This window comes from Poecilia formosa, unplaced genomic scaffold (genome assembly GCF_000485575.1).
Source record: "Poecilia formosa unplaced genomic scaffold, Poecilia_formosa-5.1.2 Scaffold133, whole genome shotgun sequence".
Classification (NCBI taxonomy): Eukaryota; Metazoa; Chordata; class Actinopteri; order Cyprinodontiformes; family Poeciliidae; genus Poecilia; species Poecilia formosa.
This window is the reverse complement of record NW_006800072.1, coordinates 492,496-562,082: the sequence shown is the minus strand read 5'-3', so window position 1 is coordinate 562,082 and position 69,587 is coordinate 492,496. Positions and strand designations below refer to the sequence as shown.

At 37.0% G+C, this 69,587-nt stretch overlaps 6 protein-coding genes across 12 annotated transcripts in view; 4 read left to right on the top strand and 2 right to left on the bottom strand.

Moving 5' to 3' along the window:
* The window catches only part of aff4 (AF4/FMR2 family, member 4), a 31,600-nt gene extending 8,233 nt beyond the window's left edge, over window positions 1–23,367 (bottom strand). Inside the window, exons 1-13 of one of the 3 annotated variants that reach the window (XM_016676370.1) lie at window positions 14,940–15,163; window positions 8,992–9,121; window positions 5,307–6,095; window positions 5,031–5,069; window positions 4,759–4,845; window positions 4,498–4,525; window positions 4,326–4,377; window positions 4,058–4,147; window positions 3,229–3,373; window positions 1,855–2,271; window positions 1,638–1,767; window positions 1,366–1,490; window positions 111–196 (exon numbers count right to left, since the gene is read on the bottom strand). In XM_016676370.1, coding sequence (XP_016531856.1) covers window positions 111–196; window positions 1,366–1,490; window positions 1,638–1,767; window positions 1,855–2,271; window positions 3,229–3,373; window positions 4,058–4,147; window positions 4,326–4,377; window positions 4,498–4,525; window positions 4,759–4,845; window positions 5,031–5,069; window positions 5,307–6,095; window positions 8,992–9,121; window positions 14,940–14,956 — 2,135 coding nt within the window. In that variant the 5' untranslated portion in view covers window positions 14,957–15,163. Of the gene's footprint in view, window positions 1–110; window positions 197–1,365; window positions 1,491–1,637; window positions 2,272–3,228; window positions 3,374–4,057; window positions 4,148–4,325; window positions 4,378–4,497; window positions 4,526–4,758; window positions 4,846–5,030; window positions 5,070–5,306; window positions 6,096–8,991; window positions 9,122–14,939; window positions 15,164–23,068 lie in introns of those variants that run through there. The other 2 variants (XM_007562032.2, XM_007562031.2) reach the window with 2 other exon arrangements.
* Window positions 23,368–25,133: 1,766 nt separating this feature from the next.
* zcchc10 (zinc finger, CCHC domain containing 10) lies at window positions 25,134–28,707 on the bottom strand. Of its 3 annotated transcripts, none has more exons than XM_007562029.2 (4): window positions 28,600–28,707; window positions 27,724–27,885; window positions 27,386–27,430; window positions 25,134–25,736 (listed from the first exon to the last, which is right to left on the bottom strand). In XM_007562029.2, exons 1-4 carry the CDS (start codon window positions 28,638–28,640, stop codon window positions 25,520–25,522), a joined length of 465 nt encoding a protein of 154 aa, XP_007562091.1. In that variant the 5' UTR covers window positions 28,641–28,707; the 3' UTR covers window positions 25,134–25,519. The 3 variants fall into 3 exon arrangements, with proteins under 3 accessions (XP_007562091.1, XP_007562092.1, XP_016531863.1); XM_007562030.2 differs by having other exon boundaries at window positions 27,386–27,427; XM_016676377.1 differs by lacking the exon at window positions 27,386–27,430.
* A 1,757-nt stretch (window positions 28,708–30,464) lies between these two features.
* On the top strand, window positions 30,465–42,010 carry hspa4a (heat shock protein 4a). Its single transcript, XM_007562028.2, has 19 exons — window positions 30,465–30,571; window positions 32,123–32,180; window positions 32,308–32,448; window positions 32,988–33,110; window positions 33,874–33,973; window positions 34,201–34,334; window positions 34,549–34,793; window positions 35,225–35,301; window positions 35,593–35,744; window positions 36,475–36,581; window positions 36,744–36,877; window positions 36,988–37,169; window positions 37,607–37,690; window positions 39,258–39,413; window positions 39,644–39,769; window positions 39,902–40,009; window positions 40,575–40,694; window positions 40,812–40,973; window positions 41,070–42,010. Exons 1-19 carry the CDS (start codon window positions 30,465–30,467, stop codon window positions 41,262–41,264), a joined length of 2,511 nt encoding a protein of 836 aa, XP_007562090.1. The 3' UTR covers window positions 41,265–42,010.
* Window positions 42,011–42,989: 979 nt separating this feature from the next.
* Window positions 42,990–48,071, top strand: rnf14 (ring finger protein 14). The gene is made up of 9 exons (XM_007562027.2): window positions 42,990–43,094; window positions 43,667–43,825; window positions 43,909–44,039; window positions 44,203–44,392; window positions 44,744–45,129; window positions 45,215–45,443; window positions 45,685–45,857; window positions 45,973–46,103; window positions 46,861–48,071. Exons 2-9 carry the CDS (start codon window positions 43,675–43,677, stop codon window positions 46,916–46,918), a joined length of 1,449 nt encoding a protein of 482 aa, XP_007562089.1. The 5' UTR covers window positions 42,990–43,094; window positions 43,667–43,674; the 3' UTR covers window positions 46,919–48,071.
* A 106-nt stretch (window positions 48,072–48,177) lies between these two features.
* endou2 (endonuclease, polyU-specific 2) lies at window positions 48,178–53,766 on the top strand. Its single transcript, XM_007562026.2, has 7 exons — window positions 48,178–49,593; window positions 50,620–50,839; window positions 51,063–51,168; window positions 51,901–52,022; window positions 52,710–52,822; window positions 53,137–53,290; window positions 53,387–53,766. The coding sequence occupies exons 2-7, from the start codon at window positions 50,735–50,737 to the stop codon at window positions 53,639–53,641; spliced, it is 855 nt and encodes a 284-aa protein (XP_007562088.1). The 5' UTR covers window positions 48,178–49,593; window positions 50,620–50,734; the 3' UTR covers window positions 53,642–53,766.
* An 887-nt stretch (window positions 53,767–54,653) lies between these two features.
* ndfip1l (Nedd4 family interacting protein 1, like) lies at window positions 54,654–62,777 on the top strand. Of its 3 annotated transcripts, none has more exons than XM_016676373.1 (8): window positions 54,654–54,891; window positions 57,200–57,287; window positions 57,635–57,765; window positions 59,054–59,116; window positions 60,271–60,358; window positions 60,470–60,594; window positions 60,882–60,948; window positions 61,921–62,777. In XM_016676373.1, the coding sequence occupies exons 1-8, from the start codon at window positions 54,862–54,864 to the stop codon at window positions 62,022–62,024; spliced, it is 696 nt and encodes a 231-aa protein (XP_016531859.1). In that variant the 5' UTR covers window positions 54,654–54,861; the 3' UTR covers window positions 62,025–62,777. The 3 variants fall into 3 exon arrangements, with proteins under 3 accessions (XP_016531859.1, XP_016531860.1, XP_007562086.1); XM_016676374.1 differs by having other exon boundaries at window positions 54,655–54,891; window positions 59,057–59,116; XM_007562024.2 differs by lacking the exon at window positions 59,054–59,116 and having other exon boundaries at window positions 54,665–54,891.
* Window positions 62,778–69,587: the final 6,810 nt, after the last annotated feature.

Here is a 69,587-nt window from a genome sequence, read left to right as displayed (position 1 = left end):
AAACAAGCTTGTGAATACATTTGCTTTTCCTTACAAAATGAGGCAGTGCTGGTGCACCAAGTGGGCCAGAGTGGAGTGAATCATTATAAGGACAAAGACAGAATACTCACTCTTTACTGCTGGTTTTATGAGGAGACTGAGTTTTATCATCTGGCTTGAATCGCTTACTCTCTGGCTTCGTGCTTTCCTCATCGGTCTGAAAAAAAAAAAAAAAAAAAAAAAACATCAAAAAATCTCAGGAAAACTTTGATTTATAAGTGGTTTGCGTCTTGTTTTAAATTTAACAACCTATAAACTTGTACTATGCGTTACGTATTCCTGTTTTTTGCAATAGTGAAAGATAAATCTCTCTTTTTTTTATTTGAATTTCTTTTATTTTTGTGGCATTTTTAAAGCCCTGTGGACATTTTTTCTGCTTCTTTTTCCCCCTCTGATCCACATTCAAAGCCTTGGGAGACACTTGTTTTGGTAAAAATTCAATTTGTGGCGTATCCACATGGCCATAAAATCCAGAAATTATTCCTCTTGCATTGAATGATATTAGAAAAACACTTGAACACCTGGAATATATTAGCTAACTTGGAGTGATTTTAATGCTGTGTACTCTGTTGCTGTTGACCATATAATCAGAACACATTGTGGAGCCCTAGCTGACCGCAACAGAAACAACCGCTTCTTTTTTTTATAAGAAATTTGTAATATTAAATAAAAACAATTTATTTTTTAAATGACCTTTAAATTATCTGACTTGTTCAGTTTGGTTGGATCACCTTGATTATTGTTTTTACCTCCTTTTCTAACAGACTTTTTCCTTTCACTTAACTTTCTAAATACATATGCTTGGATACTGGACTCTTTTTTTACAGTCTTTTATTGTGTGTATGTAATATTCTAATGTAATGACAAAATGAAATTTGAGTTAGTAGTTGTAAGCAACAAAATGAAAATATTTGACATCACTGTATGTGTAGTAAATGTAAATGAGCGTCACTGAAAAAAATAACTGAAATGAACTTTCTGATGATATACTAGCTTATTGAGATGCACCTGTATGTGTATGTAAATAGTCTTACATATTAGTATATGTATTTAATTACAAATGTGAAGAAATATTTATGGTCCATATATGTACAAATAAATGATGATGAAACAACAGAAACAAAAACGGTTAAGCTCGGCTAAAATATGAAATGGAAAAAAGTGGAAGACAACTGAATGTGATAAGCAAAGAGAGAAGGGGAAGGATATTTCCAAAGAAACGCTTCCATCTTCTTTTTTTAAACATTTTAAGATGTTAAGAATGTCTTTACATATATTTATTTCCAGTGTTAAGACATTAAAAACCTTCGTAATAAAAAACCCTACCTTGTGTTTCCTCTTGGACTTGCTCTGCTTACTGCTTTCTCGATCTTGAGAATCTTCCCTCTCCACTTTAATCTCTGCAGGCTCCTTGTAGGGCCGCCCTGGGATCCTCGACAGCAAGCTGAGATCTATGCGAAATAGGAAGGAAAGGGAAGGGAATGGGTTCATTTCGTCCAAAATAAAAGGAACACCTCGGTTAAAAAAAACATACATCACACCAAACAGAGGAAATTTTTTCCATGTTACTGTAAGGCGTATAAGAAGTTTTGACTAACCAATCTTGACGAGTAAAACTTGCTGCTGAGGTTGTCTTGTGGGGTAGCGCTCCTCTGGGTCGCTGAGCGGAGACAACATGGGCGAGAAAACGCACACAGGAGTCCGGATGCTCTCCGTATACTTGGGAGTCTGTGACGAGGACGGAATGCTGTCGTTTCCCTCGGAATCAGACGAAGAAGAGTCTGTAGAAAGAATTTCACGAGACTTGGTTTGCGCCTTGGTCTTCCGCTTGTCTGTGGTTGTGGTGACAGAAGCTGCCGACGGCCGTGGAGAAGACTTGGGTTCTTTTTTGATGCTTGGTTTGCGTGAGCCTTTTGTGGCAGCAATGGGCCGGAGAGGAGGAATCTCTGGAGCCGGTTCAGTCTCCACTTTCAGACCTCCCTTGGGTTCCTCCACCACTGGGGGCTTCTCAGACTTCTTAGGCTGCTTTTTACCGACTCGTATTCTGGGATTTGTTCCACCTTCGCTCTGGGCGGGGGACTTCTGTCGCCCCCGGCCACCCTCGGTACCCTTGTCCCTGCTGGGTGGTGGGGGGGCAGAGTCTTTGGAGCTGTAGTCTCGGCCTTCTTTTTTACATTTGGGTGGAATCAACCAGTTGTCCAGCTGCCACTTGTTGGTCACAGGCTGTTCAGGCTGAAGCGGAAACAGCAGAACGCAGAATTAAGAGAGGCAATCGGAAAGTCAAATACAATGTTCAAAATTACAAAATTACAAACACTATTCCACATTTTATTGATGCATCTCAGGAACATGGCCAAAAATAAAAATAAAACAAAACAAAAAAAACTTATGTCAGTTGAACAGGCTGTAAAAAAAAAAAATCTTTGGGCTGGACAGTACAGCTGAGAAACTTAACACAATATAAGCGCTTCATAACAGTTGATATCAATAACTATTGATCAGTTTATATTTTTAACAGCTAAAATATTGCCAAGTAGTGGCGTGACCTCTCCTGTTTCATCCACCATTTTCTCTCCACGTTGCTGTTTTATATTTTTAAACAATTTTGAGGCAAAACCTAAAACTACTACTGCGCAAGTTACTCAACATGTTGTTGCTTGGTAACCAAAGAGTGAGTGAGTTAGTTGATGCCACCAGCCTTATTAAGCTGGTCTTGAAAGGTTGAACAGCAAAGTTTTTCCTCTGCCTAATCCTCCCAGAACTGTTCTTCCCAGAACTGTTGTCCATAAACAGTTCATTGAACTGTTTATGGACAACAGTTCAATGAATATTTGACATATTGAATATTCTATGAGATATATTATCTATTGATACTGATCATATATCTACCACGATATATATTGTTATTGAACTATTGTTCCGCCCTATTTTAAGTAAAATACAGTTTCCAAAATTTATGAACCAAATGTTTGGTCCATAATGGTGACCAGATTTTTTTTTTTGTTTTTTGTTTTTCTTAGCCATAATTGTCCAAGTAAAAGAAAAACAAAACTTAAAATATTTGACTATGTGTAAATCTATATATGGGTTTCATTTTGTTGCTCTTGTAACTTACTGAGACACACCTATCTAGTCTAAATGTTTTTTTTGCGGCCCCACAGTTTAGTACGATGTTGAGTGAGTGATTACTTCAGGAGAGGCGGTCCGTGGGCGCTCGTTGGCCTCGCTGTCCGTCGTGCTGCTCTCACTCTCGCTGTCAGAACCAGAGCTGCTCTCGGAGCCGCTGTGGCTGCTCGAGTCATCCCTAGACGGCTCGGCAGCTTCACTGTTATTGCTGTCGGATGGACAAAAACAGAAAGTGCTTAAATCTTACAAACAGCAACAGGTAAATGTAATTCTCTCACCCACCATGAGGACATAAAACATTTAAATTGACATATGACTTTAGGTAATATTTATGTTTGTTTTTTTTAAGATTTAAAACAAAATTTTTAATATTTTTTAACATGTACCATCTTGATTTTTGGTAAATTTAGCATTCTATTTTTTTTTTACAATGCTAAGTAAGTTAGCATTATAATGCTAAACGTAGCAGGTATTGATTCACTCTATAAGATTATTGCTGAGATTTATGTCAACATTAAAATATTAAGAAAATGGCTCTACAACTTATCTTTTCTGTTTCAAACAAAAGCAATTTAATAATGGTGAAAGGTTTGGTTGTAATATTTTCTGACTAGCTTAATTAAAAAGAACAAAGACAAACTTTGTAGTACCAAAAAGTGAAATATGTTTAATGGCTGGATTCATACTGCTAAGCAGATATGATGCTGGCTCTAAGTAGGCATTTTATTAAAAAAAAAAAACAGACGGTAACACTACAGGGCCAGTTTTAGAAACGTAGTATCCCAAAATATGCATACTGAAATAATCCACTTTTAATAAAATGTAAAATGCCATTTAAGTCACAACCTGATGGACTCGAACAACACTGACTTCTTCATGCTGCCAACCTCACCTTGCTGATGTGTTCCTTGAGGCATTCTTGGATTCTTGTTCTCCATCGCTGTCCTCGCTGCTGCTTACTATCAGATCTTCCTTCAGCATGCTGAGCAAACAAAATTTTGAGATGATGAAAGCTAAGTGCTACAACTGCTGCTTCCAGGGCTTGAGTTTTGTCTAGTTTTTATTAAGTCCAAGACAACAAATGTAGTTATTTAAATTTTAATGTGAATCAATGAAGAAGGAAAAAAAAAACATGCACTTCTGACAAGCCACACACTTACGTGCTATCTTTAGGCTGGTGGCTGCTGGAGCTCTTTGATGAACTACCACGCTCTAAGACAAAGAAAATTAAAGTGAAACTTTACAGAAATACATAGTAGGTACACAATTAATTGTCAACATGAACAAAAAAAAACAAAAAGTGCAAATATAAATTTGAATTGCAAAACTTACTATGTCCGCTTGGAAAAGGGTGTGCATCCTAAGGTAAACAAGAAAAATCAAAAATGTGTTTTTTTCTTTTTCTTTCGCTTTGAAGTTTGTCTGATTGGCATATTTAAATCCACAATTTAAAATAATAATTATCATCATCATCGTTTTGCAAAATAAGGTTTGGCTGTTTCCTCCTCATAAAAGCAAAGAAAAGGCCTGACTGCCCTTATGGAACAATCAGAGAATCACTTAAATGAGTTAAACTGCTGGCACAATGCTGACCTTGGTGGGGAATGGAAACTTGGAGGGTTCTGTTTTACAGGGAGTGTGGATGGCTGTAAGTGGAGGAGGCCATGACTGAGTCATTTCCTGAAAGAAAAAAGGAATTCAGAAAAAACACACACACGCGTGCACACACACAGCAGCATATAAACACAAGGAGTAAAAAAACTGAGATTAGGACCAGGGTAACGCTGAATAATTTCAGTCAATACTGTTTCCCTCTGTATTCTGATGATTGATGAACTATTTAAAAGAAAAAGACCCGTTTTTACCTTTAGGATTTCATCGACACAGTTGGCATCACCGGATCCCTGTTGGAAAAAAATCATTACTTTAATGATTAGCTGATGTTTTCATAAGCATGATTTCAATAGAACAGGTGAGGAGGCTTCCACTTAGAGCACCATGAGTCATCCTTCAGACATTTTGTTTTTATACATCACAAGTTAGAATGTTGTTGCGAAAGCAGAAATATGTTCTGTTTATTCCCTTAATAGTCGTGAAGAAATTATTTTCTAGCTTGATAAGTTTTATAGACGATGTCTTACCTCAACAGGCTGTGACGGGATCTTGAGTTTTGTAAGCGAAGCTTTGCCCATGGTCTTCACCTCTCCCATGGTGCTGCTGTGTGACTGGCCGCCGTAGCTTTCGGCCTGTGAGCTCTTGGGTTCGGCCGTTTCCTGGCCATCCATAGGCCGCACGTAAGCTGTGGGCTTTTGCAGCATGGAGCTGGGCTTGGAGACGAGCGACGGAGGGAAGGCTTGACTCGAGTGCTGCCCACTGGGGAAAGACGTGTGAACCCGTGAGGGGGAATCCCAGTTAGCTTCTCTGTCTCTGGGTGACTTGTTGCGGTACTTGTGGTGATGCTGTTCAGCAGACAAGGAGCTCCGCGAGTGGCTGCTGGAAGAACTCAACGAACCCTTCGCCGGACTTGAAGTGTGAGACTTCGAGTGCTCCGAGCCTCCGCTGTGCTTACTAGATTTCTTTTCCCGCACTTCCCCTCTTTGGCTACTGCTGCTGCCGCCGCTACTGCTGCCGCTGTTTCTCTGGCTGCCGTGTCCGCCTGAGAGTCCGGAACGCTTCTGTGACTGAGAGGAAGATCCACCCGGTGGTGGGCCTACAGGAGTCCACTTACTGCTCTGGCTACCACCTCCACTACCCACACCTCGCTGGTCTCCGCCAAACAAAGGCGGGCCGGACTTCTCCTCGGAGGAAGACGAGCTGTTCGAAGGTTTACCCGGAAGCTTTGGAAGAGTGTCACCAATCGGCTCTTTCATCTCGTCGTAATTGCCCAACATGCTCTGGATACGGTTGGACAGTAAATCTGCCTTGCTGGCCTGAGAAAAGAACCAGATGATGGAGTGATGATTAATAACGAGCAAAGAATGAGTAATGCAGATATCAGAAATAAGTAAAAACAGGAAGTTGAGGTAACAATGAGCCAGAAAAGGAAAATAAAAAAAAATGTATTTGTGTAGTTTTTGCTTCGGAGGTCATACACTTCAGTGTAAGACCTGAAGTGTCATACACTGACACTTCAGCCCTGATTAAAACCTAATCAGGGCTGATTAGGTTTTAAGCCTAATCAGCCCTGACCATTAACTGGTCTGATATGTAAAAATCTAATCTGTTTTGCACTATTTCTAAGCATGGTGTGTTTACTGCATGAAGCACTTTCAAATATAACTATGAAGCTTTTTCATTTTTGTTGAATATGCCAGACTTGAAAATTCTAACAGCCTTTTTAAAAAATCCTCAGAATTTTTAATCCCCGTTTACAGAAACTTCTCTCTGACTCACACTGTGAGACGTCACCTCTGCTTCAACACCAGAGGCACTAGAAAGAAATATTTTCAATGCTGGTTTTAAATCTGCAATTATTTTTCTTTAAGATAAATCAGAATCTTGTAAGGCTGTTATGAGCAGATCACAGCTTTTAAACCATGAAATCAGACACAAAATGATACTGGATGAGTCTCTAAATTTACCCTAAACAATGACAAAGTTTCACACCATCATTGAACAAAAGAAATCAAGAGTTATACCACTAGTGATGGATTAAAAAAACATGTCCAAACCATAACTAGCCCAAGAGCCTCACCAATCCCATTTGTTTATTCTGAGTTCTGAGCAGCCCTTCTGAACTGAGATAAGGGTCAACGTCGGTACGGAGGTTAATCAATCACTCTGAGGGCCACGGGTTCCAGTTGATTTGTTTGCAGACTGTGCAAAGTCTCCAGTTTCACATGCAGTCCCACACCTCCATTTTGTTTGTCAGATTCACACCAAGGGTGAGGAAACACAAGCCGTTATCTGCAGCAGGAAATGTTAGCGGCTTGGTCATAACGTGCACTCCTGCACCTCCTGCTAGCATGGGGCCTGGGTCTCATTAGCACAGCTGGAGGAAGAGTAGTAGCACCTCTTTGGCTTCTAGTTTGTTGGTTTCAGTCGATGTTGCGAACAGCAATGAAAAAAGTCAAACTAAACTATGACCATTAAGTAAAATGTTGGGTAAATTTGAGAAGAGTTCACACAAAGGATTATAGTTTAAAACTGTAAACATTACAGCTTCATTATTGTCTTAGTTTGTAAAGATGCTTGATTGCACCACTTCTCACTGCGTTTGCAGAGTACTAGAGCTGTGCAGCAATATAAATATTGTGTGAGCATATTAAACAATGAGTCCATTGTGCAAAACTGATTGTATTGCACTTTTGTAACAAACCATAACAGTTCAGGGGTCATAGCAGAGTCAAAACTTACTCAAACAAAGCGGAGTTTTTTCAAACTGCAAGGCAAAAAAAACAGAAACAAAACAAAAACTTAAAAATGAACTCCATTTTAAACTGACCCCACAAAATTCATTGTTTAGTCTCAGATACCAAGCATCATACAAAAGACAAAGTAAATTCAAATATTTTTTAACCTAATGTCTACTTCTGCTTACCTGTATGGAACTTTTTAGAGTAGATGCAATGTAAACAGAAACAAGAACACTCAACGTGCTTTTTGTCCTTTTCAGGTCTCATTAAATTGAGGCATAATTTGGTAAAGAGACTGATTTGAGTGGTGTTGCTTATAGGTCGTCTGTTTTAAATTAGAATAAAATGTGCTACATGCAACAGCGTTTATAGAAAGTTAAATACTCCTCACTCTGCGCGAATGAGCAAGCATATAAACTCTGCCCCATAAAAAGGTTCCTGCTGCACTGGTCTAGATCCGGGAGGCCGCAGCTGCAGCTGTGTGTGCACACGGCCTTTTAAGCATAACGCTGTAAACTTCCACTTAGTGAAGCATGACAGTCAGAAAGTCAAACTAAAGCTTATATAAGGGTCGCACAAGCAGTTGGCAAGATACCCACAGTTCGAAAAAATTGAGACTTTAAGAGTTTCTTTTGTCATTCTTAGTCTGCACAACTTTACCATTAAAGTCAACTTCATTTTAAAAGGCAACTTTCAAAGAAAACTTGAGAAAATCTGCACAGTAAAAACTGTATTTTATTGATAAAGGTCAAGGACTCTTCCATCTTTAATGTCAGCTTTCATCTTTCACTTTGTTGTGGTCCAAAACACACATACACACACCCTAACACTCATTCACCTCTGGTGGCTTTCCCATCAGAACAACCTGTCAGAACACATTCCCTCCTGCTTGTTTGATGGCTAGCTCCAGCTAAGAGAGAGGAGCCACTTACATCTGTTCAAATCTGGTTAGTGGCAAAGATTAGAACTGGTTCAGAGAACTTAAAATCCTCTTTACAATTAAACTGGCAGACAGGAGCTGGCTGGCCTACATTTGCACATGCAGGTATAATGCGGAAGACATGGGAGGAAGTGCAACACCAACGTAGTGAGCTGCTTTGTTTACTTTTAACAGCTGACAGACTTGAGTTGTCAGCAGACTGATTTCTGATTTGAAAGTTGGCTACATTAATCACCTAATATTCTTTGAAACAAATCATTATCATAACACACTTTAATCTCTGAGATTATCTGGATTAAAACAAGATGAAGCATCACTATGAGACTTTTCAGACATGTCGGAACACAACAACGTATCTTGTGTTTTTTTTTCCTGTTGCATTGAGCAGATGACGCAACAGTGACAACTGCACCGCTGTGAAAGCTCTTGATAATGAAGTTTTCACTTCCTGCTATGTCGCAAATACCTGTTAACTGATCAGATACATACCATCTGTGAGAGAAAAAAGAAAAAGAAAAAAGAAAAACTTGCCACTTTGTAGGGTTCAGGGAAGAGGGGGGAATTTGCTGGAAAGGCCTCTCCTCCTCCCTGTTGGATTTCTTGATTTCTCCTTTCTCTTTCTTTCATTCGGAGCACATTCCGGTCCTCACGGTTCATGTTGCTGTCAACACAAAACAGAGCATCGAGTCAACATAAAAACATGCTACGCCAGCTCACATGATCTTAAATGAACAATTTTAGGTCGCACAGGAAACAGAAGTATGCAGAAAGCTCCCTGGTTGTTTTTTCCCCCACAACATTTCATAAAACATTACCACATTTTTCAGGCTGCCATCATGTATAACATCAAGAGAACACACTGAGACAATAACAGAGATGACCAGCGGAGAAAGTAGCCTCTAATAAGCTTAGGCTCGTCACACAATTCAGTTTCCGACTTCTACTGTAAATAATCCTCTTGAGCAGATGGTCAATGTCATTACACGCAACAACCAACAGCACTGATGTAATATTGTAAGAACAATGTTTAATCTTCTCAAAAAACATAGGCAAAGATTATTTTCACAATATTTGTCTTACCGTTTTTTTCTATCCTTCTGGCACAAAAAGTATTAAAACTATTGACATGATGAACAAAACTGACAAAAAAACAAACAAAAAAGTGGAATCAAAGATCAGTTTTCACTAAAACTAGTTTAAAAATACTTCTCTGCTCCTTGTTTTCTATTTGGACATCAATGTTAATCCAACTAAGAAGCAAAAAAAATAAATTCAGGTTTTCAAGGCCTGGTGCAAATACCAAACGTCATACTTCAGCTGCCTTTGGTGGTACTCAGAGAGAATTTTGACAAAACTATTTGCAAAGTAAACATAAACAATATGATCTACAAAGAATCAAGAGGCAGAAAGGTGTGTTGTTCAAACCAAATGGATTTTGGCTTCACCAGTGACATTTTAAAACAGAATGCTGTATCAGAACAAGTGAAGGTCACTACTTAGACCACGTTCATCCACGTCTGAAATTGGATCCTGGATCTGGGAATGCCATCTAACCAAATTTAGGCGCATACTTGTTCCATAATTTAGTTTTTTTTTTTTTTTTCTTAAAACTTGAACATTCCAACCCTCAGGAACCATGCAATCTAATAATAACCTTATTTGCCGTTTGTACTTTTAGACACAACATAAAAAATAAAAAAAAAACTATCAAAATATAAAACCACCGAAGTGTCAAACAGTTTCCTTTTACTGTAGTTTTTATGTTTTCATTGAGCACACACACATAATGCACCACATTAGAGCCAGTTTTACAGCATGACAGTGCAAACAACAGTTTATATTTACATAATGTGATCCCTCGTTTTCGCGGAGGTTGCCTTCTAAAAATAACCCGCGATAAGTGAAATCCGCGAAGTAGTTACCTTTAGTTTTTACAATTATTACACAGCATAATTAAATACTCTACATTGAAACCAAAGAACAAAACCTGTTTTCAGGTCAGCAGATGTGCATCAATCGGGCCTTAATGTGATCCGGAGTCATGTCATTAAAGCGTCTCCTCCAAGCTGCTTTGCGAGATTCACAGCTGTATCTACGGCAGAGCAATGGATCTCGTCAAGCGAGCCTCCGGTCGGGTTTTGCGCTGATTCTGGCCAGTTTTTTCCAGCAGGCATTCAAAGTTTCAGTTTTCATCTCCTGAATGGCCAAGCTGTATTACTTGTATTTAAGTACCATAACGTTATTGGCACACAGGTAGAGAAGAACCGCTGAGACTGTTTAGCCAATCAGGATGCAGAACACAATGCACTGTGAAAAAAACTGCACAAAAAAAAATCCACGAAGCAGTGACAACGCGAAAGGTGAACCGCGTTATACCGAGGGATCATGAAAACCTCTCATCTTATATTATAATCAATTTGATTAAAACATGTTTTCAGACAAAACATAAGCATTCCTTAATTCCAATCTGACATAGGGCCAATGAGTATTTTCCCTTATGTGCTCCATGTTTACCAGAAAGCAGCCGCAGAATTTTAAAAATGGGAACAAGCTCATTTCAGTTCAGCTTGTTACCTGCCACTTTAAACAAACAGCCTCTAAATCCGTCAGTGAAAACAATAACTTTGCGCCTGTTGACGAAGTGTGACTGTACAGCAACCGCCCAGCCTCCTCCTAGATTACTAAACACACTTCATTCATGTGCTATTACAACGCATGACGCATAATTCAGCATTAAAATACAAGACTGGGGGAAGTGTCCATGTGAAATCACGAGCTTCCTGTAGGAAACGAGTCGTAGATGAAATGTGTCATCAGAACCAGCAACTAAAACCAAATCAGAATAACGTTTGAAGACCACTTGTTCAGAGGTTCTACATTTCTAAAACAAACATGTTTCACGTCATCAGTCACTCCCAAATACACATTAACATTCATATTAGATTCCCTCATAGATGAGAAATATTCATAGAAAGTAAAGTGACTGAAACCATAACTATTAAATTCAACCTGGTTTTAATCAGTAAACATGTACAACATGCATCATTTCTGGACTTCACTTGATTTACAGCACAGCGATGAATTAGGACAGCACCAAAAAAGTAACAAAATAGTTTTCATGATGACAAACTTACTACAACTGGCCCGACCACTGATTACCACCTTCAGACATCGAGTGTCTACAACAGCTCACTGTGCGGATGATTTACTAAAGCCACATTTGAGTAAACTGTGCTTAATGATAGTTATTTGGTCTCCTTTACCTCACAACTCACAGGAACAAGCTTTCATTTGAGGGTCTTTCAAGCTATAAATGTTGCCTGTGGTTTAAGAAAAAGCATTGGAGAAATAATGCTCCATACTTTTTGACTGCTCAGACAGAAACTGATACCGAGCTACGGCGTCTTTCCTGTACCAAAGTGATAGGGATTGAAAATGCAAACAAGCTCGTTGATGTTAGCAGGGAGTGGGTTTGCATGTGTGAATGATCCGCCATTACCACAATGTTAATCAAAGGCCCCCGGCAACCGGATCTTTTGTAAACAAAGCTTGCGTCCATTCAGACCACGAACTGACCTGATCTGTTGATGTTTGTGAGCAGGGGTGAGAGACTGTCGCACTGTGGTAGACCTCTACAGGAAATCGTCACACGCAAGGCTCAACTGACTCTGTTACTGGTTTTAGCAAGCTGAAGCAGAGACGTGGAGAAACGCATGAAGCAGCAGTCGGTTTTAGTTTTGAGCCCTTTCCAAAACCAGAAAACAAAAATAGTGGAAAAAGAGGGAAGTCATCAGTGGAGAAAAAATAAGTTTTAATGAAACTTGGGCTGAACAACAATGAGCAGCAAAGTGTACATTTTGGATAGATTCAAGCTTAGTCAAGCATTTGCTCCGAGGACAAAGCAAGCAGAGCATTCCACCCTTTCACCACTTTGAAACTTTGTAGTTTTGGCCGCTTCATGTCGGACTTTTTGGGGTACAAGATGGAGTCATTTGTCTCGGGACATTTTGTACAGACTAAGCCTCAACTCATAAAAACTGGAGTCCGTTCCCTCTGGCAAATTCAACAGATGATAAAAAAACAAAACCTTTTTGGTGTATCGTGGTTTTATGGATTAAATGAAAATGATCTATAAGCAGGAGGCAGTCCAGACTTATTCTGGATTGATCTGTTGTCAAACAAATAAAAGGCAACTGGCCCAAATGGGGATCAGAACTCAAATAACCAGATAAAGGGTGTGATATTAAGTTTTCAGAAAATACATAATTAAAACAGATATGTGATATTTAAGCACTTTAATTGCCATTCAACATGGAAATAAACTGACGGTGGATGGGATGGGAAGACAGCCATTTCAATCTACAAAAAGGCAATGATACCATGGTACCTAAATGATGGCGTTTCAGATTATTTTCCATCGTAAACAAGTATTTGTTCATGACAATATAAAAAATTGTCATGAACATACTCTACTATTCTAACTAGCTAAATTTTAAAAGGGGATATTATATAAAATCAACGTTTTGGACCTCTTTATATCATGTTCTAATGTCATTCCCTTGTCAAAAATACACCTGGAGCGTTGCTTTGATTCTTTAATGCATGTTTGAAAACATCTCTGACAGCAATCAACAGGCTGCCTACACATTTGCTCACAAAATGCCACCTATTTACTGAGAGGTCTGCCTTGAAGCTTCAGTCTCCAGCTTACCCCTCCTCCACTCAACTCCACCAGACTAGTGGCAGCATCAATTAGCAAACGCCTGGTGGAACTGTGTGTCTGTTGAGCATATCATACAAAATGCTTCTCATTTCTCCTAAGAACAGTTGTAAATGATATCATGGAGGAGCACTGTTGCCATTATGTGCTGAAGGGGGAGTGTCAGAAAGAGTACACGGTTCTTAAAGAGACAGACACAATTGCAAAGTCAAATTTCTTTTAGGTTGTTTTTTTATATATATACAGCACTTTTATAACACAAAGTAGCAGCTACTTGATTGTGCTATAAAATGGCACTATGTGCCTAGAAAATACGTAATAAAATCATTGATTAAAACATTGATAAAATCATTGATTATCAAAGCAAATATAAAATGTCTTCCTGCCAGGTAAAAACTAAAGTATGGTAGATATGAAATGCTGCGAAAACAGCACCAGTTAGTGGCTTTAATAAGGTTGGCTTACGAAACGTGCAATATTTCAAAAGGTATCCCAAGACTAAAGCAGTTAAATGATCAGCACCCAAGTGCTACTTGTGGCTTCAAAACAGCATGAATTGGTGAATTAACCTGGAGCCCTACAGAAAAAAAGCCTGTAATTTTGACATGATGAAACCTCAACATTTAAAAAACAAACAAACAAAAAACCTCTCATAACCACTTTGAGGATTGGAGGATGTTGTTGCTAAACATAAAAGGTTAGAGGGGGTATTTTGAACTGATCTGGAGAAAAACAATTCTTGTAAGTGAAAGGTCATTTCTGATGTGTTTGTTTGCACTACACAATTTTTTACAACCTACTAAAATTAAAACTACTGCACCCAACGGACCACAATATACAAAAGCGACTATGTACAAAGGTAACCAAAGTGGTAAGTTGAGCTTATTAATAAAATGCACACCTATTTAATGTGCTACAGTCAACACTACATGAATGTAGAAGGTGTGTTTCCTGTCTTACTCATAATTCCTCAGAATACACCGGGCACATTCTTAATTTACCTTTTCACAGTAATTGACAGATTAAAACTGTTCCTGTCAGTTAGGTTAATCTATACAAGCTTACTATTTTGTCATAAACCTCCAAAATGTACAATCTGTGACTTGAATCGCATGTTAGACACCATTTACCTCAATTCTACAAAGTCCCCCCAAAATATCTTTATAAAGTCTAGGTTGTTTTGGAAACATCAATATCAAACAGATGGTAATTCTGATGTCGCATAATTGCTTAAAGTTACAGTCAGGTCAACTTTGACTTGCATATTTGGCCAAGCCCACATCTGAAGTCCAAGCCCTTCTACACTAATCCAACAAAAAAAGTTAGCGTTTCTAGTCTGCTGCAAAGTTTATTAAAATGCTCTTGTTGCTGTCTAACTCTCAGTTAAGTTTAAATACTATTATTATCCATGTGTAACTGTAGTGAAATCAATAGTCTGCCAAACTTAAAAGGTCAAAGTCTCCAGAGTTAGGAACTCCAGTCACGTTGTACCTAAATTAATCAGCTCATCTGTCTCTCTGCAACTCACAACATAACACCCAGACCTTGTGTTATATTCAAGAAAAAGGGAGAGCCGATGGTTATCTGATCACCATGAATACAGGACAGGGCCTATGTCACAGTCATTATGCAAGCTCAAGCAAACAGAGAAAAGAAATCCAAGTTGGGCATAAAACATTGGAGGATTTTATTCTCGATGGACACGAGATAAAAAAAGAAGAAGAAAAAGAGCAACTAAGCAAGAACTTGTGTGTCTTACCCTGACTGAGAGGCCATGGCCTCAACCACTGAAACATTGGAAGAAGAAGGGTTCAAAGGATCTCCTAGGGATTCAGAAGTTCTCTCGTCATAACTTCTCAACCTTGACCTGAGCACAGACCGCCGCCTCTGAAGCCCCTTTTCCAGTAAATGTTATCTTTTAGCGTCCAGCTGTAAGACTGCAACTCCAGATTCTTTACTAGACTCGAAGGTACAGTGCATTTCCTTGGAGTGGAGACAAATCTGACTCAGAGAGGGGAGGGGACTGCCTGCTCTGGGTAGATACCAAGTCTGCAAACAGTGGGGGAGTCACATGCAAGGTAAAGTCTAGAGGCTGAGGCTGCTTTTGTTTCCATTCTGTTGTTAAAGCATGAATGGAGACCTGGAGAGCTGAATAGAGCCTGGGGGTGCAAATGTATGTGGAAGGCTGTTTGGAATAATCAGAATCAGCTTTATTGGCAAAGTTTGTGCACACAAACAAGGAATTTAACTTTAGAGCCACTTTGTCCAGACATTTTAATTGTAGATATGTACATTTAGTAGGAAGTTAAATCTTTATAAAAAAAAGCACTTAAAACAAACAGTGGAAATGACTAACTGTATGGGGGACAGATTCAGATAATTAGGAATATGCAACATCAGGAATGCTGGATGAACTGTTATTAAATGTTAAATAGTCTGTTTTTAACTGAATGTGAGTAAGTTATTAAAGAAAATGTTGAAAATATGCTGGAGTGAAATACATATTACAAAATAAAAATTAAGAAGAGTAAATCAAAGTATGAAAACATAACAATACAAGTCTGACAATAAATAATATTTCAAAAAGAGCAAAAAGAACGAAATGGGATCAATAAGAGAGAAATAAATCTCACCTCTCTCAGAGAGTGGCACTGTCCACCTCCTCCCATAAAAGGAGATGTTATTTTACACCACAGGCCCTCTGTCTGCGTGATGTCACTGAACAGCCAATCAGAATCCATCTTTCAGTCTACAAACTCCCTCCCTCCTCCCCACTCTGCCCCAGGCACAAGGCAAAGCACCCATGGAGTCTGTTAAAGAGACAGTGCACAAGTTTCTACCCTGCTGCTGCTCACTAACAAACATGACACATTTTCATCAGCTACGCACGCTGATGAAACAAGCGGGCACATGTGGCATCACCGCATTTTGCAAGAGTTTCCATCGAGTACATGTTGTGAAACTATAAAACTACTTAATCTTGAGTTATCTACATACAAGCTGGTTTTAAGAAAAATCCTCTGTGAGGGGCATTTTGTGATTTTCTAAAGCCTTTAAGTAAGACAGTAAGAGCAACAAGTTATTCATGTTTTAAGGGTGATCAGCTTTTCCCAGCCTATAATGATTACCAATTTTTTTTTTGGGTTATGACCTTCCAATTGCGATTAATATTTTTTCTCTAAAGACCACAGCACAAAAAGTTATTTGATCAAGTTAGTACTTTTAAGTCCAGTAGAAAATGAAGTAGGAGAAACTCAAAATGAGCCCATCAAAGTACCAGCAGTAAAAATTTAAAATGATCAGAGCTTTTACTTATGGAATGGGGGGAAAAGCTTTTTCAGTACTTGATTTGCAGATCAATGAGAAACATTTTTGTTATAGTAACAAGCTGTTATTAACCAATCAAAAGCTAATCCTCAGTAAAACTCCTGCAACATGGCGAGAACAACCATGTTTGGAGTCTGTTAGGATTTCTGAAAATATCAGCTGGTGGCTGACTGATTAAAGATGGCAAATATCAATGGCTTGTTATAACCTGTTTCAACATGGTGAGTCAGAATTGGAGTAGTTTCATTTAAAAACTACCACCTGCAGTATGTACAGGTTCTTGAAACCTACAAGAAATCCCACAGTTTGGAATAAAGACCAGATGAAGGAATATCACTGCTGTATTGGAGGTTTGGATGAAATTGTTGAGCCCTCAGGATTTCCTCTCTGGTGATATCTGAATGTCATCATTTCTGCCAACACACTGGAAAGCCCCATCACTCATTAGTATTGCTTAATAAGACTAAGAGAAATAATGAATCATGACAGGCCAATAAACACAGGATTCACAAAAGTTGTAACAATCCTACCTAACGCACTACAAGTCTTCTTCAAAACTAGGGGTGCACTGATTGTAGAGTTTTGGCCAGTCACAGACCTATAAAGAGCTTGATCTGCCAATTCCAATTTTGGCCGATGCCAATTTGCTTTGTCTCAAAAGTTGTTAAATATATAGACAAAGATGATGGATTGGCAACAGAGAGGTGACCATTGTTAACCGCACACATGCAGACATGACCTGGTGGGGGATCCATCGGTCAGCCCTCCGACAAGTCAGAGCAAAAAAGTCAGAGCTTTGCAGACATATATAAAATCAGTGGATAAGACTGGTTTCAAATGTAAGTACAGGCTGATTGTCTTTTACCCAAAATTAAGGACATCGGCATCAATTTATCAGCACACATCTATTCAAAACAAATAATCCCCTCAAGTAAAGCTCATCCAAATTTCTACTTATCATTGAAGGTACCAATTCAAATCATCTGTCCTCATTGATCCCAGCAATATGCAAATCTTTTGTTACTAAAAGCAACAAAAGCCCAGCTAAGAAGATCCTATTACAACAAGGAACAATTGCTCAGGTTGCACAGTATTCCACTCTTGAAAGTAAGATTTCCTCACAAAACAATGCTCATTAACCTCATACTTAAAGAAAGCTTTTTATCCCCAGCAGATCCAATCCATCTCTGGTATGTTTTACAGAATGAAAAAAGCTGACTCCAGAAATACTGTGGTGTAACACATTGAATGATGTCTTGCACAAGTTACAAGTATCTCTGAAACAGAGTGCACATGAATATTTATTAAAAGCATAATAAATGTTTACAAGGCTGAACTGCATCACTCAAAGTTTTACAGGTTGTTAAAGAAAAAAGGAAAAATAAATGTTTTCACAGCTATGTTGATATAGCTATCAAAAAAACATCCAATGCACCTCAGTTGAAAAGTACGGGGAAGAAATGGGTGCAGACGGGGGTGAGAGCCGCCCCCCACCCCGGTGCTTTTGAAGTGAACCTGCTGACGGCAGGAATTCCAGAGAGAGCATCAATTCAGCTGAACCTTTCCTCTGTAAGCAGCTGTTTAGGGAGGAATCCTGAGGGCTGCTGTTATAATCAAAGCAAAGTACAAAAAATGAGAAACTGTCCTGAAATAATGGTTTTCATGATGTGAAAATCTCAGGTGCAAATTTAAGTCTGTTCGTTTCCAGATAAACTACAGCTACCTTTAACTCATAGTTTGTGACCAATAATAGCCAGGGTTTACAAAATTCCTAACAATAATTTAAATGCTTGGTTTGGCATTTGAACTGAACATAGCTCAAGAAAAGTGAACTTTGATATTACCCTGGATTATGTTTGCTTTTAGCCCATCTCAATCAGCCAATGTTCCAACTCTGAGCTCCAACACAGGTAACACACTGTTCTGGGTACTTTCTGCCAAACTGCAACTGGAACATGACACACATCTTCCTGTTACCTTGCTGAAAGAATGCGTCATTCAAACCAATCTACTTTTCAGAAACTTTTCAACATTTGTCCGAACCCTGGATTAAGTTTGGTCAGTTTTTAAAAGAAATTCCAAGATTCATCTTGCTCCAAGAAAATAGGAATTCAAAACACCATGTTTGGATTGAACAGGTGTGAAAACAGCAGTTTTAAGGAAATTATACTATTATATTGTCATGCTGACCACAAAACATGCTGAGAAAGGACTACAGAGGACTCAAAGTTAGTAATTTTCAGTATCTGAAAGGCATTTTAAACTGAAGTCAGAGAAGATCTGACAAGCAAATGAAAATAAATCTGTATTTTCCACGTGTTGCTACATGTCTGCACTTCATTCAGAGCAAATACGAAGATGGCTGATCTGAGTTCCGCTTCTGAATGTCAGAGTGCTGGGTTAGAAAACAAAATCTCAGTTAAATCAACAATTTACAGGGATTACACATGAAAACAAGTGTCACTATCTATAGTTAGTACTCCTAACTACAAATATCAAACATTACTGCTACAACTACAGTTTTCTAATATATGGAGACTTTATTAAACTACTTATGGAAACAATATAAACCTTTAAGACTGGCAATGGACGTATAATTCTAAGTCACAATATTTTGTTGTCTTTATTAAAATTGTGAGAAAGACTGTTGAAAAATTCATCACGATCTGTCCAACTAGAAATCTGCCAAAATACAATGTTAATAGAGAAGCTGCAATATCAAAACAGGAACAGCACTGCCATACGTTAACAAAGCATTTGTTGATAATATTTTGTAACCAACAGTGGAAACACTGTTTAAAACAGCAAAAAGAGGAATCTTAAGCTCAACACAATGAGGTCTGCAAAAACCAATGTTACATTTGACAGCAAAGCAACTTTTTTTTAATTATTTTGTTTGTCCCACTTTAGCAATACAGGTCTTTAAATAATGTTTTTGTTTTTTGGCTTGTTGAGAAATTGTATTTTCTACTTACACAGTTTTGTTTTTATTTTGTTTTGAAGGCAACACCTGTTTAGGAGCAGCTTAAAGTAGCCTTTAGATAACTCTTGTGCGTTTACTTAATTGCTTATTAAGACATTCTGACCGTGTTAAATGGACTTCATTATCACAGGAGAACTTTGTTACTGAGAATACGACACTTTCTTTTCCTCAGTAACAACAGGGTACTCGTCTGTGCCTAATCATGTCATTCTGCAGAAAGAATGACGAAAATTAAACCCCAAAATTTAAATATATAACTTTGCAAAATAGCAACATAGCACACATAAATTGTATCCATGCATTTGATCATTTCAGGCAAACGACTCTTTGTAGAACATCCTACTCTGACACTTTTACAGTTTGTTACACTGATCCATCTTTTTTTTTTTCTATTTCCCGCAAAGCACTTAACCTGCTTACAAAGGACATTGTGCTCAATGAATTCCATTAGTGTTTATGAGACATCTGACTCCCCCAAACACAACACAAAGGCTGGTATTGTAATATTTTTGAGGCAAGAACAAAGTATTTCACAGTCCATGTCTGCGCCAGATCACAGAAAGCAGAACGGCCTTAATGAGTTTCACCTTCACAGCACTGCGTAGCCACATGAGAGCTAAACTCTCATCCTACAGAACAAAAGCAGAAGAACAGATGCACGAGGTCAGGACACAGAGAGCTGCAGATTTTTCTGCTGTGTGAGCAAGAGCTCTGAGAGACTGAAAAAAAATACAGCTACTGATGCTGATAAGATTTGGACTAATTGAGTTGGCAGACTCTGCGAGAGCAACTCAAGCAACTTACCCCTGTCAAGCTAAAGAAATATTATTTGATTATAGACCTAAATACATAACCTTACCAACATCTAATTAAATTCTGACAGCCGATGCTCAGAAGTATCAGCTGTCTTTGCATTATGAAAACAATATGATTTTAACCTCTAAACTGAATCCAACTTTTAACAAAAAGGTAATCCATCCTGTCTTTTAGAAATCTGGCCTGAACCGAGCATCTCTTATTTCCAAAACCTTCAGTCAGGAAAACTGCATTGTAGTGTACACCAACTGTTTCAAAGCCAAAGAAAACACACACTCTGTGCGCCGTCTGGACTGGACGAACAAATCACTGAAACATCTTCATAGAGCATGTGCCCTTTGCCGTGGCAACAAGGGAAACAGCTTGACAGAAGCCCCCAGGCAAAATTTAAACAGGATGCGAATTCAGTGCGAGCCGTGTCACAGGGAGCACAGTTACACATTACTAATGTGTTGTTTGCTTTAGCTGCTTGTTTTTGTTAGTATCATTCAAATCATCTGGTGAAGTTAACATCTGGCATTAATCTTACTTTGCTTTTGCATTTGTCTTCAGTGCAAGCAAATACAAACTGTTATACCCAGGCTTCAGAGAACTGCATGGAAAACTAACCTCTGTTACACAATTGGCTATTTTTAATCAACAGCTTATCTGACTTTAAAGTATATGTTAAATATTTTTGACAAATTTGTCAAAGACCTCATTTAGAAATATCTTAACATGGCTCAATTAATCAGTCAAAGAGCTTCAATTTTGTTTTCCAGTAGTATAAAACAAAGCAAACCTTCAAAGTTTGGCAAGAGCATGTTGCTGCTCAATAAGTGTGATAAAATGCCATTGACCCTGGATAGCTTTCTTTGCCAAATCATGGTGTTGAAAAACATAAAAGTGAAAGGAGAACTGTTGCTAATTTTTGCCTTTGTACAAACATGCAATAATAGGACGTTTGAACATTGACAAGGTACATTTCTACCATCATAAACTGGGAATATAATGATTTCAGGTGGAATAAAATGGATTTAGAGAAAAACTGATCATACAGATTTAATTTCACTCCACCAAAGAGCTCACCTGCTGATTTTGAGAACTTTAATGTGTAAAATAGTAAATGTGCTCAATATTTTTTGATACAGGTAGTAGTTTTAAATCTAGAAGTGGAAAAAAAAATCCCTTTCAAGCATGTGCCCCTTAAATGACTATTTTTTAAGTTCAGATTTTTTTTTTTTAGTTCTTGACCTACAAATTACAGATTAGATCAAATGAAAAAAAAAGGCCAATTTTAATCTCTGGTTGATTATTCTTATTTTAACTAGTCAAATTTCTGAATAGGGTAATGTTTAATCCACTTAATAAGGCACCAGACTTCAACACGGGACTGTTTATCATCCAAACGGCTTATGTCTAAGCTCTGTCTTGATTAAATCTGTGAGGGTTCAAATCTACCTGCCATAACAGTCCCTGACCTTAAAATGACCCAACCAGGGAGGTGTCAACCAAAATCAACAGGTAAGGAACTTTTGCTCATGTGGCACACCTGTTCTTTTTAATATCTTCCTATAAATTGTTGTGTTGAAGTCAATTATGCTTGTTTTAAACATCTACATCACCTTTTCTATTAACATGTCATTTCAAAACTTTACATCTTAAAGTATTTTACAAGTCAAATTTGTATCCAATTATTCAGAAATATATAATTACACAAATCAAATTTATGCCAATGTAATCCAGTTATTTAGAGACACAAAGTCTAATTCAACTATAATTACATTATATTACAGAGAAACTCAGCTGATTACATAATCTCAAATCTGGAGACGCTTTTCTCAGTGAATACCGATTTGCAGTGGAATTAACAAAATCCATTCAAAACATTCAAAAGAATTGGCTGATTTCAATCTTTGGGTGATTGATTAAGGCAACTGTAGCCAGATGACAGAGGTTGCTTTGTCTAAGGAAACTCTGATGACTGCATCAAGTTACTGACTTATGTATTTAACTGACAAAAGGGAACTTTACACTTGTAGTGCATGCTCTGGCCCTTCCCCCAGTGCGTCGCTTAAAAAAGGCTTCCTAGAAACTGAAGTCAGCTTTCCTTCCAAAAACAAATTATACTTTTGCATCAGTATGAATTTTAATTGGCTGCACATAGAACTGGAGAAACAAAACAAATGTATGTAAAATAAACAACTTGCAAATTCCTCTTACCAACTTTGGGAGTATCCAGAGTGGGGCTCTTACATAATCTTGTACATTATACATATATCAACAGCGGATTCTGAGCTTAACTGTTAACAATGTGACTTTACCTCAAAGTGTATATTTATTTTCCCAAGTAATAAAAGGCAATTTTAATGCAGAAAACATAAATGTGAGGCTTTTAGACTTACATTATAGAAACAAAAACAACATAGCTTCCACCTTAATGTTTGACTCAGTTTGCCACAACGAAATCCCCAAAACACGTACAAAAGTACTCTCTACACTTTAGCTGTAAAATAAAGAAAGTTTCCCATGAACAGAAGTAAAAAAAGACCCAATTTCTAACCTAATTTAGGTTTAAAAAGAGGCTAACCCGCAGGACTACCTGCGTCTTTAAGCAGAACGTTTGCTAGCTAACGGCGTTTAGGTGCTAAGCTAGCGGCTAGCCTGTTTAAAGCATTTTATTTTTTACGGAAATTGAAGATAACAATCACTTCAAACGTAACAAAATTACATAGCAGGGTCATTTGAGAAACGATACCTTTCCCGACAGTGACTATTCTTACCTCTTGTCTTCTTTTTAGGCCCAAACCATTCTAGCTGTTGGAAAGCTCTTTTCTCTTTGTCTTTTTCCACTTCCAGTTAGACGCAAAATGGACTCAGCTAAACAGCTAAATTACTGAAACCGAACGGACGGTTCCCATGGTTTTCTCAAACCGCAACTGCACGCCAAATGAGAAGCAAAACGGGATCATTTTTTCTGTCGTTCATATTCTTATATCTAAATAAAAGTGACTGATAGCTAAGTTAAGCAGCCAAGCAGGTACAACAGACAGGAGTGGATGGCAGCAGCCAGTGTTGCATTCACTATCCGTCAGAAATATGTCAAACACAACCATCCTTTGAAAAAATACTGAACAGCTTAAACACCGTTGTTATTTAAATAAAAGAATGAGAAAAACAGGCACCTGAAGGGCAAAATAAGAATTAAAAAATAAATAAACCCAATCTTCAGCAGACAAAAAGTATTTAAAAGGGATGAAATCAAGAAATAAGAGAAATTGTCAAAATATGACATAAGGTATATAAGCTATAAAATCGTACATGTGAAAACGCTGCTAAATTAATTTTAAAAAGTATTTCCAAATAACGGTTTTAATGTCTAAGGATTATGCAATAGATGTTTCCTTGAAATTTGTTTTCTTTTATTTACAATTATTTCTGTGCATTTGAATAAATCTTTGCACGTTTTCCCTGTTTTTATGCATAATACTGTGTTCAATGGCTACATTGAGTAAAAATTACTTTATCTAATTGAGAGAATCAAATAAACCTGTTTTGTTTACACTGAGTTCGAGGCCAGCAACTTGGGATAATTCCACTTGCACTTGAACGCAGCATTTTAGTGACGTAAAGGTTGCCCATGTTTTGACGTACAGAAGGGAATCACGCACGTCTCATTGTTCCCTGCTGGTCATTTGAGAGCTTGTTATTTAACCATAAAGGTGAATGACCTATTCCGATTGTTACGTACTTTTGTGAAATAAATGAAAGGATAAATAAATAAATAAATAAATACAAATGCGCTTCTATATGCATCATTCCGTTTTGCATATAGTTATGCAATATGGATGTTGATTTTGCAAGAACCTGGTGAGTTTATTTAGCTTTGTGGGTAATTCTGAAGTCTTTGAAAGCAGTAAAGTAATACCTATGAATATTTTTCACAAACCTGTTAATATCACTTCCTCTGATTACATAAGAAATATATTTTGATGACAAGAAAAAAAAACTACACTCAAATCAGTAGTTTTTGTTTTTATTCAAATCAGATTTGAGTTAATATAAAAAATAACCATTCACATGGGAGTTTTATCTTTTAATCAGTGAACATCCCCCCAAGGTGGAGAACAACCAAAAGGTTTTGTACTTTGCTAAGGGGTGTCTCAGCTCTGAATAGAGGACCAGTTCACTGGAGGTCATTCACTGCCGTTGACCTCTTGGCCCCAAAATGATTCTATAGCCTCAAAGGCTGACCTCCTCCACACCAAACACACTTTAAAGATTTGCCTGCAACATGAGACATTGCTTGTGACCAGACCAAATCAAGACAAAAAGAGAATATATTTCTATGCTTCAATTACATACCCAAAGGGCTTTTTGCTTCAGTTGGAAGAAAATGTTTTAACATAAAAAAAGAGCTGTCAATTACAGGTCCATGCTATATTCTTTGAACCTTTTCACAATTTGCCTGGTCATAATCACAACCTTCCATTGATTTGGTAGAAATTTTCTAAGATAGAATAATACAAAGCAGAGCATGATTATTGTCAATGCTATCATTTTTTCTTAATTAAAAATCTTACTTTAGATCTCTGGAGTATTTGGACTTGATAAAGGGCCATAAGCCATTTTCTATTTTCAGGTTATTTATAATAAATCAGGTTATTTTCCCTCCCGTTCACAGTTACAGACTGCATTTTGATAGAGAAACCTGATACAATTTGTTGACATTTGTGGTTATAATGTGAAAAAAATTGAGAAGGTTACAGGGGTAGGAATACTTTTGCAAGACACCTTTTGTAAGCAAAAACAATAAGCCAAGTTTAATTATTAGTAAGAAAAAAAATATTTTTACAGTAGGAATATTTATTTTGTTCAGCGTACACTATAATCTTAAAGTTTATTCAAACAGGTTGACAGGTTGTACAGAACCTGCTCATCTGGAAACACTAAGTACAAAAATGTAAAAAAAATGAACTTGAATTGTGTGTTCCTCTTGACAGGTTTTAAAGTTTATTTTCTTGCTAGAAATACAAACATTGGAAAATGTCTCAGCTGCAGAAGTAACAGCAGAAAAGCGTTTAAAACTCAAGGGGAAACAAAGCTCAAGACTAGCCCACCCTCCTTAGCACACCGCTGTAATTTTCAACCAGCTGTGGTTTGCTTTTAGAAAAAGAAAATTTATTTGAAACACTGAGTATTGTCAAGAAATTTCTCTTTAATTCCCAACATGTTTATTTCTTCTTTTTCTTCTTTTTTGGAGGTCCCTCATCTGAATCGCTGCTGCTTTCCGAGTCTGAGCTCTCTGATGAAGGGGATGAGGAGGAGGAGGAAGAAGATGAGGAAGAGCTGTCGCTGTCTGAAGAGGAGCTGGAGGAGTCGCTGCTGTCTGATGAGTCACTGGACGAGTCATCTGAGTCGTTGCTGCTGTCGTTGCTCAAGTCTTTTGCCCTGAGAGCAAGAAGTAGAGTGCAGAGTGAGAAGGAAATGTAACTGTACCTGTTACATTCACCGGAATGTTCCATGGACTCTTATCACTCTCGTATTAAATTAAAAAGAGCTGGACAGCGGTGAAAAAGTTTAACCTTTCTAAATGTTACAGTTGTTCTTACAAATTTGTAGTTGACAAAAAGTACTCTACAATCACTTTAAAAATATAAAACAAAAACAGTTATAAACATTTTGTCTTTAGTAAATAATCTAATATGCAACTATGACTTATTTCAGCCATTTTGATGGTCAGATGCGTGTTTTGATGATGAACAGATTGCCAACAACAGTCTATGTCAGAGAAATAAAAGCTGGACCAACCGTCCTACACAGAAATGTGTTGCTTCTTTCCAGCAACCATATAAGAAAATTATTTTACAGCTTTCTCAAACTACATGTTATGACTCTTGTGTTTGGAGACACAATGAACAAACAGCAAGAGCAAAGAAATAACAAAATAGATCACTGAGGTAAAACTTTCAAAGACATAATCAAAAAGTAAAGAAAGCGGTATTTGCTCTGCATTTAAAAATGTTGAACAGTGTGATATTCTGAAAATGTTGAGTAGATCTTTTTAAGCAGTTGTTTTGGGCTGTAGGTCTGCATGAGGCATAACATGTTCAAAATACAGAACACACAAATGTTGAAGAGGAAATTACAGCATGTTTAATTTAACTAGCCCAGTGTAATTGTTCTGCTTCTAAATAAACAAAAATAGCATAACAATTTTCAACTAATTCGCAATTAGGTCTAAATGACCTAAAGGAAAAAAAAAACAGAACATAGAATTAATGTAAACCCTTAAAAAATGGTTTGCTTTATCCATCAACATGTATTAAAAAGGAAGATTGCAAACAAACAGAGCATGAATGACTTCTTCTATTGGTATTCCTGAAAGCAGGAACAAAAATCACAATCTAGATTCCTACAGACCAAAACTTTAAAGCATTGCCATTATTACAATTCTCCACTAGAGTGCGCTGTTGAGTCATACATTTTTAAACAGTTGATTTGATTTCAATTTAAGGTTAGAAGCAAGAGTATATGTTTCAATACAATAAAGCAAGTGTAAATTTTAAATTTGATTTAAGATTTTTACATTACTTGCTCAAATTAACCTGTCAGCTGATGAACATGAGCATTCACATTTTTTAATCACAGAAAGATGAAGCATTAATTACAAATGAGACATCACTGATGTATATTGGTGCAGTGTGTTTCTCTATATACTAAGGCTTTAGTGCTCTACACAGCAGCCCTGAAGTCCAATCCCTGACCTTTAAACCTTTGATGCATGTCTTCTCCCTTCTTTCTCTGCTCACTTCCTGTATGATTAATGTACATAAATGACAAATGCCACTAAAATATTTCACCATAAAAAAGAAAAAAAAATTCCAAATTTACTCCTCCCTCTAGTTTAGACCTGACCATTTGGACTTGAGGTATTTCTTTTACATGCAAATTGAGGTGTCTGCATTTACTTTATGTTTGTCTGTTAGATAAATTATTTAAGGAAATAAATAAAAATGAAATCCATGAGTACATATACTTTTTCAAACACCTAATAGGCTTAAATTTAATTAAGATAAATAAAGAAAAAATAAACTTACTTCTTTTTGATTTTCTTTTCAATGGAGCTTTCTCCTCCTGGTCTGCTAACAGGAAAATGCCAATGACAAGGAATGCATTAAAATATATTTGTGTGCGCCTGTATCATTTTATAAAACATTTGAATTGGAATTGAAACAGATCAATAAATGGCAATCAAATCCAAATATTAAAAGCTTACACTGGTCTAAAATAAACTCCGACATTTGCTGGGTATTATATACTTTTATTGAATTATTACATAGAATGATCACTGCAAAGTTCTGCAGTCAGGCTTTTAGTGCACAAGTGGATGCACAAAGGAAGAATATCTCGTAGCATAAAGGGATGAAGACCTTACCCTGTGATGCTGAGAGGTTTGTTTTCATTTTCCTTCAGCTTCTTCTTCATCTCAACTGTTCTTGATGGTCTGTGCAAATATTTTCGTTTCCCGGTGCACTCATATGTCCAGTGTCCCATCTCCAAGCACTTCTGGCATCGCACATGTTGTTTGTTTGCCTCCCTGTACACAGAGAGAAAAAAAGACAAATATTCTTTAAATAAGACAGTAGGTGACTAGAACATGTGCATTATTTTAATTTAAATTAGTAATTTTTATGAAATGTTTTAATATATTTTTTTATTTTTATAGAAACATTTATTTATGTTTTAGAAACAGTTTTTTATCCAAGAGCAAACATGGCTAAATTCATAATAAAATCTTGCATCCTTTTCCTATGTGCATAATCTTATTTGTATCAGTGGCCTTTTTGTATAAGCTGTATCATTTATGATTTTATTTTATTATTTTTTTTGCCTGATTGACTGACTGATATTGGAAAGATGAATGAAGTCTGTAGATCTTCATGTTTTAAATAAGTTTTTTCACATTAATGTAATGGTTTGGTATAGCTATAAAATAAAATTCCATGAAAAATATTTCTTTGCCACAGTTACTACATGCTACTCCCGATACAACTTCCACATCTGACCTATAAGATTAAATAAGCACCTCAGCACAAATAAAAGACCAACGGAAAATAAAAAATGATCTTGTAAACAGAAGCAGCGAAGGATCTGCGCTCCCCGTTTTCTCTGCTGTAGTCAGTATTGACTTTCTACGTGTAAGATGGCGTCTAACGACCTAAATTTTGTTGGTGTTAAAAAAACAGAAAGCTCAGCTCACAAACTGTACAACAATTTAACTGTTGCTTCCAAATATACAGGATATACTTACGCTTGTCTCCTCGCAATTATTCTGTGCATGGGAGTCGCCATGTTGCCAGGTTTTGCTTCTTCTTCTTTTCTACCCTTAAAGTCTACAACAGCAACAGCGCCTACTGGAGTCGCAACATCATCATGACACCTCCGTCGTCTTGTTTTTTTTTTTTTTTTTCATTGGCAGTTGCCAAAAAATGTTAAAGGTTGTATGCTACCTAATGATATGGAATATGGCTCAAAATGTCTTCATTTATATTCTAGTAATCAACCTTATTTAAAAAAAAATTAAAAAATTAAAATACAAGTGCTTTTTGTGTCTGAATTCTCTGCAATATATTTAATAAATGAAATATTTCTTTATTTTTTTCTAAATTTGTTCAATATTAATATCCTTCTTATCTCATATTATGCTACATTGTCTAATTTCCTCCACAAAGTTGACATTTTCCTGTATTATGTTGCTGTATTTTGAATAATGAACTGTTAGTCCTGTTGTTGCCCTATTTGCTGTTTTGTTTGCCTTAATCCAAATATGTGTTGGAACTTAAATAAATATTGTAACATCCATCCATTTTCTTTACACCCTTGTCCCTTGGTGGGGTCAGGAGGGTTGCTGGTGCCTATCTCCAGCTAACATTCCAGGCAAGAGGTGGGGTACACCCTGAACAGGTTGCCAGTCAACACAGAGACAAACAACCATGCATACACACACTCACACCTAGGGGCAATTTGGAGAGGCCTATTAACCTGACATGTTTTTTGGACTGTGAGAGGAAACCGGAGTATCTGGAGAAAACCCTCACATGCACAGGGAGAACATGCAAACTCCATGCAGAAATACCAGGGCCAGGAGTTGAACCCAGAACCTTCTTGCTCCAAGGCAACAGTGCTACCAACTGCGCCACTGTGCAGTCCAATATCATAACATTTATATCCTAAATAATGATTATTAACTGCAAGATCTGTACCATGAACAAGACGCAAAAGTTAAAATATCTGCGAGCTACTGGTACAACAACTAAATAATGATTATTGTATTTCCAATAAAAATTCTAGTTCGTTATTTGAATTACTATATTTTAAACTGGCTAGTGCTGAACTGGACTCTGAACAAATTATTTTTTAACCTTTTTGTAGTTTTTAAGGTCTTATTTATTCTATCCATTGTACTGCTAATAATAAAGCTAATTTCAATAATTCCAACTTTTTAGATCATCGGCCCACATAGACTAACACTTTATATTTTAACAAGAGAGAAAACAACCTTACTGTTTCCATATGATGTAAGTGGTCTTATGTTTGAATTGTTGTGGAATGAAATCAGTTGATTTCTGGTTACAATTTTGAGTTCAAATTCTAACAAGAATTAAATTAAGAATTATGCCTGTTTGTTTTATGAATTGCCTGGAGATATTTGATTGTATAAAAAAACTTAATTTACACTAAATGTAAAATAATAATTAATATTTTTCACATCTAGAAATTCTGTTGTAATTTAAGCCATATACTATATTTACAAATTATGTAAAAACTGCGCAAAAGTCTCAGGATCTATCTCAAAAAAGCTAGAGAGTTGGAGAAACGTCTCTCACATGGTTATAGAAAAATCCAGAGACGTCTGGATAATGCACATCTCGCGAGAATTACCGGCGAGAGCGCGAGAAGGCTGTTAAACTACCTTGGTGCTAAGGGTTGCCAGTGCAGATCAGGGACACCGGTAACAGCGGTGTGAATTAAGAAGAGTACTATCTCTTTTTAACAGAGAGCAATACAACAACTCTACTAGGATTGTTGTACTCTTTAAGGTTTAAATAAGCATTAACCTTACTTTAAGTTCCGCTGCGACAACCTTACAGCCAAAAGACGGGCATATTGTAGAAGATGTCAGTGGTGGGATTTGACTTGGGTTTTCAGAGCTGCTATGTAGCTGTAGCCCGAGCTGGAGGAATTGAGACAGTTGCTAACGAATACAGCGACAGATGTACGCCGTAAGTATTAAACAGCAAATTTTATACGTTAAAATTCTGAAATAGTAACCTTGTTGGATGTCTTATCATTTTCTGTGTGTTGTCTTCACAATAAAGTCGGATTTTAAACCTATTTGCCGAACTTTCATACACGTCCGTGTGTGATCAATCAAACTTAATTTCAGTGTGTGTGTTACTGTAAGATATATTTGTTTGTGAGCTTGAGTCTTAACTGCAACCAAAAGGGTGTTTTGATTTTATATTCAACGTATATATATTAAAACATTTACCACCGGAGCTACAATTGTAAGCTAGACGGCTAAACACATCAGTTTTATTAACGGTACTGGCTGTTGGAAAACGTGTTTTAGTTGCCTGATGACCCCACGCAGGCGGTGCTTCCTTCTGTAGTTCTAATTGTCTTACATGCACTGAAGGCCTAAACTCCGGTGTGTCCCGTGTGACAAAACGTGCGTCTTGCGTGAAGGGTTTCGTTCGATGACGACATCAGTCGAGCTTTTGGTGGAATATTCTAGCAATTATGTCCTCCGAAAATGTAGTGATTAACTTTTCTTAAGTATTTTCTTAAGATATTTATTACTTGTAAACAAAAAACAACACTAAGATGTATTTGATGCAATTCAATGCATTTATTTGAAATAGGAGAAACGATATATAATATTGATTCATTAATGGTTCATAGTTGCATTAAAATTAAAATACATTATTACAGTTATAGTAAAGCTCTTGTTTTCTATTATTTGGGAATTTATATTGCATCTTGTTCAAAATATACATTTTGCTGATTTTGTCTTTATTAAGTAACACAAATATACAAATATGATATTAGTCGATTAATTAGTCTTGCCAAATATAGCCTTTAAAACACAGTACCTGAATAAGATTGCAGAGTCCTTCAGTTTTCCACTCCACAACTAAGTGATTCTTTTGGGCCTGTAAATAGTTCCAAATAAGCCACACCTGGTAAACATGGCAGTAGCACCCTCCTTTCATCCAGTTGAATGGCTATAATTAAAATGTATAATTAAAAAGAAACCTTAAATTGTATGATTGGTATGATTTAACATTCAAGTTTGAGACTGTTATGGTTTAAAACCTTGATAAACCATTAAGTGTCTTTGTGAAACACATGACACATGTGCTTAAAACCAAAAATGTTCTCTCTTTTGATAACATATTGATACACATGTTTATCCCAAAATCTATTTGTATACTATGTCATTTCTTAGTGCCACTTTTTAAAATTTGGCAGGCAGTACTAGATATCAAAAATGGCTGTCAATGTACCCTAAAAAGAAAGAAAGTAGGTTTAAGCTAAAGGAAAGTTTGGTGATTTTACACTATGAAAATGATTGTTGTAGTTGTGTTTGTGTGTGGGTTGAGCCTTGGCTCATGAGTTTCTGTGTAGGCATGTCAGGATATTGTGTAGTAACCTCTGGCAACTAACTTTACCTTTGTTTTACTTGTAGTTACAAACTGAATGTCTACTTAGATAAACTCCAATTGGTTGATTATAATAATCAAATTCATATTTTATTATTTTTCCCCCAGGTCATTTGTATCATTTGGTCCAAGAAATCGATCAATCGGAGCAGCTGCAAAAAGCCAGGTATATATAAATTTTTCCAAGTTATATACATTAGATTTTTAATTTTTCGCCTAAAAATACAAAGTTATATTTTAAAAAGTGAATGTTTTCAAACTTTTTTCTTTTCCTGCTCAATCATCATGTCCAGGTGGTGACCAACTGTAAGAACACAGTGCAAGGCTTCAAGCGTTTCCATGGCAGGGCGTTCTCAGACCCAATTGTTCAGGCAGCCAAGTCCAACCTGGTGTACGACTTGGCACAGATGCCTTCAGGAGCCACCGGTATAAAGGTGAGGTTAGCCCCTATTTTGTTGTTCTAATAGTGAGGGTTAAAGGTCAAGTGATGTTGGATTTTATTTGTGGTGTATGCCAATATTTAACAACCCAGAAAACTGATTTGTTTATTTCATTTTATTTTTTTCCTCTGGGATCTTTTTTTTGTAAAGTGTCCTTTTTTGTCATTGGTCAATGTTAGATTTATAAAAATGCAGGCATAACAATTGTTTGTAAGATATGTTTTACATATAGTCTGTTCCTATTATGAATTTATTCAAAGCATGATGGTTTTTTTGTAAAATAAACTGACATCTTATTGTTAGGTAAAATATTTGTTCTGATTCTGTTTTACTTAACAGTTTTAATAACTGTTGAATTATACAAGTTCCTTTGAGTTCATAAATTATAATGCCAGCTAGTCTAGCAGGACATCACTCTTAAAGAGTGCATGGCCCTATTTTTGTCTTAAAATCACATTTATATATATATATGTATATACGCACACCCTTTTCTGTTTAGAAAAGGGTAATTCATTGAAAATATCCTGTTTCAGGTGCTGTACATGGAGGAAGAGAGAGTATTCAGTGTGGAGCAGATAACCGGGATGCTGCTGACCAAGCTGAAGCAGACGGCTGAAAGTGCACTGAAGAAGCCAGTTGTTGACTGCGTCATCTCGGTATCAACATCTCTGAATTTTAGGAGATTTTAGGACTCTGTATTAGTCTTTTTTTATGATTTGTTAATGAGTTCTAATGTGACGTCGTTTTTTTTTTTAAATGTTCAGCATATTAAATTGCTTATTAAACCTGAACTCATCATTTATGGCTGTTGCTATCATGTCTCTTGCATTGACATGTGGTTTGGGTTCATTTATGCATGTGTACATATATATAAAAAGTGTCTGGTGTATAAGTGGGTTGTCACCTGTTCATGTGACATTTGTTTAGAGCGTTAGCCTCCTCACCAGATGTCTGTGCCTGAAAGCTGCATTTCCTTTCTTGCACACAGTCGGTAAAGAGTGGGAAGTGTGTGTTGAGCTCAGCATGAGAGAGCACAAATAGCAGCCATTATGTAATGTTATAGATCTAGCACAGAGGGGCTGCGACTTGTACCAAAGCTAAATTTATAGGTGACATCAGGCCCTGTTGATAGAGAACATGTTACTCGTGCTGTGGCCTGTCTCTAAATTTACCTTTTGAACCTTTCAACATTGGGACGTTTTGTTTTGGTGTCCCAACTTGCTAAAATAGTGACAATATCTAGAGAGCTTTTTGAGAAAAGTAGTCTCTATCTGAGCTGATCCCAGATGATACTGGGATCATCTTTCAATCCCAGTATCAAAAGATGAATAAAAGTGTTTTTTTGGTTTTTAATTTACAAACATCCATGCATCATTTTTCACATTTCTTTATGTGAATATTTTCTGTTCCTCATCTCAGGTACCAAGCTATTACACTGATGCAGAGAGGAGGTCGGTCATGGATGCAGCTCAGATTGCAGGCCTCAACTGTCTACGATTAATGAATGAGACCACAGCAGGTACACATGGCATCTGAAACAGTTTGACACTCCATTTTAGCTGCTTATACTGCAACATGAGACAATATCTGTGAAATTTGATGCAAGACCATTTTTTTCAGCAGGGGCAGAGTGTCAATCAAACTTATTTGACTTTTTCTGCTCAGAAAAATGTAGTTAAGAACCTCATAAAATCCCTGTGTTTTTTTTTTTCTGTATATTTATTCTATTTGTTTGTTCTGTTCCAGTGTCTCTGGCCTATGGAATCTATAAGCAGGATCTTCCAGCTCCAGAGGAGAAGCCCAGGATAGTGGTGTTTGTGGATCTGGGCCACTCTGGTTACCAGGTATCCGTTTGTGCCTTTAACAAAGGAAAGCTCAAGGTAAGTTATTAAGAACTTTTGAGTGGTTTTGTATAGATACTAATGTTAGTAGTTGTGCTAGCATGTGCTGCTGCTTCAGCTTTTGTACCACCAACTCAATAACTTCACACCTTGATAAGACAGACAAATTAAGTAGATTAGAAGAAGATAAACTCCTACTAGTTATTTTACTGTTGATTAATTTCGATATTTACCTTCTTTTTCTTTCTGTAAGATTCTGGCTGCAGCTTTTGATTCTGACCTCGGTGGGAAGGACTTTGACGACATCCTGGTGAACCACTTCTGCGAAGAGTTTGCAAAGAAATACAAACTGGACGTCAGGTCCAAACCTCGAGCTTTAGTGCGTCTTTACCAGGAGTGTGAGAAGCTGAAGAAGCTGATGAGTGCCAACTCCTCTGACTTACCTCTCAACATTGAATGCTTCATGAACGACATTGATGTTTCCAGCAAACTGAACAGGTGAGATTTATGTTTATGCATAATTAATAAAACCTGACCAAAGATTTGTCAATAAACTTTAATGTGTTTTATTTGATTTCTTTTTTTTTTTTTTTTTTTTTGCGATAATTTAACCCAGAAAAGGATTCACGGTTTTTAACATTTTCTGGGAATAAAAATCAGCAACATTTTTACGGCTTTTATATTCAGCTCCTATTAGACTGATAAACCTAAAAAATTGCTTTCAAAGGTCAGCTTATTGTTATTGTTCAGGTATTTTTTATGCCCTACAAATGAAATACAATGAAGTCTGCAAGTCTAACATTACAAAATATATTTTAAAGACTTGGATCAGTCTGCTGGTGCTGTGCCTTTTTTCCTTTTTTTTTATTAGAGTGTGTATGTTTGTGTTGCTAAGCTGTATCTATTAATAATTTATGACATGTTCACAGAGGTCTGTTTGAAGAAATGTGTGCTGGGCTGCTGGCCAAAGTTGAGGGTCCCCTGCACAGCGTCATGGAACAGACCAGTGAGTACATTTGACTTTAATAACTACTGGTCTATCCTCACCACCATGTGTAAACACATAAAGTCAGTATAAAGTAATAAAGTAATTTGAGGCAAAGGATTCTTCTAGTAATTTCCTCCTATCTATTAATATCTTATGGCTCCTGCCTCACCTGACTGAATCATGAACAGTTTACACAACGCGAAGCGCAACACTTGTGACTGTTTTAAATCCGACAGCATTTGATAGTGAAGTTGTGACTTTGTAACCCTAACAAGTAGGGATTAATTGATCGTCTCGCTCTGCTTCCAGAACTGAAAAAGGAAGACATCTACGCCGTGGAGATTGTGGGCGGAGCCACCAGAATTCCTGCTATCAAGGAGCGGATCTGCAAATTCTTCGGCAAAGAGCTGAACACCACCCTCAATGCAGATGAGGCGGTGGCCCGAGGCTGTGCTCTGCAGGTACGGCTCAAACATTTAAGTTCTCCACAGTTTAGTTAGTTTCACACACAGCACATTAACTGGCAGTTGGTTCTGGGGAATATAATGCTTTATTATTCTTTAAAAGCCAGAAATAAAAAGATTTGGTGTGAATAAAGTTTGCTATTTACAATGAGTATGTTATGCACTGAAGCCTACTTTAGTTGTAGAATACCTTCTCAATTGAAGGTTGAGGCTTTACTGATGAACATTCAGGTTTAGTAGGAACACATCCAGAGTTTTACTGTAAGAGCAGGAAATGTATCCACAGAAAAAACAGTATCAGCTCAAAGACCACACTCTTACAACCGTTAACATTCACATCTTAAAAATAATGTTTACAGCTTAAAATATGCCTGTGATCTAAAGACAACTCCAGATTTAGTATACAATAAAACATGCACAGATTTAGTTACTCAAGATTGAAAACATACATATTTACAAAATAAACATACCTGATGCCTCTATTGAGGGGGTTACTTGATAACAAGATACGTTGTATAAACAACTGTCTTGTATCTTTTGTTGTTAAGTTGCAGTTCGTTAACATACAAACTGGAAGTGGTCACTTCAAAATAAAAGCATTGTACATAAACCAGAAGTTAAGTGAAGGTGATGAGCCCAAAAGAAGAGGATACAAACAAATAAAGACCTGAATTCAGAGTTATTGACATTAATTAGTGACTATTGATTTCTTATTGTTTTTTTTCAGTGTGCCATTTTGTCGCCTGCTTTCAAAGTCAGAGAGTTCTCCATCACGGATGTTGTCCCATACTCCATTTCCCTAAAGTGGAATTCAGCTGCAGAGGACGGACTGAGGTAAGAATGCATTCATGGTCATAAGATAATACAGTGTCTGAGCTAAGCTTCTGCTAATAGTTAAGCTTAAGTTTGGATGAAAGTGAATACACTTCATCCAAAGTTTAATTGCTTAGCGAATACTTGCATCTCACTTGTATCTCTCTACTTTTTTTTTTCTAGTGACTGTGAGGTTTTCCCAAAGAACCATGCAGCTCCCTTCTCCAAAGTGCTGACTTTTTACCGGAAAGAGCCCTTCATGCTGGAAGCCTATTACAATAATATGAAGGAGCTAAACTACCCTAAAGCAACAATAGGTACTACAGGATGCACATTAGGCTAACTTTCATGCGATTTTTATTTTGAGTCTTTTTGTTATGTTTTTTACCATACTTGGGTATTGTGACATCATCCCTCCGTCTTTCAGGTGAGTTTCTGATCCAGAATGTGGTTCCCCGGGCATCAGGCGAGAGCTCCAAGGTGAAAGTGAAGGTGCGCGTCAACGTTCACGGTGTGTTCAGTGTCTCAAGCGCGGCTCTGGTAGAAGTCATAAAAGACGTGGAAGGAGAGGAGCCGATGGAGACGGACCAAGGGGTGAAGGAAGAGGAGGTATGTATCTGCTTTGGATGCAAGGAACAAAACGTAGCAGTCAGGCAGAGGTGAGTAAGGGAGAAAGAGAAGCTTCTTGCTTTTTTGACAAGAGATGGACAAAACTAAGGTTATAAATAAAACAATTTTGAGATGTTTTCTCAATTTTTACTAAAATGTGTTTGTATTCTTTCATTTCCACTTCAGTTCTTACTCCCTCTAAAAACTGTTGTGAATTAAAAAGAAAGGTGATTTAGAATATTTCTGTTTTGTATATTTGGAAAAGCAACCTTTCCTGACAAATCTTAAACTTGAAATGAAGCGAAAACCTGCATGAACTGGTCGAAATGAGTAAAGCTGAAACAAATTAATTTGTCGAGATGTTCTGAAAAAAACATCTACAAGGTGTTGTCTTAATACATTTTCTGTATATGCTTTCTTTTGCTACCATGCAATAGAGCAAAATGCAAGTGGACCATGAAGATCAGAAACCCCAGGCTGGAGACAACGAAGACAAGAAATCAGAGGCTGAAGAAATGGAGGTAACCTTGTGCTGGGCGATAGGACAGTATACATGCTGCTCTATTGTGTATGAAGGAGAAACGCACTTACACATTGGTCCTCTGTAAATGTAGCTGCTCCTGATGTCTTTGTAATTAATGCAAAATACAAAAGACAAGAAAAGATGGACAAATTCAAGTGTGTCAAATCCTTTTATATAAAGGAAAATTATCTCTTTGCCAATATATCAACAATAAACTAAAAACACGCTTGTACAGTACTAAAACAAATGTCCTACGTTGCTACAGTATATGAATCACATCAGTTCTAGTTTTTAAAAAATATAGAAACTCGTAGTAAACAAAATAAATGATCTGATCCTAAATGTCAGGTCATTTCAGATCCTAAATTCAAGGCATTTCTAAATAATCTGCATCAGAACCTCTGACTAAACTAAACTCTCGATCCCTGTTGCTGGGGTAAAGTCTGTGATTTTATGTCCGCTGCAGCACCAGTGTTCATGATCAACGTTTGCTAAATGTAATTACAGCTTATGCTGTTATTATTATTATTTTTATTTTGTTGCTTAAATGAATCTTGGTCGCAGTCTAAGTGTTTTTATCCTTTATGATAACATGTAAAGTAAAAGAGAACCTATATTGGCTGCTTCAGTTCTGTCTGTCAGTGATGGGCTCAGATAAACCTCGACTCCACATGAAAATATTGCTAGGCGGGAGTTAATAGCTGTATGAATTAAGTCACACACACATTTATTGTAAATAGAATATTACAGTGTTCAAAATGACACTGGTACGCAAATCAAGTGGGAACACGATCACAATATTACAAGAAGCTAATGAAATATCCTATTGTTTTCATGTCATCACACTTCCAGAGCCTAATCCTAAATGACACAAAATCTAAACCTCTTTGTTTGTTTGAAACTTTCCATCCATATCGCCCAGCACTAGGTACCTAGTGGAGGAGCAGGCTCAGCTTTATTTATTTATTCTTTTCTAATTTTCTAGCTACAATTTTGTACTTGATGGTTAGCATGGGGTTTATGGAAATGCTTAAAAAATTAAAGCTGCATATTTAGGACTTACAATATTGAAATGTGTTCCCTTTGCCACTTTACTTTTAATACTTTTATTGTTTCTTTACAGTTAAAATGTTCAAGTATCACATTGTTTCATAAAATGACAGCAGATCCATTTGTTCTGGAAACCGTTAACTCAAATTGTATGACTCAAGTTGTTCCTCGCAAAGATATGTTTTTTACGTTTGGTTAGTTTTATAAGCTCTAAAATAATGGTGAATTGATAACAAGTTTCTAATTTCTACATAAAATTGATGCATTCACTTGGAAAAGAACAAAAATCAGGTTAAAACAACAAAAATTTGACGTTCTGAAGGTTTGTGGATCATTTAAACTACAGGTTACACTTTGACCTTTTACTAAGCGATGTGGAAAGTTTGCTGAAACAAGCTTTTAAGTTTCCACATAACATTTATAATGATGAGGTTACTCACTTCAGTTTTTATGTGATTGTTTAAACATTACAAATTAGATTTTCTAAATATATTTAACAGTTTTTATTTTTCCAGACATCACCAGAGGATGTCAAGGAAGAGAAGAAGAACGATCAGCCTCCTCAAGCCAAGAAAGCCAAAGTAAAAACAAAGACTGTGGATCTGCCCATAGAGGGCAAACTGCAGTGGCAGCTTCCTGTTGAAGAACTTAATACATTTGTGGAGAATGAGGTAATGTCCTAAAAAATTCACCAGGAATGTTTGGCATGCACACACAAAAAAGGAGTCTCAGATGTGTTTTCTGTATTGATTAAGATTTAAAACCCATGATCACATGATGGCTATGAGTTACATAGCCATCAACTGCCATAGTAAACGGTTAAGCACCAGCTGATGTGGTGCTTAACCGTTTACTGTTGTTTTTAAGTAAAGTGATCTGACCTTTGCTGTGCCTCATGTAGGGGAAGATGATCATGCAGGACAAGCTTGAGAAGGAGAGAAATGATGCAAAAAACAACGTTGAAGAATACGTGTATGAAATGAGGGACAAACTCAATGGCTCACTGGAGAAGTTTGTGAATGAGGCTGTAAGTACAAACGAGATTCATCATTGGACTCAATTAGCCTCAGCTGTATGTTTATTTTTGACATTTGGGTATAAATGTAATATTTTGTTTTACGCTTATGTTTTTCTGGTTTGTTTTGTTTTGAAATTTTAGGATCGTAATGCGTTCTCATTAAAACTGGAGGACACGGAAACTTGGTTGTATGAAGATGGAGAGGACCAACAGAAACAAGTTTACATTGACAAACTAGCGGAACTGAAGGTGAGTCCTTTGAAAATCTTTAAAAAATCAAATTTTAAAAGGTACTGAATGGGTTAATCACATACAGAATGAAGCCTATTCTCTGGGTAATGGGTACTAGTCACTGAAACAAACACTTTTCCTTATTAGCTTGTTTAGATGAAACACTGTTTGTCTGACATTCTGCAGTTTATGCTAACAATAAAACTTTCTTTGCTACCAGAATTAATTGTGGATGTACTTCTGAATGTTTAATGCTTGTTTTCATTAAAGTTATGAGAAATGAAGTAGATTCTACATTACGCCATATAAATCAGACCTGTTCATAAAATATGTTGATATGACACTTGGAGCAATTTTGCATCATATAAATAAACTACATTAAATTACATAAAATGATTGCATTGGATGGCAAAGTGTACAAAATTTTCCACCTGCCTGTTTGACTTCACCTGTGGTCAGGATGAAATGTCTTGTAGCAGGTGACCCATCATACCTGAAGAAGTTGAAAGAATCAAAACTTAGAAAAGTCCAAAATTGAATTGGAGAGTGGGAATATTTTTTGATCTGCCTTTTTTTTCTGCAGAAAATCGGTCAGCCCATTCACGATAAATACCTGGAAGCTGAAGAGAGACCAAAAGCATTTGAGGAGCTTGGCAGACAGATACAGATGTACATGAAGATTGTTGAATCTTACAAGGCAAAGGTAATAATATCTGTACTTTAAAAATAGAATTGCTATTAACAAATGTAATAAACAAATGTATCTGGAAGTTTTGTTGAAATAGTGTAAACAGCTGTTTAGCGTTTCTGTATTTTACAGGATGAGCAGTATGATCACCTGGATGAGCTGGAGGTGACTCGGGTGGATCAGCAGGTCAATGAGGCCATGGCCTGGATGAATACCAAAATGAACCAGCAGAACAGCCAGAACCTCACAGTGGACCCAGTGGTGAAAGTAGGAGAAATCAAGGCCAAGACAAAGGTACTTGGAGACAGCTACACAAATCCTTTTCGACATATTTTCATAGAAAACTAGCCTTAAGATCCACTGGCTTACTTTGATCTTTTCATCCCCTAGGAGCTTTATGCATCCTGCAATCCAGTGGTAACTAAACCCAAGCCCAAGGTGGAGCCTCCTAAGGAGGAGAAAACAGAGAACGGTCCAGTCAATGGACAGGCTGAACCAGAAAGCCAGCCTGGAAACCCAGATAAAACAAAACCAACACAGCAAGAAACGGCAGAAAACAAGCTCCCTGAAATGGACATTGACTAAACTTTTGCTGCTGCCAACTTTTGAGTTTCCCATCCGTTTGTACCACTTCTCACCTTGTTCAGCCCTTTTCTTCTGAGTTGATTCTTAATGACATGGTAGCCTCTTTTGGAGACGCAGACAACATCGTCCTTTATCAGTGCTATTCATCAGACTGCCTTCACGGCATGTGCTTTCTTATATTCTTTGAATACAGAAATATTGCATAATAATAATAATAATATTGAAATGACTTCCTGAGGGCAGGGAAGTTGTGAGTGTGGGTTGCTAGCTTAGTTCGTGCTGCTTTGATGATTGTTTAGCTTTTCCTCAAGATCTTTAAGCTAAGAATGTCAGCAAAGTTGAAATTGTAAAATATTGTTTAAATAAGGTATCAAATGCGTTGGTGAAGGGGGCGTCAATAGTTTAAAGTTGTAAGTGTCATTTTGTGGGGCGGGGTTTTGTTTTGTTTTGGGGTTTTTTCACCACAAACACTTGTAACTCCTTGGTTATGATGTATTTAGTTCAAAGAAGTTTTCTTCTCTTGTATGTTGGATTTAGATACTAAGAGTTACTGTCATGCAGTATTTCACTGTTCTGCTTTTCTCATTCAAAAGCAAATGATCTGTTTGTTCTCTGGTAGCCTTGTTGTTTTATTTTATTTTCTACTCGACAGTGAGATTGCTGGTGCAACAAATCTCCTTTTTGGGTGCTGCTGTTGTTGCCACATCACTGAAAAATGCAAAAATAAACCTTAGAACAAAAACTGAGCTGAGATATAACCATTACTGTTCAAGAATACTCTTTTAAATTAAGCCCCTTTCCAGTCCTGCACAAGAAGATGGGATGAAATATCGCTAACAATTTGTCCTGTCTTGTCTCGTAGCTAGTCTGCAGGTAAACATGATAATGTACTAGAAAAGTACAACATAATGCTAGACACTGCAATGGCAGGGATTTAAGATTATAAACAAAATGCTAAAACTGTAACTTATTAAAAAAAAATAATTTTTACATTTCATTCTTGGGAATCCATTTATCTGCTGTGATTGGTGGCCATATTAACTAACCTGAGTATTCATGACATGCTCTGGTGACTGGGAGAGGCTGTAGAGTAGTAGAGAACAAGCTGGAGGCTGTGGGCAGCGCTTACATGATCATAACTGACAGCACTAAGACCTGCCTCCTGGCTGTGATTGGTTGTTTCTGACTGAACTGTTTATTTCTGTCATTAGCAGAGGAGCTTGGTCTTTTCACAGATTTTCCGTCTCATGCCATGTTGTCACAACATAGTGTCAGTTGTAACAAATGTCAACTGTCTAACTTAACCAGGAAACAAGGAGGAACAAAATTACAAATGGCAATAAACTCGCAATGAAAAACAATCTAAAATATAAAGAAATTAAAAGCTATACACAATGTATAAAAAATATATATTTTTAAGAAACCGTGCACCCAATAAAAAAAGGAAGTATATCTGAATATTTGTGTATTGGAAAAGCTTTATGGTTGATCGTAGGTCATAACAGTTTATCAAAATTATAAATGCACAAAGTAAATTTAAGTAGATATATTTTTCACTAAGTTAAATTTATTATATTATGATGATCCTCCCCTAAGAGGTACATACATTATGAAGAAAGGGAGCAGGGTGAAATCGTTCTTCGCCGCTCATCATCCTGGCCGCTCAGCCGGATTGCTTGCCGGCGGACTGATAAGGAACAGGTCCAGCCATTATTGCTCTAACAGAGAGCTCCATACTCCTGGAGGTGGCGCTGTAAGAACCTACAGTGACTCGTCATGACGAGAACTAGTCAAAGGGGACAGAAGTCACTTGCACTTGGGACATATAAGGTAGTTAACGTCTTCATTTTAATTGCAGTTTACAGTGAAATAATTTGTAATATTTTTGATCTGCATAACAGTGGTTATGACACAGGGCCTAGCTTTGCTACTTAGCTGCAGTAACAAAGCCGCAGTTAACTAACAGAGCTTGCTAGCCTCATGCAGTGACTATCTCAAGTTTGTTAGCTAAGTCGGAAACTAATCGACAGTTTGAATAATGTCACCAGAGTTCAACCTTCTAAAACACTTTGTGTTTGCCGGTGTTGCATTATTAGCATACATATTAAGGGGTTGTAAATGCGTCCTCCAACTTTTGTATAACAACGTAGCTTTGCTAAAGCTAAGTTACATAAAAAGTCGGGTTTCCTGTAGTAATTTATAATTTTTTTTATATTGTTCACTTTCTTTTTGGTTTGCAGTTTAAGACACAATGTTTAACCGTTTAAGCCAGTTGGTAAATTAACAGTTTATTGTCAGATTCATGATATGATTAGGTGCAGTTCACTTTAACAGTGTTTGTTATCACAGGCGCTGCTACGGCCACTACATCTCGTATTGATCGTGTACTGTTGTTGTTGTAGGTATGTAAATGTCTGAGGATAAGGAAGCCCAGGAGAATGAACTGCTTGCTTTAGCAAGTATCTATGATGAAGAGGAGTTCCGTCGCGCAGAGTCTGCTCAGGGCGGAGAGATACAACTATGTCTGGAGCTCCCTCCTGATTTCAAGCTGCTGGTGAAAGGTACATCCATCAGTAAAGGTGTGGGTGTGCAGTTTATTCATATCACAACAAGAAATGCTAATTACCCCCCTTCTCTGTTGCAGGAGAGAAGACAGCTGAATATAATGTCTGCTTTTTACCTCCCTTGGTGCTCAATTTCGAGCTTCCTGCAGACTATCCTTCTACATCTCCACCGGTTTTTTCACTCAGCTCCAAATGGATGACCAAAGCTCAGGTAGGACTCATCATGCCAACTGTTATAGTTCTTTATATGACAAAAACAAGTTATTTCTGGGTATTTTGGCTTCCTCCCATATTCCAGAAAAATGACTGGTGGTTTTATTCAAATCTACAAATGCAGGTTATGGTGCATAATATTTGATATTTCATCATTTCAGCTGAGTTCTCTGTGTCAGCGCTTGGATGAGTTGTGGGAAGAAAACCAGGGTTTTGAGGTCCTTTTCATGTGGATCCAGTTCCTGAAAGAGGAGACTCTGAGCTTTCTGAGCATCCAGTCTCCTCTTGAACTCAACAGGAGCAGCAGTAAGGGCGGCGGGGAACGGAGGAAAACAGACCCTGAAGCAAAAGGTATTTATGTTTTCCTGTGTTGTTAGATTCTCCCTGGAGTCTGCATGTCTGCAATATAACTTTGGGTAAAAATGATAAAGAACTAAATAATTTTAACAGCAACCTGAGGCTCCCAGTTTGGGTCAGATGGTTGAAGCTCGGACACAGTCAGTTTTCCAACAGTAAACTCATATCAAACTGGTTTGGGGTAGATAAATCTTTGATTTACTGGTGACTTGGCTTTATATCAGATGTTAACATGTTTTTATCTTCCACAAATCAGAAAATTCTTGCTCAGCCATCTGTACTTTTATGCTAAAGATTAAAAAAAATTAATGGCATTTGGAAAAACATATTTTTTTCTCTGTCCAGTTGGGACACAGTGCATGAGCCAGTCTGAAAAACCAGAGGAGAAGAAAGCAGACGTGAAGAAAGAGAACTCTGGCCAGCACTTTTCACCGTCCTCTCAGTCGGACCCGCGCGCCGTGGTTCTGATGGACCCCCACTCGGACCCCCTACCTCAGCTCCTGGACTTTGACGAGGCGCAGCGGCAGAGGGCTTTCGACGGAAAGGTGTTCTGCTGCGGCATCTGTTTTTCAGACAAGCTGGGTGCCAGCTGTCTCTGCTTCAAGGGGTGCCAACATGTTTACTGTAAGGTGTGCATGACGGAGTACTTTCAGATTCAAATACGGGACGGCAACGTCCAGTGCCTTAACTGCCCTGAACCCGAATGTACCTCATTAGCCACTCCGTCACAGGTAAGAGCGGCAGATTAACTGTGAGTTTTCTCTACATTTTCAGTTCACATCAGCAGTTCTCTCACATTGTGGCTTTTTCATTCAGGTGAAACAACTTGTGGATGAGGAGTCGTTTGCTCGATATGACCGTTTGCTCCTTCAGTCAAGCTTGGACCTCATGGCTGACGTCGTCTACTGTCCCCGTCACTCCTGCGGGACGGCTGTTATGGTGGAGCCAGATACGACCATGGGCATTTGCTCGGCTTGTCAGTACGCTTTCTGCACGCTGTGCAAGCTGGGATATCATGGCGTCTCTCATTGTAAAATAACGGCAGGTAACCGCACAGTTAACTCCTTTTGAAAATAGTTTGCAGGAGTGAAACTTTATTAGAAAAGAAAAACTAGCATATTACAAATAAGAGGCAAGTGGAGACAAGCAATTGGGTTGGAGCTGTGGAAAGACTGAAATGAGTTGCATTGAAAAGATATGCCAGAGTTTAAATAATGCAAATAAACCCCCACTGGAAATCAGAAAATGTATTTTCTAACTGTCTCAACTTCTGCTTTGTTCCTCAGATGATCTGCGTAGTCTGAGAGATGAGTACCTGTCAGCCACGCCTGAGGGCCAGAAGTTCATGGAGCAACGCTTCGGGAAGAGGGTGGTCCAGAAAGCGGTGGAGGAATCCTTCAGCAGAGACTGGCTCAAGGAGAACTGCAAATGCTGCCCCCGCTGTGGAACCAATATACAGGTGGCCTTTACCTCCCCCTGGTGGTCACAATGCTTTAAGACATCAGAACCTTTAAAAATGGTTCCATCCAAGTTATGTCTTTTCACATAATGTTGTGGCACTTTGTGTCTTTCAGAAAGTGGATGGCTGTAACAAGATGACGTGCACGTCATGTAAGCAGTACTTCTGCTGGCTGTGCCTCGGTGCCCTCAGCAAAGTCAACCCATACAGCCACTTTAACAACCCACACTCACCCTGCTTTAACCAGTAAGACGCTCTTGTCAGGTTTATCCACATTTATAGGCACTTTCAGTATGGATGGGCAAAAAGGTTCTAATAAATGCTGTTTTTGTCATAATAGCTTGTTCTCTACCGAGGTTCTTAGAGTATTTTAAAGAAAAAACACCCACATCATCATAATTGGTTTTTAATCCTTAACATTGAGCAAAAAGTACATTTTCACGTATTCATCTTGTTTTCTGAGGAATAACTCAATTTTAGTGTAATTATGCTGCAGCCCTTTTTTTTAAAACATTTCCTTAAATCCTATGCGATGTTTGAAAACAAGACAAACTTAAATTGTTCTAAAATGTTTAAAGGAAATAAAAAAAAACTAAATTTAAGCCTTACATATACCAGTATATACTACTTTTATACACTAGGTTCTATAGTTCATTTAATTCTATTTTATATTTATATTCCTCAATTTACAACTTTAAAAAAAAAATCTAGCCTCTTTTTAAATACTAAATCAGTTTCTCAAGCAGAATTTTAGAACATTGCATTGCAATTTAGAAAATTGCAATGCAATATTATCCATGTCCAGTTCTTGTGAAAATGAAGTTCAACCATGTCTGACCAGAGGAGCTGCCTAAAACCTGTCATAAATAAGCCTTATGAAGCTCACTGTACCACAAGAAAACTTTAAAGCTCTAGACTTGCATATGAGGAAGTCTAGAGTGTGTCGAGATCGATGGTCAGTGTGTTTGCAGTAGTTAAGCTGTCTGACTGTTTTGCCCTGCAGACTCTTCCATGGTGTCGATGTGGATGATGATGAATTCTGGAGCGATGAGGAGGACTGACGCCAGCGCCACCTCTCCGCTATACATCTAAATGCACTTTATCCTTCATCACATGGCCATGGATTCATCTACGCTGGAACTGAAACGCCACCACAGCCACATACTTTCAACACAGTGTTTTGAACATTGTCATGCCATAGAGAGGACAGGAAGACAATCAGCTATGTAAAGTGTTTATAGTCACAGTCATTGTATTTAAATTATACAGGTCTCATAATATAAATTAAATAAACAACATAGGTCTCCTGAACAGATGGCAAACAACTGCAGGGATTTTAGAAAAGTTTAGCATCTTTTCTGTTTGCCTTTACCTTTCACTAATAAGCTACATTGGTTAGTGGTTGGTTAATGGTCTAACAAGGATTCTGATTATGAAACTATTATAAACATTAAATCTGAAGTCAGTGAAAGGTTTTCAAAGTAAGGGATAATTTGTACTGTCATATAGACAATTAATCAAATAGACTATGTCCTGTCTTGTCTCGTAGCAAATCGTTTCTTTATGTCATAGGCCTTATAGCAACCAGCTAAATATGGAGAATATACTGAATGTTTTAATTAAAAATTTGAAGAAGCCTAGCTTTATAGCATGTCTCCACATGTCAAAAGCAAAACACAGCAACTTTCTTTTCAAATTCAACATCGATTTTAATAATATTTATGTCATATGAGCTATGTGTCCAAAACAAAATTTCTCTCTCTATAATGACAAAGTCAAAGCACAATAAAATCATGAACAGTTTGAGTGTGTAGCAAAGTGCAGTGCATTGGCTTCTTCAGTTTACAGCTTGAGCTATGACTATAGTGGGCATGAAAAAAAACAGGAGTTTGTGGTTGGCTACATTAGATTTACTATGTTTTTTTTTATTTAATAATGCCAAATAATTATAGAGGAAAAAGAGGCAAACACTTAGAAAGACATACCAAATGTTTACTTTACATTTCTGTCATAAAGGAAGCCAACACAACAGTTTTAGCATCTTGTGTGATGGTTTGAAGCTGGTTCAGGTTAGAAGAAACAAATCTGGGTGCTTAGCCTTAAAAAGCATATGATGGAATTTTGTCCCAAGTTCACATCAACACTGTTCATTTCTCTTGTTAGAACACAGAATGACGTTCAATGCACTAAAAAATAATAAATATTCCAGTAAACAGTTTGTGACCTTTTTCCTTTTCTGCGTAACACCGTTACTCTTCTTATTGTGTGAATGCTCTGAAAGCATTGCAACAATCTTTGAGTTCACCTCCACACATATACAGAAATTACAGTGTTGGAAATCTTCTACCATTTTCTTTCTAAGCCCAACATGTCCGGTGTCACCACTTTACATAGCAAGTCAGCTTCTAACATTCAGGCTGATATTGTACATTTTCAACAGATTTCTTTTGTTCCTAATTTACCTCAGCTTCTTAAGATATTGCATTCATCTTAAAACACAACTTTCCCAGAAAATGTTCTGAACTGGTTGATGGATACCCAAACAAGTTAGGTTGCATTAAGATTTCAAGTTAAAGTAATTCAGCACAGCTTTTTCATTAATTTAAAGCAAAGTAGTAAGGAAAAAAGCAGCTGGCTATTAAACTGAAACAAAGTGCTGAATTTAAAACCAGCATGTCTTTTTCTAGACACCATCTGTCCAATAATTATTTCCTGCAGGTACAGTTTTAAAGAAAATAGCTGATTTCTAATTCCACATGGCATGACACATATTTTCATATCATTCTCCACAAGAACAAAATATAGTTCATTAATGTGGGTGTATTATTTTCTTTGTATTGCACTGTTTAACCAAATTTTATGATAAAATATATTATTTGACTGAAATTTGGACAATATAACAAACTTCCAGAAAACTACAAAACAAATGAAATATTGAGTTCTATAAATCGAAACTAAAAACCCACCTGTTTTGAATTGTTTTGAATCATAATTAATGAAACAGTGACCAACATGTTTGATGTGTGTGATTTTGGTGATGGCCCTCATCAAAATGTAATGTTTGTTCAGTTGTTTACTGTTCTGTGTTTTCTTTATAACTTTGTAACATCTGTTTTTATTGTGTATAGCACCTTGAACCACCTTGATGCTGCATGTGCTGTACAAATAAACATGATTGACTGACTGATAGGAGAACATGACTATCAGAGATAGTAGCAAAGCAGAACAAGGAATTTTTGCCTTTGCATTTGCATTTTCTGGTAACATAGTTGGCATTTTGTCCCTCTTTGGATGATTAGATTAACCCCAAGTTCCCAGCAGCACCTTGTTACCTGAAACATGACCCGTATTTACCCTGTAATCCAGAGGTGATGCTGTGGCAGAGAGGGAAACAATGAAACATCAAAAGAACAAAGAGCCTCCGTTTTAGCTGAACCTGAAAAGAGACATCATTGTGTAATCTCTTTGGCCAGAGTTGCTGACTGTAGAAAATGCTTTTTTAACGCCCCCTCTCTCCTGTCCTGTCCCCATCCCCTGACTCGTTCCCCCTCCTGTCCTTTTACATAGTCAATGAATGACTGATTGACTGGCTGGGCCTTCACCATGAAATACTCCTGCAGTCAGAAACTCAAAGAACCAGTACTGGGAGCACCAGGCCTACACAGAAACTTCCACACATCAGCCACCAGTTGTTCCTTGTTGGTTCAGAGAAGCAGATCGGGACTGAAAGAAGCAGGTCAGTGAGCTTTGACGCTTACAGCGCTGCCACCTTATGCTGAACTCTTAGAGCTCGACGTTCAGCCACGATTTGGGCATTCTTTACCTGTAAAATACATGAAATTGTTTTTGAATATATTTTGTTCTTAGTACAGTTTCACGTTTGATTAGATTTCCTTACATCAAGACTGAAGTATTAAATTGTGACAAACTAGTTAAAATAGGAAAAATTGGAAAAATGAGACATAACCTTTTCTTTTTCCTTGTAAAACATTAAATTAAGACAATTTCTTTTTTTATGTAATTAGGATTACCAAAAATAATGACTTACCTTTTCAAATCTATGACTTATTGGCTCAAACCTTTTGTGTATCCTTCCACAAACTTTTTACAATAGATTGTTTGAATTTTGAATTCATAATTTCAGAGTTAAAATTCAGGCTTTCTGACGGTCCCTGAAAACATTGTTTTTTTTTTTCCTACCCAGCTTTACACCAAAGCTGGTTTGGATCATTGTTCTTTTGGGAGATTGGTGCTCAAACTTTAACTTCCTAATATATAGCTGATGAATGGGGGTTGAGGGAGTAAATATTTCTTTATAATGGTCCTTCCTCATGATGGCATTTATCTAGTAAAGTGTACCCATCCCTCCAGCAGCAATTAAGTCAATGTAATTCTGCCTCAAATTAGGATTTGAGGCACTCAAAGAAAAGGAAAAGTCCAAACCAATGCATCACAGAGCGTACATAGGTTTGCAGAAAAATACTTCCATAAAATCATGTAGGTGATTTTTGAGTATGTAAGCTCTTAAAGAGAAAGTAATTGAAAATTCTCAAAAAAATATATCTCCTATTGTTCTGGTATTTAGCAAGTATAAATAATTTTGGTAATTCTAACTGACCTAAAGCAAAAAAAGGAAGTCAGATTTAATATCTGACAGCGAAATAAAAAAGTTTTTGCCTTTGTATTTAGTGTGTGTAAACATCTTGCTTTAATTATACATAATCTGTTTGAAACTAATAAATTTTTTATTTTACTAATTTAGAATATCTAGATTTTGCGTATCTCTGGAGTTTGGCTGAGACATTAAACGCTGTAGCACTACGAACAGAAGGAAACTGAGACTGAACTGAGGGACAAGGAGCACAAGGAGTCGCCGTATGATGATTGAGAGTGACAGAGAGCTGTCGGCTATAGTTCAGGAGATTTGGGACAATGACGTCAACCGACTCAAACCTGGAAAAGACTACAGGATTTCTCTGCAGGTGCACCGCATTCATGGACCTCCAGATTTGGATAAATCTGTTATATATGCACTTGTACCATTCTCAAGCACATATACATATATTTGTATTTTCTAATATGAAATACTCTCAGTTTAAAATGTACATTAATAATCAACATTGGTTAAAAGCAGTTGTTAAGGATCATCGTGGGTTTTTGAAGTGAAACAAAGTGTGATCATTTGATGGTTTCTCTCTGCTGCAGGGCAAAGCTGGAGACAGCATGGGTGACAATGAGAGCAACGACAGGGCAGGACTTCCTTTGTTTACATTTGTTGATGAGAATATTTTCAAAAAGGAGACATTTTTAGGTCAGTGCTCAAGTTTTTACTGCTACAAGCTTTCTGTTATCAAAAAGTACGGCGGCTCTTTCACATATGCCTTGTAAACACACACAGGTTACCCTTTTTAATTAGGTGTGTTTTTAAAGTTTCACTGGGTTTTATCTATGAGTATCAGAATAAAGTAGGTTAAATACTCTAAGCTTTCCAGATAGTCATAAAAACTATGCATAATTCATTTTCAGAAATTTGTTATAATCTGCTGGTTTTTCACAAAAAAATCCTGGTCAAATACATGAACATTTGAGGTTGTAAAAAAAAACTTTAGTGGAAACATTTCCACCACTTATGCAACAGTCCAATTAACAAACATCTGAATTGCTGCAATCATGTCATGAACAACAATCGCCTCCTCTTAAAGGGAAACTACACCACAATTATTGCATAATCACACAGCATGCATAGGTCTGCAGAAAAATGCTTGTCTTCTTTCACATCTGGTAAGATTTTTATTTAAGAAGAGAGAGGTATTTCCAGAGCGAAATAGAGTCAGAAAAAGGCCAATTTATTTGTCTTTCTTATTTTATTTTCTGAAACTGTTCTGCACTCAAAGGATTGCTCAGAGGATTTCTGCTTGGCTGACTTGTCTCTGTGTAATCTTCGTGTTTCTGGGATTGCACAGCTTTAAACATTACATAATTTCCTGTAGCACATGTGGACCTAAAAATAATGGGGAAAAAAAAACTTTATTTGATTCTTCAGCCTTTATCTCCCTTTTGGATAACTATGAAAGTGACACCGGTGAGCCAGAGATTGTAACTCCTGAGGAAGTGGCCGAGAACCACAGGTTCCTGGATGCCATCATTCAGACTCGCGCTATGAAGGTACTGGAAATGGACCTATTACGGCTGAAGTATGTAACTTTGATAAAAAATAGGCCTTTTATATATTTATTAAAATTATTATTATGTCATGACAGTATAGTATGAGACAGAATCTGTAAAAAGGTTGATCTCCTCTGAACTTCTATTGCCATCTGAAAAAATGCACCACTCTTGACCTAAAACAACCAGAGACAGGAGGAGGGTCTTAGCACTGTCAATCAATGCTGCTCAATGTGCAAATGTTGGAGAAACAACGTACTGTTCCAGGAAAACCCTTTATCCACTGTTATCGGTGACCATGCTTACAAGCCTTAGCAATCATGGCTGGTTATTTGGTGGTGAACCTGCTCTCAGCATAGCTGAGAGAAAGTGGGAGAGGTGAGAATGAAAGTGATTGACAGCTGTAAGACCCTCTTTCTGGCTCTGATTGGTTGTTTCTGACTGAATGGCATATAACTGCAATTGTTACTGGGAGCACTGGGAGAAGGCAGAGGAGCTTGATTTTTTTTTATATATAGAAGTTAGTTCTGCAGCTTTAAATGTAAACTGACAGAGCAATTTTTTTTATCAAGTTTTTGCTTGATAAGTTCTTCAAATAAATTAATGTAATTGTCATCAATCAGTATGGTTCAATGTGAATGAAATATGACAGAACACTGAAAACAAACTTGTGCTTACTGCTTTTAGATAGCTCATAAACACCTGGTGGAGAAGCAGCTCTCTCCTCAAGATGATACAGAATTCAAGGAGCAGCTCTACAGAATCTGGTTTGAACTTTATGCAAGAAAAGGATCCAGCAGGTGGGTGGTTACTGACACAGCATGTAAATATAACTCCACATAAGGAATCTAGCAGCATGATGGCTACCACCTCACACAGAGAATACGTCTCAGAAACGTTGAAACTGCCACAAAATACAAATATAGCCCATCATGTTCATAAGCAGTGGTTCAACAGGCATGTTAGCTGCAGCTTAAAAATAATTTAGGTGATTCCATATGGTGTTTAGACTTTTTTCTTTGCTGTTTAACAAAGGAATGACGTGCAAAGGAATCATTATAGTAACATGAAGGCAAACATGTTACTGGTCTTATGTTCTTGTTTCTGCCCACAGGCCAGACTCTTCAGGATTTGAACATGTGTTTGTTGGGGAGACAAGAGGAGGGCGGACTGTCATTGGTTTTCACAACTGGATCCAGCTGTACATACAAGAAAAGCTGGGTCACATTGATTACAAAGGCTACAGTGTCACAGCAAATTCTCCTCAGGTATAACATCCCCTTAAGTATTGGTAATGACTATTTAGATTTGTACACATAGCTTACTTAATCCCACCTGTTCCCCTTTTTTAATCTTCAATGTAGCCTGACGAGAACAAACACATCCTGGCATTACAGTTCAGTTGGAAGAATGGCATAAAGCCCAAGGGCAGCATCTTCATCGGCGTCAGTCCTGAGTTTGAGTTTGCCCTCTACACTCTCAGTTTCCTCACCTCACCAAATGAGCGCGTCAAAGTGCAGTTCAGTTTCTATGACGTAGAGATTGTCTGTCACCATTACAACCAAAAGCACATCGGTACCACCTTCCCAGTGCTACTTAGGTACAGGAATCCTCAATAAGACTTGACTGGAAAGCAGTCCGAGGTATAACCACTCCAACACATGAGCTTACAAAGTGTCACAGGTACTGTTGCTGTCTTTTTCTTTTACACAAAGATACAATAAAATGTTTCAAGACCCTTCCACATTTGTTTTTTTTTCTTTCTGTCCCTATGTTTACAGGCCTGTAAAAGTATTCATATTATTTCAAGTTCTCTTTTTATATATTAATAAGCTATAGCCATAAATATTAGTGTCTTTTTTATTTTATGATTGACAAGTTAAATGAAAATAAGGCAATAAAAAACAGCAAATGAGGCAAATATTTAGTCTTTGTTATCTTTATAATATAACAAAGACTAAAGAGTTAAGTTAGAATCTTAAGTCTTTAATCAGATACAAAAAAAATCTGACAATTGTAAAAGGACTGCAAAACTGCTAATCTACAAAAACCTGGTCCACATCCAAGTCTCCCTCGAAAAGGAGATTTTGTCTCAAGGGACTTTCTGTAAAATAATGGTTAAATAAGTTTAAAAATCCGCCTAAATTGACAGGTTAAATTTTTTTGTTGCTGAAATTTGGTATACAAATAAACTTCCTTTGCCTATTTATTATTATTATTATTATTATTATTATTATTATTATTATTATTATTATTATTATTATTATTATTATTATTATTANTTATTATTATTATTTATTTTTTATTTTTTATTTTTTCTACTTTCTATGGTCAGTGCCAGTATAATCTTACAAAAACTTTCAAAATTGTAGCAACTGAAAATATGTTCTCCATTTTACATCAAAAGAGGGCAGTAGAGAGTTTATTTTGGCGGATGACGTCAATGATTTGACGACAGTTTGTTAAGTTAGGGAAGAAACGGAAGCTGACGTGATTACTTTTCAAAGTTGAAACACATATACATTTATTTTAAGTCGAAAATGTAAGGAAATGTATGTTAAGAAGAGAATATGGAATTAAAATAAGCTAAAAATATGTAGAAAATATACAAACAGATATATTTTAGGCAGCACTACTCATTAGTCGTCAAAATTAACCGGAAGTAATGCGTGTTCTGCTGTGTTTTACCTTTACAACATTATCAGTTTCCCTTCATAGAAGAGAAGCAGTTTTCCATTTTGACTGTCGTATATTTTAGTTTACACAGTTATATAATTTTGTTTCGATTGGGCGTATTGGTGGTGTATTATCTGTTGGACTAACTACCGTTTGGAGCGGAATGGCGGAGTCGAGCGCCAGGTATCAGCAGGTAGGTGAAAACACGGCTTCGTCTCAAATTTGCGTTAGCTGCTATCTGTTAGCCACCAAAGTAGGGATGTTTGTCTTATGTCGTTGTCTTTAACACGGCCGTGTTTTGTGTTAGGAAAATGAATATCAATCAGAGTGAAAGATCTTATTAGATTTTGTTGTGAAATATATCATTGGAGATGATAGAAACCTGTTAAAACGAAGCTAATGTGAGCACACAAGCTAAGACGCCCACCCAAACATCAGATTCGGCGAAGAAGTAAAGAGCTGTTCCTCTGTCTTAAAGTGATCTAAACTATCCTAACCTAAAAAAGAAAACAACAACAACAACAAAAACACATTCATATGACCTGAAGTCTTTACATTAGAAAGAACAATACGATTCAATTCAAAATTGGCTTCATCATTAACTTACATCATTTTCAAAGTTCTGTTTTTAAACAAGTAAAACCTTGACTAGATTTTTCTACAAAGACTGTGGGTACTTTGAAACGTAATTTATCATCTGTAAAACGTCCACTTACATAAAAAAGCACATTTTATTAGGGTTGAGCTTTAAAACTGCAACACTAAGGCTGATCCAATGTGGACTGGAACATTCCTATTGGGAGGTAGTTTTTATTTATTAATAATTAATTCATTTGCAAAAGGCATATAGATTGGCATGAAATCCTCCAGGAATGATAAACTTGAGTAAACATTGCCTGGTTTTATAAGTTATTTAAGCAATAACAGAATACTAAAATATAAGACAATCTTATTATTTTAGACAGAAAAACTGTTTAAAATAATAATATTGCTGTAAAAACATAAAGCATATTGATTATTACAAATTATTTGCAATGTAATGTTTGTTACTTTTATATGTTCCTTACTTTTTTTATACATACATAATCATAAATTGCAGACATTATCCTATAGATATGCAGTTTTACTCTTTAAATTACACCTTTAGATATAATTGATATTTGATTCCTTGGTTACTTAGCCTGCAGATGTTTTATTAGTAGTTTACCCACATTATTTATGAGAGTGACAGGTGTCCTTTCTATAGTTTCTGAGTCATGACTGTCTATTGTGATGCTTTTTGGTCATTGTAAATATTGTTAAACCTCCAGATTGTTTTTTTTTAGTAATCAAGGACAAGGTGTTGTTGTAATTTCTAAGAAAACTGCAGGTTAATTTGTTAATTGTTAATTTTTTCGGTGCTTCAGACAACCTTAGAAAACTGTATTCTAATGTATATATTTTATTCTTCTATTTATATGTGATTCATGTACATTATTTTCTTCTCTAGCTCTCAGTGAAAGCTCCCTCCCTACCCACTTTTTACCTTCACTGGCACGCATAATGTTGCTATATGTCCTTTGTCTGAATGTTGCTAAGTGTGTAGAGGTTTTTCTGATATGACTTTTTTCCCCTCGTCCTTCCTGATGTTGTCATTTCGTCTTTCTCTAAAAATAAAGGGCAACGCCTACAATGGCCTCAGCCTCAGGCACCCCATCTTCCTTGTTCTTGCCTGTTTATTGTCTTCTTTGGATGGGCTGTACTGGAATGAGTTTTGCTGTGCTTTGGTACAACAACAATAAAAGCATTCTGATTCTGATGTAGATCAACAGGAGATGCAGTGGGACTGATTCTCAATAGCGATGTGTTTCATTTATTTGTCCTCATCGTTATTATGGGTTTAAACCTACAGCCTAAGTTCATGTCTATACAGCCTGCATGGAGTGACTTGCTATCGTGGTTATTTATGGTGAAACATTAAAAATGGTTTCACTAAAACAAACCTGAACTTTCTGTGTGACTCCACCTTCCTGCTGCTGTAACTGGCTTAATTTCTCATTGCTCATCCACAGCATTGATACATTTTGATGGAATGTTTTCCTGTCTCTGTTGCTCTATAAAGAAAAAAGCCTGAAAGTAATGTCGGGTGATCATATCTGCTTGTTTTTATGCTGTTGTTTTTGCTGACATGAGAAAAATGGGTTACACTAAGCCCTGAATGACAACACAAAAGCTGATTAAGTGGTTTTGTTATAATTGTAATGTTTTTTTTTCTGCTTTTAATGAAAAAAATAACACGAAAAAGAGAAATGAGACATGCATTCATGCTTATTTTTCTGAGACTTCCTTTTTGAAAGCTTATTGTTGACTCATAATTTTAAGTTCCACTTCACTACTTGACTCCATGTGACAATGATAATTTACTACTGGATTTGACATCCTTTTAATATGTTTAAACATTTCCTTTTAAAGACAAGGGATCATCCAGGGTGGAAACTTAATTTTGCTTGTTCGTCCTCCAGCTGCCCAACGAGGACGACAGTGAAGGGAGCCCCCAGGTTGCAGCTGATGCTCCTCCTCCATACAGCAGCATCGCAGCGGACAGTGCTGGTAAAACTGACTCATTTTGATGCTGAGGTGTTTTTATATCAGAAGTATTCTGGGGAATTATATTAACTATGGTCTGCAAAGGAGCAACTTAAGGAAACAAGCTTCTATTAGATCAACTTTACCGGAGAAACACGAGTGACAACCTCTACATCATATTACCTAAAACAAACAAACAAAAAATCTTTTATCATATGTTAAGGACATAAATATCTACTCTTTTAGTGTAATTATGTTGAGATATAGAAGTATCTTGAAGCTCCTCAGTGGTTACTATGCTTGTTACATGTGAAAAGTTGCCTTTAATGTGCTGCTCTTCAGTGTATGAAACGGTGCTGTTTTATCTACAGCCTACTTTGACTACAAGGAAGACGGGGTTTTCCCTAAGCCTCCATCCTACAACGTAGCAACGACGCTCCCTTCATATGACGAAGCAGAAAGAACTAAAGCAGAGACCTCTGCTCCCCTGGTGACTGGAAGGGTGAGTGGCTCACTTTTTCTTTTCTCTGTGTCATCCTATCACCTGTTAACATTGTCTCACTCAGACAGAACGTTTTCTCAGAGACTTCCGGAGTTGCTTGCAAGGCAGGAAGTATGCAGTGCCCTAGATTGAGATATTTTCATGTTCCTTTTATTTGTGATTACATCTGTGGTTTGAACAAAACAATTTCATAAGACTAAAAACTGCTCTACACTCAAGTGAAAGGAAATGCAGTGATGCCTTTGGAAAAAGGAGTTTAACTAATGCATGCTTTAGTGCTTAGAACTAATATGTAAGCATTATTTCTCCACAAGTAGAAGTTTATAAAACAGTATTATTTGTAAAGTGATGATGGGATAAGAAGCATCATTTGTAAAATATAACTAGCTAAAATATAATCATAACTATGTACTTTCAGCTCAAAAAGTGTCTGACTTTATTTGTCTAATGGTGCAGCAGCAAAATGCCAACACAAAGCTTTCTTATACCGAGTCTTCAAATTTTTCAACCTCAAAACATTTAAAAGAACCAACTAACTCAGCTGAAACTGGGCCTGACCTGAAAACCTGACCAGACTGATTGTTGTCACCCTGTGTAAAGATGAGAAAACATAACCTGTCATTTTTTATTACAGAAGCTTCTTGAACATTTTAAATTGAGTATATTAATTTGTTTTGCAGGGGGAAAAAATCAAACCAGAAAGAACTCAGCCTCCAGAATCTAATTGTTGTTACCTCTGCCCTCTGTATTTTGAAAAATCCTAAAACAGCTCTTAGTTTTTATCTGGAAAATTTCAAAAGTTTGGAGTATTCAGAGGAGAAAGTTGTACTATTCCTCTTTTCACAATCTTTTGAGATCCTTCAACGTTCTGATGAACTTTTGCTCATTTGGGTATAGCTACATTCTCTTCTTTACTTCTTTACTTGAAATGGTTTACTTGTTAAACCATTTCTGTATTAATTTGGTGATATGTTTTGGACTGTCATCCTGCTGAAAATCCCAATGGAGGACCAGTTTGTTTTTGGTGTCCATCACATGTTTACCTAAAACATCTTGGTACCTTTCACTTATTCCTTAGTCATATCTGACTAAAAAACACAATTCCAGTTAAATTCCCAGTAGAGTTTGGAGATTTTTTTTGTACACTAATGAGGCATTCTCAAAAACCAACATAATGGTTTGATCCAGAAAGGTTTCATTTTGTATAAGCCAGCCTGTTTTAACTTGTAATTTTCTTTGATTGGTTATTGTCATTGTGTTTCTCTGCCACACATTGCTTTTCGTTCAGCAGCAACCTCATCACAGAGAACGCCTGGAGACTTTTGACGATATTATTCACAGTTCACTGGAGGTAACCTGGAGTAGTGTGTGATGAAAGGAAGCTTACTTAGTCCTAGTTTGTGTTGTGAAAACAGAAATGTCCCAACATCGTGTTATGTTTTCAGTACACCCCCCTTCCCGTGTGTTTTGTAAAGTGTAAGTTATTCCTATTTTCATAGAAGACCCACAGGATCTGTGGAGTTAAAGGTTGTAGTCATAGTGACCATGTTGATTTAGGTTTAGTGTTGTGATGTCTCCATTTGTCTCCATGTTTTCACAATATGCAGGTAGAAGACGTTTCAAATTGAGCATCACGGCTGGACTTAAACTATTTACTCAAAGTGCAGTAGCTTTTAAAAGTATTCATACCTTCTAAACATTTTGACATTTGGTCGCTGATCTCAAATGTTTTGCTAATGATTAGTTACTCATTGCCTCCAACAGGTTTTCTTCCAGGATTACCTCATATTTAGTGTCACATATCATAACTTTGGCTAAAAATGAAAAAGAACCAGTTCATGATTTTAAAAACAGAAACAGTAACAAATGTTTTTGGTCGTTTTTCAAAATTTTCTTGTAATATTTACATTGAATTTCCACAAAAGTACCAGAAATTTGTTTTTAGGTCTACTATCTATTCAGCACAGAATTCAGTTGGAATCTATGTTTATAAAAAGATTCGTCCTCTTTTATGTTTATCTTTTTTTAAATTGCTGATAGAACACTGGTTCTTCAAAAATGAGGAGACATGTCTTAAAGTAGACATTTGCCTAAAAGGTGTTTTTAAAAAAAATATAAAGTCATGTGACATTTGCAGCTCTAGATGAGATTTATTTGGCTGTACTGAGAGTAAAATGACTCTTAAGTTATAAAGGTTGCAGATCTCTGCTTTAATGATTTGTACTGTTGATTTTCCTCCTCAGCATTTTGCATAAAGATCCAAAAATTATTATTTTTTTTTTTCAAAAAAATCTCCTTTCACTTCACATTTATCAACTCCTTTGTCAGTCTGTCATAAAATGTAATTAAAACTCACAAAAATCATCTCTACATATGACAAAATGTCGAATAGTTCAGGAGATGTGAACACTTTATAAGGCTCTGTAGGGAAGCTCTGCTGAGGTCCAGCTTTGCTGCAACGTATTTTCAGCTTTTGAAGTTTTTTTGTGATCTATTGTGTTGCAGGATGAAGACTTTGTCACCAGAGATGATTTTGATGATGCTGATCAACTGAGAATAGGAAATGATGGCATCTTCATGCTCACGTTCTTCAGTTAGTTGCTCATCGCTTTGCTCAGAATAATCTAAAAGTATTTAGATTATTTGTATTTGTGACTACAAGCTTAAATCTTTCCATTTTGATCTCCCATCCATCCCTTTTCAGTGGCCTTCCTGTTCAACTGGATCGGGTTCTTCTTGTCTTTCTGTCTGACCACTTCGGCGGCCGGACGCTACGGGGCCATCTCTGGCTTCGGTCTCTCCCTCATCAAATGGATTCTCATCGTCAGGGTACGGAAAACAAAACCCAACATCTCGCTGTGCATACACAATGCAATAAACTGTGGCTTTATTTACACACAAAGAAATCAAAAAAACCTCAAAACACCATAGTGGTATTTAAAATACTTTCTCTGTAGTGGTTAGCTTGTTTACACTGAACTATTTCCTCAAAGATCTCTTGAAGACCGTACTCCTTTCTTTGTTCGCCTTTTAAAGATCGTAACTAATTTGAATGAAACCATCGCAGGCCATATTTGTTCTAACCGGTTATTTGTGACTGTTTCTTGGGTTTTTAGTTCTCCACATACTTCCCGGGTTACTTTGATGGACAGTACTGGCTGTGGTGGGTGTTTCTGGTGTTGGGTAAGTAGCAAGCCTCTGCACTTAGATGAATCATTCATTTACTCCTGATTGTGACGCATTTTGGCCCTTCTGAGGTTTATCGCAGAGGTGAAGTCACATTTTGTGTAAATGGCACTGAATTCTGGGAAAAGTGTTGTTTATGCACTTTGAAAATCTCAAGATTATTTAAAAACATAGTTTTTGTATGAATAATCTTGACATTTCTGTAGTATTAAGTTTTGATTCACTGCTATGAATCATTGACTGCATACAACACTTTGTGTTTACAGTTTGATAAAAGCTGTCTTTGATGAATAAATGAATGAAATCTTAAGTTTCATATTTGATATACTGTGTAAAGTATTTGTTTTTATTGTTAAATTAAAGAAATAAAAATGTCTTATTTTAGAACAAAGGTGCCAAACTTTTACAAGACAATAAAACCAATTTATATAAATGTATTGAAAATACAAAAAAGAATATGTAGTTTGCAGCTGATGACAAAATGAAACAACAAAACTAAAAGACTAATTATTCCTTGTATCGTTTCTACCAATGTCTTGTGCAAATGTGATGTAGATATAGCATGAAAAAACACAGAAATATTGGAAAAATGCTAAAATTTTTACCATTTTATATTTGAAACCATTTCTTAACTCTGTCATTTTTGGCCAAACAACCAAAGATTCTAAAGAGCGACAGGTGTCTCTGCGTTTGGCAGCTTGTTTGGATCATGATCTTTTTTAAAAGACAACTTTGAGTCCTCTGAATTTTGATATAAAATGTGTGGGTATTTCAAAGAGTTGAGCAAGATGTCTGGAAGTTAAGCTGAATAAAAACTTGCATATAGCTTTAGTGGTGAAGCCAGGAACCGGATAGTAATTCTAACAACATTTAGAAAGTGTTTCCATTTTTCAGTCATGGAGTTCTATCATTATTTTAAGAAAGATGGTTCTTTAGTTTCATGGTTCCCCTTCTTTATGTTCTCTTCAGGCTTCTTGCTCTTCTTCCGCGGATTCATCAATTATGCCAGAATCCGCAAGATGGCCGACACTTTCTCCACTCTGCCCCGCACCCGAGTCCTATTCATCTACTAAGCCCACAAAGAATCAGTATTTCTTATGTTTCATGTTTGTTTCTACCATGACACAAACCGTCAGACATTTTCCAGTCAGGGTAAGGAGGAGTGTATTTTCTCTCATTGAAACAAATTGAACAGATTGACTGTAGCCACCCCCTCCCCTTCTTTTTTTGGCGTTAAATGGTAAATACAGAGAACTCTCTATGACACTTCAGCTTTTGATGGTGAACTGTGAAGTGCTCTCTATAATTATGAAATTTCCAAATGAATGCCTTACTCAGTTTTGTGCAGAAATGATCTGTTTTGCCACCGGGGGGCACTATTGTATGTGTTATTTTCCCTCAAATTATTGCCCTTTTAGTGCAGAAGAGACTGATCAACAACCCAGGGCTCTGTGGGTGATTCGCAGGTTATGGATTGATTTATGCAACATGATAAGATTTACTTCAGCTTAATATGCTTTTAAATTCTCCAATCAGTGCTGTTTGTTGCTAATGAAATAATAAATAATGCAGTAGATATAAAGGGAATATTATTATTATTTCCTGAGTTCAGCTGCTAAGAGGACCAAAGAGGGCCGGCTGTTACATTTTACCATAAAGATTTCTTTTTCATACATTCACAAATTGTCGGTGTATTTGATTTCTTTTTTTTATTACCTGCTGAAATGTTGATCACAGAGAAAGCTTTTTGGATACCAGTATAACTGTTCTCTGGATTTAGATGTGCAATGTGACATTTCAAACTAATAAATTACTCCAACCAATAAGATTTTTCTGAGTAAGTTTATGTTAAGAAAGTGATGAATATTGTTGCCTAGAGGCTCTGCAGTTCTGCTAGTTATTGAAGGCAGAAATAACTACTGCAGCTCCTTTTTTCTTCATTTTCTTTAGTGTTTTTTTTTTCTTACAGGTTTTTTTTAATATGTAAAGATAATTCAGAAGTTCAGATCTTAACAGAGTCGGGTCCATTACTGGTAGACCATTTTTAAAAATAGTACAAAGGCCTTTTTGGGTTTTTATAAGAATCACCATTGGGTGAATTTACAGGATTTGTATTTTCAGTTTCAGTATTTTCCTGTTCTCTATATGAAAATACTTTTCATTTTTATTTTTTCATTTTCTGTATTATATTGTGCATGTTATACTTTTTATAGCTGTCATTTTTTCCTCCCTCATGCCCTTTATTTCTCCTTCAATATGTTCCTTCCTTCTGTCCAGCCTTTATCCTTCATGTCATCCTCTCTTTCTTACATCTTTTCATCATCCTTAATCCTACCTGATGCCATTTCATCCATCTTCACTCATGTCTTTATCCTTGTGTTCTTTCAACCTTACTTTTGTCATTTATTTTTTTTAATCTGGGATTTTGTTTTTATGTATTCATCCTTTCTTTTGCTCTTGACCTTTCTCTTTTTGTCCTCTTTCATCTAACCTTAGAACATTCCTTCCTTCCTTCCTGTCTGTCTGTCTGTCTGTCTGTCTGTCTGTCTGTCTGTCTGTCATAAAACCAGACAACTGTAGAAATATCTACTATAAAATGATTGTGAATTTTTTTTGTTTTATGTATAAAGGACTAGGAACTTTAGGAAGAAGACTCTAGAAAAGTGTGGAATTTCTTCACAAAAATTATGTAATATATTTGATTTAATCAGACTTTTAAGAAAAGGTTTAAATCCATCTGTTTCTTGTGAGATGTACTTGTGCTAAATTTAACACAGGAGACATGTGGTTGCCAGAGTGGAGATGATTTACTGCCGGTGGCTGTTAATTACACATGTCAGCTGGGTTTTTCTGTGCAGATGGAACAGGAAGCAAAGGTCGCCCCACCTGGAAGAAATGTTGCACCAGCTGAAACAATTGTTTGGTATAAATGGAAGCTTTTCGTGTTTCTCATGCCACATCATTTCTGATTTTCCCCAGATGGAAGCTGACGTGTAAAGTATGAAACAAGAATGAGCCATAAAATGTGTAAAAATGGCTGATTCTGTTATATAGAACAAATGGGGAGGCACATTATGAAAGACAATCCTTTGCTTCACTGTGTTGTTAAAAAGCCTTGCCTATGCATCTCAATAAATTAGAAAGACGTCAAAGTCCATTTATGTAATTCAGTTCAAACGGCGAAACACATTTTATAGATTTTAGACACAGTAATATATTTTAAAGAGGTTTTTTTTGTTCATTTTGACTATTGCTTCTGAAAATTTAAATTCTCAGTGCGTTCAGAAAGCATTAACATCGCTCCATTTAGTTCACGTTTTATGTTACAGCTGCATCAAATAATGAAAAGTGATTAATAATAATGAAAAGATTTTTGCTGATATATCAATAAAAAACACCCCATAAGAAATTACATGTACATAAATTCTAACAGCCTTTGCCATGAAGGTCAAAGTTCAGCTCTGGTGCATCCTGTTTCTACTGATCATCATTGAGCCCTTTGTACAGCTTCTTTAGAGTCCACCTGTGGAAAATTCACTAATCTCTCCCAAAAACATGTTTTCAAGTCATTATATGGTGTTGTGTGTGGAATTAAGAGAGACAAAATGCTTTTATAATTTATTTTGGAACAAGGTTTTAACAGAACAACTTGGGGAAAGTAAAGGTTTGTAAAATTCTGCAGTGTGATGACCATCAATTGTAACAAAGACTGCTGAATAAATCACCTGTTCTTAGTGCTGTATTCAAGAATGTTAATGAAAAGTTGAGTGTAAGGAACAACTGCACAGTCAACATAGTTGCAGATGATTGTCAATTTAAGATTGAGGAGTTTAGAGGAGATTTAAGTGTTTCAACACTGATGTTTCCAGGACGTGGGTTTCAATCCTCACATGTTAAGTCACCTTGAACCATAATGAAAAACTGCTGCTCCTGGGTCCGAGTCCTTTTTTCAGTTAGAAGTAAATTTAGTGTTTCATTTGAGAAAGTCGCTGAGTCTGATGAGAGAGGCATGAAGTAAAGTTTGAAATACCTACAATCAGTCAGGATTTGAGGAGCCACGTTGTCTGCGGGTGGTTGGTCTGCTGCGTTTCATTAAGTCCAAAGTCAGAGCAGCTGTGTACCATGAAATTTTAGTGCACTTAACACTTCCCTCTGCTGACAAGTTACATGACGATGCTGATGTTGTTTTCCAGCAGGACATGGAAACCTCCCACAATCCTAAAAACACTAAATACCTGCTTTGATGGCTGTGGTACCACTGTGCTTGGTTGGTCAGTAAACTGACCTAAAGAGAACAAAGTTTTGTAAAGGCGAAGATAAGAGTCACCAGAGCTAACAATGCAGATGAAAGCTGCAGCTAAAACAACCTAAACACCTCAGTAAGGCCACAGGCTGATCACCTCCATGCCACATTGAATATTATTGACTATTGAATTATTAATGCAAGAAGAAACCAGGCCTGTATATACTGTACAGTTGGGCAGGACAATATATATATATATATATATATAATATAGACACGTGATCAATACATAATACATTTGATAGAATATTCAATACTCAGTATATATAATAGTTACTAAACTCAGATCCAGAACCCCACTGCATTCTGGGAGATGTAGGCAGAGGAAAGGCTTTAGCTGCTCAACTGTGAGCTAAGCAAGGTTGGTTGCATCAACTAACTCACTCACTCTTTGGTTACCTAGCAACTCACTTGCTCTTTGGTTACCTAGCAACGGCCTGTTGGGTAAGTTGCCCAGCAGCAGTTTAAGGTTTTACCACTGTGCCTCATGTGTGTTTAAAAATAAACAACAGAGTGAAGTGAAAACTGTGAATAAAACAGGAACGGTCATGCCACCAGTTTGGCAGTTTTCAGATATTTAAAACAAAACCTAATTATCCATTTTGACTGATATGAAATGGTTTTATAATGATCCGTTTTTCATCCATATCGTCCAGCCATATTGTACAGTTCATGCATGCCTCTTAAAACGCTGATATTTCCAGTTTAAAAAACTCTTTTTATTGGTCTTATGAAATATTTAACTTTCCTGCATTTCCTTTTTAAATTTTCTCTTCAGCAGCAAAGTCAAGTCTGGCTGAAGCAGGTTTAACGTTTTCATTAGTTTATCACAGGCCAAATAGCCTGCAGGGTAGAGGAAAAAGACAAAGGTCACCAGAAAGACCTTCAACACCAGTCCAATGAATCACCACGTCACCAGATGACCCCGAATAAACAAGCTTCACTTTGCCAGGTGCAGAGGGTCTAACTGTTGACAGAGCTGCAGGCCGACCTCTGCAGTGCACACAAAAAAACAAAATTCCCGCTCTGCTTGCCTTGCATCCGCTGTGGACCGTCGTTCTTCATCGTTTCCAGCAGGGTCACTTGGTACAGGTGATCTTGTTGTCCAGATGTCATTCATAAAATAACTACATTGTGCCAAGACCTGTCTGTGTCTTGTCAGCCACCATCGATTTCCACAGACGGAAGTTATTTCTTAGAGTAATTGATGTGAGCTCGCCAAGTGCTCGCAATGTCTGCATGTTTTAGCTATCAGAAGATAAGAAGAGTCTTTATGATTTACAGAGAGTGTGGGAGTGCTATACTTTTCTGGCTTTCGTTTAAAAGATTTTGTGTGTGTGTGTGTGTGTGGGTGTGTGTGTGTGTGTGTGTGTGTGTGTGCAAAATGCAGATTTTGTTCATGATAAGAAAAGTCTGGCGCCCGAGACAGTGGGAAGACTGGGAATTTGAAAGAACTTTAGCCTAATGTCTTTCTGATTTGATATGAGGTTTTGTGTTTAATATTGAAATGCCAGTAACTGTAAAAAGCTGGTAAGCTTTGCATGAAGGCTAGAAATCTCCATCCTGGCCTGGTATTAGGGAATATCACTCTGTTAATTTATTTTAATGTAGACATAAAACAATGTTTTTAAGGATGTGCATGTGTATTGCTCAGTTTTTATTTAAATGACAGTGTTAGCAACACTTTCCAAACAAATCTTACCTATGTCTCTCTCTCTCTCTCTCTCTCTCTCTCTCTCTCTCTCTCTCTCTCTCTCTCTGTCTGTCTGTCTCTCTCACCACACACTCTGGTTTGGATTTCAGAAATTACCACCTTACTCTTTTGTTTGGTTTTTTGGAAACATGGCAATATGTTCTGTGCTCTAATCTGTCCTGGCTAGTAGCTGTGTTATCCATTAGCTTGTTTAAAGCCACTTCATTCAGTTTTATTACTCTGCTTATAAATGACTAAGGACAATAATCACTCTCAGCCTTTTCTTATCTGATTTGTAGACATAAAATAAAGCGTTTAGGAGCATTCTGTCAGTGCCATCATTGTTCAGAATCACTCTATTTGGATCAGCTGTCAGCAAGCAGGTTTTGTTTCCATAGTTGGGGCTCATAGATGTACAGTTGCACCCATTCACATGTCCTGACAACTATATTATTCAATTCTCCTCCTTTTCAGAAGTCTTTATGCAACTGCTTGTACCTGTAGGTTGTATTTTCCCTGGCTAAGCTGCCTCTTCTTTGTCATGAGAGGCAAGTGATTTGCTATTTCTCTATTTGTGATATTTTTTGTCATAGTTTTATTAAAACCTGTCCACTCAGTGTTGAACAATTGTCAAAAAGAGATGCATAGTGCTAAGATGAGGCAAAGGGGCCAGCACTTCAAATGCTGTGTAAGCACCAATTCAAAAAGAACAAATAATGAATAGATAGTCAATAATTTATGTTTACATTGAAACAAACAGCATTGCTTCAAGCTAAACAGCTATTTGCTGCTTCACCTCCTGCAGGCCATCATAACATCACCCACCAAGAACATTATGTTCATTGCACTGTTGATCAGCTGAAATCAAGTGTTGAGCAAGAACGACAAAACAGTTTTGCTTTCAAACTGTTTCGACTGCTTTCTCAAACACATACCGAGAGTTGTTGTAAAAAATGGTGATGCAACTGTCTGATAAACATGTACATGGGGAGGAGCTTTATTTTTCTTTTTTTAATTGCATTCTTTCATTGGATAAAAAAGGGTTGGGGTTAATACCCAGGGTTGGAATAAATTACGTACAATTAATAATAGAAAGGACTAAGACAACATCATGGAGACTTGGTGATGTTGCAGAACTGACAGGTGATCCATAGGGCAAAATAAAGAGAAAAGATTTATGGCAAATTCTGTTGTAGCAGATAATCATGATAGTTTACTCAGAACTATGATCTTTAGAATTATAATTGATTCCTATCACTAATAAACAACCACCTTTATGACTTCCTGTTTGAGAAAAAGTTTCAAACTATGTGCTCAGATTTCTTTAAGACTCCGCTTCCTGCCAGAAAGCTCCCATCACCTTGAGACAAACAGCCGTCAGCTGGAGCCTCACGCTGTCAGACTGAGTTTCAGATGGGAGGTTCCCAGGATGTGGGGAGGATGTGGGTTGCATCCAAATGATATATCCTTCTCCGTGTTCGGTGTTTGATTGGGGCAGAGGGGAGGAGTGTTATCACTGAAGTGTGAGTCATCCTGACCCTCCTCTCCCTCTTTCCCACCACTTCACATGTAAGTGTGTCTACGTGTCATACGTGGTTTTAATGCGCTGCACATCATGTGTTTGTACACGCGTGATGCTTGTGTGTGCACAGTGGAGAATGGTGTGAGCATCCCAGAGTACGGTGTGTGCATACGTGTGAGGCTGGTAAAGTCATGGTGAGTCATCCACAGGCCAGCATCGCCTTGTTACCATGGGTCACACTCAGCAGGTACTCCACCTCTCTTCCATGTCCTCCTCCTCCACCTCCATTTCCTCCTTTTTCCTCTCTGAATCAGTGATGACTCCCCCTTTCCCTCCGAGCCCCCCACCAATGACATCATCATCCCCCTCCCCTAACACTTTGTTGTGGTGAATCACACAGTACGTTGAGATTTTTTTCTGCTCCTTTCCTCAGACCAAGCGGCAGTGTAAACCTGAAGGCCCTGCTCGTCACCGGAGCGTTTTAATCTCTGAGGGTTTTTTTTTTTTTTTAGAACAAGTTGTAGTTCTTTCTAGGTTACAAGATCCTTAAATGCAAATACGACATCTAGCTTGAACTTTTTCACTTTTTTTTATCCCAATTTAATGTGTTAAATTGGATATTTTTGTGAATGACCAGCAAAATTGGTATAAATAAAACCTGTTAGAGGCTGCAAAAGACAAGACAGGGGTGAAGGTTCATGTTTCATCTGGACAATGCATGACCCTAAATGTACAGCAATAAAAAGGTTTTCACAGATGCTCTCCAACAAACTGATAGAGTTTGAGGTATTTTGAATTGCTTTATATCCTGCTCTTCCATTAAACCCCCCACCTACCACAACAGTTTGGTCAAAATGTATCATATCTACATTTATTGCTTTTGCATACATTTTACATTTATTGCCTATTCAGTGTATGTAATTCTATCCAATCTATCTCCATGGTTACTTGCTGTTTAGCACTATTTTATGTAAGGTAGAACATGACCCGTGTTTCTTACTTTACCGCTCACCTCCATGGACTGCTGACGATATATTCTCTGCAGGTTTCCTGTAACTTTCATCATAAGCAAATTCATTGTGTGTGAATGCAATGGGTTAATACCATGATGCTGTATC

Coding starts and splice junctions, on each gene's coding strand:
- rnf14 (XM_007562027.2), top strand. CDS start 43,675: ATGTCTGAGGATAAGGAAGCCCAGGAGAATGAACTGCTTGCTTTAGCA. Junction 44,393..44,743: donor AACAGACCCTGAAGCAAAAG/GTATTTATGTTT, acceptor TTCTCTGTCCAG/TTGGGACACAGTGCATGAGC. Junction 45,444..45,684: donor TCATTGTAAAATAACGGCAG/GTAACCGCACAG, acceptor TTTGTTCCTCAG/ATGATCTGCGTAGTCTGAGA.
- ndfip1l (XM_016676373.1), top strand. CDS start 54,862: ATGGCGGAGTCGAGCGCCAGGTATCAGCAG. Junction 54,892..57,199: donor CGAGCGCCAGGTATCAGCAG/GTAGGTGAAAAC, acceptor TTCGTCCTCCAG/CTGCCCAACGAGGACGACAG. Junction 57,288..57,634: donor CATCGCAGCGGACAGTGCTG/GTAAAACTGACT, acceptor TTTTATCTACAG/CCTACTTTGACTACAAGGAA.
- zcchc10 (XM_007562029.2), bottom strand. CDS start 28,640: ATGGCGACTCCCATGCACAGAATAATTGCGAGGAGACAAGC. Junction 27,886..28,599: donor ATAATTGCGAGGAGACAAGC/GTAAGTATATCC, acceptor CTCTGTGTACAG/GGAGGCAAACAAACAACATG. Junction 25,737..27,385: donor GAAAAGAAAATCAAAAAGAA/GTAAGTTTATTT, acceptor TCTTGCTCTCAG/GGCAAAAGACTTGAGCAACG.
- hspa4a (XM_007562028.2), top strand. CDS start 30,465: ATGTCAGTGGTGGGATTTGACTTGGGTTTTCAGAGCTGCTATGTAGCT. Junction 35,302..35,592: donor CAGCGTCATGGAACAGACCA/GTGAGTACATTT, acceptor CTCTGCTTCCAG/AACTGAAAAAGGAAGACATC. Junction 39,770..39,901: donor AGAAGTTTGTGAATGAGGCT/GTAAGTACAAAC, acceptor TTGAAATTTTAG/GATCGTAATGCGTTCTCATT.
- endou2 (XM_007562026.2), top strand. CDS start 50,735: ATGATGATTGAGAGTGACAGAGAGCTGTCGGCTATAGTTCAGGAGATT. Junction 52,823..53,136: donor GCAAGAAAAGGATCCAGCAG/GTGGGTGGTTAC, acceptor TTCTGCCCACAG/GCCAGACTCTTCAGGATTTG. Junction 53,291..53,386: donor TCACAGCAAATTCTCCTCAG/GTATAACATCCC, acceptor TCTTCAATGTAG/CCTGACGAGAACAAACACAT.